This window comes from Oncorhynchus mykiss, chromosome 15 (assembly GCF_057628025.1).
Source record: "Oncorhynchus mykiss isolate SJ-2025 chromosome 15, ASM5762802v1, whole genome shotgun sequence".
Classification (NCBI taxonomy): Eukaryota; Metazoa; Chordata; class Actinopteri; order Salmoniformes; family Salmonidae; genus Oncorhynchus; species Oncorhynchus mykiss.
Genome location: NC_143036.1, coordinates 77,609,977 through 77,682,065, shown reverse-complemented (window position 1 = coordinate 77,682,065; position 72,089 = coordinate 77,609,977). Strand labels below are relative to the sequence as shown.

Sequence of the window (72,089 nt, the reverse complement as noted above, 5' to 3'; positions counted from 1 at the left end):
GTTGTATTCAGCATTTCACTGTAAGGTCTACTGCACCTGTTGTATTCAGCATTTCACTGTAAGGTCTACTACACCTGTTGTATTCGGCATTTCACTGTAAGGTCTACTACACCTGTTGTATTCGGCATTTCACTGTAAGATCTACTACACCTGTTGTATTCAGCATTTCACTGTACGGTCTACTACACCTGTTGTATTCAGCATTTCACTGTAAGGTCTACTGCACCTGTTGTATTCAGCATTTCACTGTAAGGTCTACTACACCTGTTGTATTCAGCATTTTACTGTAAGGTCTACTACACCTGTTGTATTCAGCATTTCACTGTGAGGTCTACTACACCTGTTGTATTCAGCATTTCACTGTAAGGTCTACTACACCTGTTGTATTCGGCATTTCACTGTGAGGTCTACTACACCTGTTGTATTCAGCATTTCACTGTAAGGTCTACTGCACCTGTTGTATTCAGCATTTCACTGTAAGGTCTACTGCACCTGTTGTATTCAGCATTTCACTGTAAGGTCTACTACACCTGTTGTATTCAGCATTTCACTGTGAGGTCTACTACACCTGTTGTATTCAGCATTTCACTGTAAGGTCTACTACACATGTTGTATTCAGCATTTCACTGTGAGGTCTACTACACCTGTTGTATTCAGCATTTCACTGTAAGGTCTACTACACCTGTTGTATTCAGCATTTCACTGTAAGGTCTACTACACCTGTTGTATTCAGGATTTCACTGTAAGATCTACTACACCTGTTGTATTCAGCATTTCACTGTAAGGTCTACTACACCTGTTGTATTCAGCATTTCACTGTGAGGTCTACTACACCTGTTGTATTCAGCATTTTACTGTAAGGTCTACTACACCTGTTGTATTCAGCATTTCACTGTAAGGTCTACTACACCTGTTGTATTCAGCATTTCACTGTAAGGTCTACTACACCTGTTGTATTCAGCATTTCACTGTAAGATCTACTACACCTGTTGTATTCAGCATTTCACTGTGAGGTCTACTACACCTGTTGTATTCAGCATTTTACTGTAAGGTCTACTACACCTGTTGTATTCAGCATTTCACTGTAAGGTCTACTACACCTGTTGTATTCAGCATTTCACTGTGAGGTCTACTACACCTGTTGTATTCAGCATTTCACTGTAAGGTCTACTACACCTGTTGTATTCAGCATTTCACTGTAAGGTCTACTACACCTGTTGTATTCAGCATTTCACTGTAAGGTCTACTACACCTGTTGTATTCAGCATTTCACTGTAAGGTCTACTACACCTGTTGTATTCAGCATTTCACTGTAAGTTCTACTACACCTGTTGTATTCAGCATTCTCCCAGTAAGGTCTACTACACCTGTTGTATTCAGCATTTCACTGTGAGTTCTACTACACCTGTTGTATTCAGCATTTCACTGTAAGGTCTACTACACCTGTTGTATTCAGCATTTCACTGTAAGGTCTACTACACCTGTTGTATTCAGCATTTCACTGTAAGGTCTACTACACCTGTTGTATTCAGCATTTCACTGTAAGGTCTACTACACCTGTTGTATTCAGCATTTTACTGTAAAGTCTACTACACCTGTTGTATTCAGCATTTCACTGTAAGGTCTACTACACCTGTTGTATTCAGCATTTCACTGTAAGATCTACTACACCTGTTGTATTCAGCATTTCACTGTAAGGTCTACTACACCTGTTGTATTCAGCATTTCACTGTGAGGTCTACTACACCTGTTGTATTCAGCATTTTACTGTAAGGTCTACTACACCTGTTGTATTCAGCATTTCACTGTAAGGTCTACTACACCTGTTGTATTCAGCATTTCACTGTAAGGTCTACTACACCTGTTGTATTCAGCATTTCACTGTAAGGTCTACTACACCTGTTGTATTCAGCATTTCACTGTAAGGTCTACTACACCTGTTTTATTCAGCATTTCACTGTAAGTTCTACTACACCTGTTGTATTCAGCATTCTCCCAGTAAGGTCTACTACACCTGTTGTATTCAGCATTTCACTGTGAGTTCTACTACACCTGTTGTATTCAGCATTTCACTGTAAGGTCTACTACACCTGTTGTATTCAGCATTTCACTGTAAGGTCTACTACACCTGTTGTATTCAGCATTTCACTGTAAGGTCTACTACACCTGTTGTATTCAGCATTTCACTGTGAGGTCTACTACACCTGTTGTATTCAGCATTTTACTGTAAGGTCTACTACACCTGTTGTATTCAGCATTTCACTGTAAGGTCTACTACACCTGTTGTATTCAGCATTTCACTGTGAGGTCTACTACACCTGTTGTATTCAGCATTTTACTGTAAGGTCTACTACACCTGTTGTATTCAGCATTTCACTGTAAGGTCTACTACACCTGTTGTATTCAGCATTTCACTGTAAGGTCTACTACACCTGTTGTATTCAGCATTTCACTGTAAGGTCTACTACACCTGTTGTATTCAGCATTTCACTGTAAGGTCTACTACACCTGTTGTATTCAGCATTTCACTGTAAGGTCTACTACACCTGTTGTATTCAGCATTTCACTGTAAGGTCTACTACACCTGTTGTATTCAGCATTTCACTGTAAGATTGTATTTGGTGCATATGACAAATACAATTTGATTTGATTTTGATTTTACTATGGACATAATATGACATTTGAAATGTCTTTATTTATTTGGAACTTGTGTGAGTGTAATATTTACTGTAAACTTTTTATTGTTTATTTCACTTTTGTTGATCAATTTCACTTGCTTAGGCAACGTAAATACATGTTTCCTATGCCAATAAAGCCCCTTAAATTGAATTGAGAGAGAGATAGAGACTGAGAGACAAGGCAAGAAGGGCCTTCTATGCCATCAAAAGCAACATAAAATTTGACATACCATGTAACGGTTTTCCGTATGAGAAGGAGAGTCGGACCAAAATGCGGCGTGTCTATTGCAATCCATGTTTAATGAAGTAACACACTAAACAAACACTATCAAAACAATAAACTTAACGAAAACCGAAACAGCCTATACTTGTGTAACCTAACACAGAACAATGACATCAGGACACTAAGGACAATCACCCACGACAAACTCAAAGAATATGGCTGCCTAAATATGGTTCCCAATCAGAGACAACGATAAACACCTGCCTCTGATTGAGAACCACTTCAGACAGCCGTAGACTTAGCTAGAACACCCCACTAGCTACAATCCCCATACATACACACCACATACAAAAACCCATGCCACACCCTGGCCTGACCAAATAAATAAAGATAAACACAAAATACTTTGACCAGGGTGTGACAGAACCCCCCCCCCAAGGTGCGGACTCCCGAACGCACCTCAAAACAATAGGGAGGGTCCGGGTGGGCGTCTGTCCATGGTGGCGGCTCCGGCGCGGGACGTGGACCCCACTCAATCAATGTCTTAGTCCCTTCTCCTCGCGTCCCTGGATAGTCCACCCTCGCCGCCGACCATGGCCTAGTAGTCCTCACCCAGAACCCCACTGGACTGAGGAGCAGATCAGGACTGAGGGGCAGCTCGGGACTGAGGCAGCTCGGGACTGAGGGAAAGCTCAGGAGTGAGAGGAAGCTCAGGAGTGAGAGGAAGCTCAGGCAGGTTGATGAATCTACCAGATCCTGGCTGGCGGGTGGTTTCGGCAGATCCTGGCTGACTGGCAGATCCTGGTCGACTGGCAGATCTGGCAAATCCTGGTCGACTGGCAGATCTGGAAGAGTCTGGTCGACTGGCAGATCTGGAAGAGTCTGGTCGACTGGCAGATCTGGTCGACTGGCAGATCTGGAAGAGTCCGGTCGACTGGCAGATCTGGAAGAGTCCGGTCGACTGGCAGATCTGGAAGAGTCCGGTCGACTGGCAGATCTGGAAGAGTCCGGTCGACTGGCAGATCTGGCTGCTCCATGCTGACTGGCTGCTCCATGATGACTGGCAGCTCTGGCTGCTCCATGCTGACTGGCTGCTCCATGATGACTGGCAGCTCTGGCTGCTCCATGCTGACTGGCTGCTCCATGCTGACTGGCAGCTCTGGCTGCTCCATGCTGACTGGCTGCTCTGGCTGCTCCATGCTGACTGGCTGCTCTGGCTGCTCCATGCTGACTGGCTGCTCTGGCTGCTCCATGCTGACTGGCGGCCCTGGCTGCTCCATGCTGACTGGCGGCCCTGGCTGCTCCATACTGGCTGGCGGCCCTGGCTGCTCCATGCTAACTGGCAGCTCTGGCGGCTCCTTGCAGACTGGCAGCTCTGGCGGCTCCTTGCAGACTGGCAGCTTTGGCGGCATCCTGCAGACAGGCAGCTCTGGCGGCTCCTTGCAGACAGGCAGCTCCTTGCAGACTGGCAGCTCCTTGCAGACTGGCAGCTCTATGCAGACTGGCAGCTCTATGCAGACTGGCAGCTCCTTGCAAACTGGCAGCTCTATGCAGACTGGCAGTTCTGAACAGGCGGGAGACTCCGGCAGCGCTGTAGAGAAGGAAGGCTCTAACAGCGCTAAACAGGCGGGAGACTCCGACAGCGCTGGAGAGGAGGAGGGCTCCGACAGCGCTGGACAGGCGAGGCGCACTGTAGGCCTGATGCGTGGTGCTGGCACTGGTGGTACTGGGCCGAGGACACGCACAGGAAGCCTTGTGCGGGGAGCTGCTACCGGAGGGCTGGGGTGTGGAGGTGGTACTGGAAAGACCGGACCGTGCAGGCGCTCAATAGCCCGCACTGGGCTATGCAGGCGAACCGGAGACACCGAGCACAAGGCTGGTGCCATGTAAGCCGGCCCAAGGAGACGCACTGGGGACCAGATGCGTAGAGCCGGCTTCATGGCATTAGGCTCGACGCTCAATCTAGCCCGGCCGACATGCGGAGCTGGAATATACCGCACCGGGCTATGCACCCGCACTGGAGACACCGTGCGCACCACTGCATAACACGGTGCCTGTCCGGTCTCTCTAGCCCCCCGGTAAGCACAGGGAGTCTGCCCGGGTCTCCTACATGGCGTAGCCATACTCCCTGTTAGCCCCCCCCCCAAGAAATTTTTGGGGCTGCCTCTCAGGCTTCCATCCGCTACGTCGTGCTGCCTCCTCATATCTGCGCCTCTCAGCTTTCGCCGCCTCCAGTTCTTCTTTGGGGCGCCGATATTCTCCTGGCTGAGCCCAGGGTCCTCTTCCTTCTAATTCGTCCTCCCATGTCCGTACCTCCTCTTTGGGCTGCTCCTGTTGCCTCTTCTCCCGCTGCACCTTTGGGCGGCTACACTCCCCTGGTTTAGCCCAGGGTCCTCTCCCGTCGAGGATTTCCTCCCATGTCCAGAAATCCTTATTGCGCATCTCCTCGCGCTGCTCCTGCCTGTTGACACGCTGCTTGGTCCTTTTGTGGTGGGTGATTCTGTAACGGTTTTCCGTATGAGAAGGAGAGTCGGACCAAAATGCGGCGTGTCTATTGCAATCCATGTTTAATGAAGTAACACACTTAACACAAACACTATCAAAACAATAAACTTAACGAAAACCGAAACAGCCTATACTTGTGTAACCTAACACAGAACAATGACATCAGGACACTAAGGACAATCACCCACGACAAACTCAAAGAATATGGCTGCCTAAATATGGTTCCCAATCAGAGACAACGATAAACACCTGCCTCTGATTGAGAACCACTTCAGACAGCCATAGACTTAGCTAGAACACCCCACTAGCTACAATCCCCATACATACACACCACATACAAAAACCCATGCCACACCCTGGCCTGACCAAATAAATAAAGATAAACACAAAATACTTTGACCAGGGTGTGACATACCATTTAGGATCTGGCTAAAAATACTTAGAACCCATTGCCCTTTATGGTTGTGAGGTCTGGGGTCCGCTCAGCAACCAAGAATTCACCAAATGGGACAAACACCAAATTGAGATTCTGCACGCAGAATTCTGCAAAAATATCCTTCATGTACAACGTAGAACACCAAATAATACATGCAGAGCAGAATTAGGCCGATACCCACTAATTATCAAAATCTAGAAAAGATACGTTAAATTCTACAACCACCTAAAAGGAAGTGATTCCCAAACCTTCCATAACAAAGCCATCACCTACCGAGAGATTAACCTGGAGAAGAGTCCCCTGAGGAAGCAGGTCCTGGGGCTCTGATCACAAACACAGACAGACCCCACAGAGCCCCAGGACAGCAACACAAGTAGACCCAACCAAATCATGAGAAAACATGGCAGAATACCTGACCACTGTAACTGACCCAACCTTAAGGAAAGCTTTGACTATTTGCAGACTCAGTGAGCATAGCCTTGCTATTAAGAAAAGCCACCGCAGGCAGACCTGGCTCTCAAGAGAAGACAGGCTATGTGCACACTGCCCACAAAATGGGTTGGAAACTGGGCTGCACTTCCTAACCTTCTGCCTAGCGGTTAGAGTGCTGGGTCAGTGACTGAAAGATTGTTAGATCGGATCCCTGAGCTGACAAGGTACAAATCTGTTGTTCTGCCCCTGAACAAGGCAGTTAACCCACTGTTCCCCTGAACAAGGCAGTTATCCCACTGTTCCCCTGAACAAGGCAGTTAACCCACTGTTACCCTGAACAAGGCAGTTAACCCACTGTTCCCCTGACCTGATATGGTGTGGTTATCCTTAGATATGGTGTGGTTATCTTTAGATATACTCACCTGATATGGTGTGGTTATCTTTAGATATATTTACCTGATATGGTGTGGTTATCTTTAGATATATTCACCTGATATGGTGTGGTTATCCTTAGATATATTCACTTGATATGGTGTGGTTATCTTTAGATATACTCACCTGATATGGTGTGGTTATCTTTAGATATATTTACCTGATATGGTGTGGTTATCTTTAGATATACTCACCTGATATGGTGTGGTTATCCTTAGATATATTCACTTGATATGGTGTGGTTATCTTTAGATATACTCACCTGATATGGTGTGGTTATCTTTAGATATATTCACCTGATATGGTGTGGTTATCTTTAGATATACTCACCTGATATGGTGTGGTTATCCTTAGATATATTCACTTGATATGGTGTGGTTATCTTTAGATATACTCACCTGATATGGTGTGGTTATCTTTAGATATATTCACCTGATATGGTGTGGTTATCTTTAGATATACTCACCTGATATGGTGTGGTTATCCTTAGATATATTCACTTGATATGGTGTGGTTATCTTTAGATATACTCACCTGATATGGTGTGGTTATCTTTAGATATATTCACCTGATATGGTGTGGTTATCTTTAGATATGGTGTGGTTATCTTTAGATATGGTGTGGTTATCTTTAGATATGGTGTGGTTATCTTTAGATATATTCACCTGATATGGTGTGGTTATCTTTAGATATGGTGTGGTTATCTTTAGATATGGTGTGGTTATCTTTAGATATACTCACCTGATATGGTGTGGTTATCTTTAGATATATTTACCTGATATGGTGTGGTTATCTTTAGATATGGTGTGGTTATCTTTAGATATATTCACCTGATATGGTGTGGTTATCCTTAGATATATTCACTTGATATGGTGTGGTTATCCTTAGATATATTCACTTGATATGGTGTGGTTATCCTTAGAAATATTCACCTGATATGGTGTGGTTATCCTTAGATATGGTGTGGTTATCCTTAGATATATTCACTTGATATGGTGTGGTTATCCTTAGAAATATTCACCTGATATGGTGTGGTTATCCTTAGATATGGTGTGGTTATCCTTAGATATATTCACTTGATATGGTGTGGTTATCCTTAGATATATTCACTTGATATGGTGTGGTTATCCTTAGAAATATTCACCTGATATGGTGTGGTTATCCTTAGATATGGTGTGGTTATCCTTAGATATATTCACTTGATATGGTGTGGTTATCTTTAGATATATTCACCTGATATGGTGTGTTTATCCTTAGATATGGTGTGGTTATCCTTAGATATATTCACTTGATATGGTGTGGTTATCCTTAGAAATATTCACCTGATATGGTGTGTTTATCCTTAGATATGGTGTGGTTATCCTTAGATATATTCACCTGATATGGTGTGGTTATCCTTAGATATGGTGTGTTTATCCTTACATATGGTGTGGTTATCCTTAGATATTGTGTGGTTATCCTTAGATATGGTGTGGTTATCCTTAGATATGGTGTGGTTATCTTTAGATATATTCACCTGATATGGTGTGGTTATCCTTAGATATGGTGTGGTTATCCTTAGATATGGTGTGGTTATCCTTAGATATGGTGTGGTTATCCTTAGATATTGTGTGGTTATCCTTAGATACGGTGTGGTTATCCTTAGATATGGTGTGGTTATCTTTAGATATATTCACCTGATATGGTGTGGTTATCCTTAGATATGGTGTGGTTATCCTTAGATATTGTGTGGTTATCCTTAGATATATTCACCTGATATGGTGTGGTTATCTTTAGATATGGTGTGGTTATCTTTAGATATGGTGTGGTTATCTTTAGATATATTCACCTGATATGGTGTGGTTATCTTTAGATATGGTGTGGTTATCTTTAGATATGGTGTGGTTATCTTTAGATATGGTGTGGTTATCTTTAGATATGGTGTGGTTATCCTTAGATATGGTGTGGTTATCTTTAGATATATTCACCTGATATGGTGTGGTTATCTTTAGATATGGTGTGGTTATCTTTAGATATGGTGTGGTTATCCTTAGATATGGTGTGGTTATCTTTAGATATATTCACCTGATATGGTGTGGTTATCTTTAGATATGGTGTGGTTATCTTTAGATATGGTGTGGTTATCTTTAGATATGGTGTGGTTATCTTTAGATATGGTGTGGTTATCTTTAGATATGGTGTGGTTATCTTTAGATATGGTGTGGTTATCTTTAGATATATTCACCTGATATGGTGTGGTTATCTTTAGATATGGTGTGGTTATCTTTAGATATGGTGTGGTTATCTTTCAATATGGCGTGGTTATCTTTCGATATGGTGTGGTTGTCTTTAGATATGGTGTGGTTATCTTTAGATATGGTGTGGTTATCTTTAGATATATTCAGTGGTGGAATAAGTACCCAATTGCCAAACTTAATAGAAAGTTACTCAAGTAGAAGTGAAAGTCACCCAGTAAAATAGTACTTGAGTAGAAGTCTAAATGTGTTTGGTTGTAAATATTCTTACGTACCAAAGTAAAAAATAGAAATCATTTCAAAAGCCTTATATTAAGTAAAGCAGATGGCACCATTTTCAAGTTTTTAAAATCTACATTTTGCCAGGGGTACACCACAACACTCAGACATATTTTCACATTTTTATTTATTCTAGATTCCATTTTCTTAAATAATAAATTTTTAAAAAGCGTTTTACTACGTTTCTTTAGTGTTTTACAGATAGAAAGATGGTAAAAGTCTGGATCCACAATCTGCTGTGTAAAAGTCTGGTCCTGAAGTGTCTTCACAAAGTAAAACATTTAAATGTAGGCCGACTTCATGCAGTGTCCAGAACAATATACATGTATTTTATAATAAATATAATATCATTTTATAAAAATTTGATTTAGATTTATATGCCATTTTTTTAAAATGAAACATCACCTCATTTGTGTATTTTAATAGAATATTTCTGAAAAATTGTAGTAAAAAAAAAAAGAAGCATTATTTCTGTGTCCACATTCAACGTGTAGAAGTTGATTGAGATGACTGGCCTTAATAACACAATGTGTCGTTGTTTTCCTCCCCTCAGATTAAACACCAGCATTGTACTAGTAATGAGCTTCTGGGGATCAGGAAACAGGACCTGCTCTGTAATCACAGCTAGGAGCTAGTAGGATAACATACAGGGGGGTTCCTCCAGGCTCCTCTATTGAAACACCAGGAAACAAAGTGTTGAATTGTGCAGGGCATTATTTACTTATGAAACACCAAGACATTTCGACAGAGGCATGTGTTCTAGACTGGGGGGGGGGGGGATCATCCAGCCAGAGAGCATCAGAGAGGCTGGTTATGTGTGAGCTGTGTGGTGTGTCGTACTGGGGTTGGTGAGAGAGGTCAGAGGGCAGAGGCTGGGTCTGCGCACACACACGTGCACACGCACACACACATGCACACCATTGTCTCTACAACCACAAGGACTCTTTACTACCACAACCACAAGGACTCTTTAATACCACAACCACAAGGACTCTTTACTACCACAACCACAAGGACTCTTTAATACCACAACCACAAGGACCCTTTAATATCACAACCACAAGGACTCTTTAATACCACAACCACAAGGACTCTTTAATACCACAACCACAAGGACTCTTTACTACCACAACCACAAGGACTCTTTAATACCACAACCACAAGGACCCTTTAATACCACAACCACAAGGACCCTTTACTACGATGTATAAATACCAACATAACCGTTGTCTCCACAACCACAAGGACTCTTTAATACCACAACCACAAGGACTCTTTAATACCACAACCACAAGGACTCTTTAATACCACAACCACAAGAACTCTTTAATACCACAACCACAAGGACTCTTTAATACCACAACCACAAGGACTCTTTAATACCACAACCACAAGGACTCTTTAATACCACAACCACAAGGACTCTTTAATACCACAACCACAAGGACTCTTTAATACCACAACCACAAGGACTCTTTAATACCACAACCACAAGAACTCTTTAATACCACAACCACAAGGACTCTTTAATACCACAACCACAAGGACTCTTTAATACCACAACCACAAGGACTCTTTAATACCACAACCACAAGGACTCTTTAATACCACAACCACAAGGACTCTTTAATACCACAACCACAAGGACTCTTTAATATCACAACCACAAGGACTCTTTAATACCACAACCACAAGGACTCTTTAATACCACAACCACAAGGACCCTTTAATATCACAACCACAAGGACTCTTTAATACCACAACCACAAGGACTCTTTAATACCACAACCACAAGGACTCTTTAATACCACAACCACAAGGACTCTTTAATAGGATGTATAAATACCAACATAACCATTGTCTCCACAACCACAAGGACTCTTTAATACCACAACCACAAGGACTCTTTAATACCACAACCACAAGGACTCTTTAATAGGATGTATAAATACCAACATAACCGTTGTCTCTACAACCACAAGGACTCTTTAATACCACAACCACAAGGACTCTTTAATAGGATGTATAAATACCAACACAACCGTTGTCTCCACAACCACAAGGACTCTTTAATACCACAACCACAAGGACTCTTTAATACCACAACCACAAGGACCCTTTAATACCACAACCACAAGGACTCTTTACTACCACAACCACAAGGACTCTTTAATACCACAACCACAAGGACTCTTTAATACCACAACCACAAGGACTCTTTAATACCACAACCACAAGGACTCTTTAATACCACAACCACAAGGACTCTTTAATATCACAACCACAAGGACTCTTTACTACCACAACCACAAGGACTCTTTAATACCACAACCACAAGGACTCTTTAATATGATGTATAAATACCAACATAACCGTTGTCTCCACAACCACAAGGACTCTTTAATACCACAACCACAAGGACTCTTTAATACCACAACCACAAGGACTCTTTAATACCACAACCACAAGGAATCTTTAATAGGATGTATAAATACCAACATAACCGTTGTCTCCACAACCACAAGGACTCTTTAATACCACAACCACAAGGACTCTTTAATACCACAACCACAAGGACTCTTTACTACCACAACCACAAGGACTCTTTAATACCACAACCACAAGGACACTTTAATAGGATGTATAAATACCAACATAACCGTTGTCTCCACAACCACAAGGACTCTTTAATACCACAACCACAAGGACTCTTTAATACCACAACCACAAGGACTCTTTACTACCACAACCACAAGGACTCTTTAATACCACAACCACAAGGACACTTTAATAGGATGTATAAATACCAACATAACCGTTGTCTCCACAACCACGAGGACTCTTTACTACGACGACATGTAAGTAACCATCTTTCCCTTCCATTTCTCTGGCAGATCTGAATGTGATGTAAACCATCCCACCCCAAAGCAAATGACAACATACATTTCTGTTTTGGCCTTGACTTGATTCGCAGTGAAATGTTCCGCTAAATTAACGCTCTCATCAGGGGTTTGGTCATGACTATTCTATGTTTTTAAAGTTGTGAGTGCTGAATAATTGAATTAGCCTGAGCAACAAACTTTGTTTAGAGGAAAACGCAGGCAGGCGGGCGGGCGGTCGTTAGGAGAGAGGGATAAGGAGAGAGAGAAAGAGTAGTGAGAGAAAGAGTAGTGAGAGACAGAGGGAGAGAGAGAGAGAGAGAGAGAGAGAGAGAGAGAGAGAGAGAGATAGGAGAGGGAGAGAGAGAGACAGAAAAGAGAGAGAGAGAGAGAGAGAGAGAGAGGAGAGAGAGAGAGACGGGAGAGAGAGATAGGAGAGGGAGAGAGAGAGACAGAAAAAGAGAGAGAGAGAGAAGAGAGAGAAAGAGAGAGAGAGAGAGCAGAGTGTGAGACAGAGAGAGAGAGACGGAGAGAGAGAGAGAGAGAGGGAGAGTCAGAGAGAGTGGAGAGAGAGAGAGAGAGAGAGAAAGACGGAGAGAGAAAGATGGAGAGAGAGGAGAGAGAAAGAGAGAGAGAGAGAAAAAGATGGAGAGAGAGAGGGGAGAGAGAGAGAGAGAGAGTAGAGAGACAGACAGAGAGAGAAAGATGGAGAGAGATACTTACTTATGTATTACATGGCATGCATCATCACACAACATTCACCACATTACCCTCCATTATCATCCTCATTTGGCTCCAGTACTCTATGGTTGGCACAGCATTACTGTACGAGGATAACCAGTGTCTGGGTCCAGGATGGTAACCAGGGTCAGACTGAGATCTGGGTCCAGGATGGTAACCAGGGTCAGACTGAGGTCTGGGTCCAGGATGGTAACCAGGGTCAGACTGAGATCTGGGTCCAGGATGGTAACCAGGGTCAGACTGAGGTCTGGGTCCAGGATGGTAACCAGGGTCAGACTGAGATCTGGGTCCAGGAAGGTAACCAGGGTCAGACTGAGGTCTGGGTCCAGGATGGTAACCAGGGTTGTGTCTTTTAGGTTATAATGAATAAGGTTACATGGACAGGGGGAGGATCTGATCCTAGATCAGGTTACATGGACAGGGGAGGATCTGATCCTAGATCAGGTTACATGGACAGGGGAGGATCTGATCCTAGATCAGGTTACGTGGACAGGGGGAGGATCTGATCCCAGATCAGGTTACGTGGACAGGGGAGGATCTGATCCTAGATCAGCGAGAGACTAGAGAAGGAGCTATGATAATAACTATAGTAGAGAGACTAGAGAAGGAGCCATGATGATAACTCTAGTAGAGAGACTAGAGAAGGAGCCATGATGATAACTCTAGTAGAGAGACTAGAGAAGGAGCCATGATGATAACTCTAGTAGAGAGACTAGAGAAGGAGCCATGATGATAACTCTAGTAGAGAGACTAGAGAAGGAGCCATGATGATAACTCTAGTAGGGAGAGACTAGAGAAGGATCCATGATGATAACTCTAGTAGGGAGAGACTAGAGAAGGAGCCATGATGATAACTCTAGTAGATAGAGACTAGAGAAGGGGCCATGATGATAACTCTAGTAGAGAGAGACTAGAGAAGGAGCCATGATGATAACTCTAGTAGAGAGACTAGAGAAGGAGCCATGGTGATAACTCTAGTAGAGAGAGACTAGAGAAGGAGCCATAATGATAACTCTAGTAGAGAGACTAGAGAAGGAGCCATGATGATAACTCTAGTAGAGAGAGACTAGAGAAGGAGCCATGATGATAACTCTAGTAGAGAGAGACTAGAGAAGGAGCCATGATGATAACTCTAGTAGAGAGACTAGAGACGGAGCCATGATGATAACTCTAGTAGATAGAGACTAGAGAAGGAGCCATGATGATAACTCTAGTAGATAGAGACTAGAGAAGGAGCCATGATGATAACTCTAGTAGAGAGACTAGAGAAGGAGCCATGATGATAACTCTGGTAGAGAGACTAGAGTAGGAGCCATGATGATAACTCTAGTAGAGAGACTAGAGATGGAGCCAGGATGATAACTCTAGTAGAGAGACTAGAGAAGGAGCCATGATGATAACTCTAGTAGAGAGACTAGAGAAGGAGCCATGATGATAACTCTAGTAGAGAGACTAGAGAAGGAGTCATGATGATAACTCTAATAGAGAGACTAGAGACGGAGCCATGATGATAACTCTAGTATATAGAGACTAGAGAAGGGGCCATGATGATAACTCTAGTAGAGAGACTAGAGAAGGAGCCATGATGATAACTCTAGTAGAGAGACTAGAGAAGAAGCCATGATGATAACTCTAGTAGAGAGACTAGAGAAGGAGTCATGATGATAACTCTAGTAGAGAGACTAGAGAAGGAGTCATGATGATAACTCTAATAGAGAGACTAGAGACGGAGCCATGATGATAACTCTAGTATATAGAGACTAGAGAAGGGGCCATGATGATAACTCTAGTAGAGAGACTAGAGAAGGAGCCATGATGATAACTCTAGTAGAGAGACTAGAGAAGAAGCCATGATGATAACTCTAGTAGAGAGACTAGAGAAGGAGTCATGATGATAACTCTAGTAGAGAGACTAGAGAAGGAGCCATGATGATAACTCTAGTAGATAGAGACTAGAGAAGGGGCCAAGATGATAAATCTAGTAGAGAGACTAGAGACGGAGCCATGATGATAACTCTAGTATATAGAGACTAGAGAAGGGGCCATGATGATAACTCTAGTAGAGAGACACTACAGAAGGAGCCATGATGATAACTAGATCTTCACACATATAAAGTCAGTACAATACAATGATTGTGTTGTACTCTTTACATTATAATGTGCTGGAAAAGTTGTTAGCTAGTTAGCTTCTTATATTCTGTTGGTGCCATGTCTGAAGATGGCAGTAATGTGTTTGTTCCTGATTATCATTGATATGGAAGTTCCTAGGCTCACTCAGTCATGAGAATGTCGCCATCTACTGGTCACAAATGGAAATGCACATTCTTGATGCGCAAGCCTATACAGCACTGTCAGAGCCAGGGTTGGGGTCATTTCCATTTCAACTTCAGTCAATTTAGAAAGCAAACCAAATTCTAATTTTAATTACACATTTTCCTCTTTTAAATTCATTGGGGAGAATTATAATTATAATTTTGGTGTACTTACTGATTGGCTGGAATTTAAACTAATATGTGCATGTTGGAGGAGAAAGGTCAATAGAAAAGTCTTTACCTTTCTAAATAGATGTGATAGATATGAGATGTATTTACAAATGGTTTACCTGTTCTATTCTATTCTATTCTAGCTGAAATGAGATATCATCACCTGAATGGCTGTTCATACTTCAAGCCAGAACAGATAGCAGGGCTGTGTTCCAAATGGCACCCTATTCCCTACATAGTGACCTACTTTTTGTTTTACCCTGTGGGCCCTGGTAAAAAGTACTGCACTAAATAGGGAATAGGGTGCCATTTGGTCCTCAGTTTTAACACATTGCTGCTCTGACTAGTTGCTGCTGTGTCTGACATCATCACCCTGGCTGTGTTTCAGGCCAGGTCTCCCTGTTGATTTAGCTGTGTCTGACATCACCCTGGCTGTGTTTCAGGCCAGGTCTCCCTGTTGAATTAGCTGTCTGACATCACCCTGGCTGTGTTTCAGGCCAGGTCTCCCTGTTGATTTAGCTGTCTGACATCACCCTGGCTGTGTTTCAGGCCAGGTCTCCCTGTTGAATTAGCTGTCTGACATCACCCTGGCTGTGTTTCAGGCCAGGTCTCCCTGTTGAATTAGCTGTCTGACATCACCCTGGCTGTGTTTCAGGCCAGGTCTCCCTGTTGATTTAGCTGTGTCTGACATCACCCTGGCTGTGTTTCAGGCCAGGTCTCCCTGTTAATTTAGCTGTGTCTGACATCACCCTGGCTGTGTTTCAGGCCAGGTCTCCCTGTTGATTTAGCTGTGTCTGCCTGGAATGTCAGATGAGTGTGGTTCACATTTCCAATGGCTTTTCCATTGGCTCCATTGGTTCTATTGGTTCTATTGGTTCCATTGGTTCTATTGGTTCCATTGGTTCCATTGGCTCCATTGGTTCTATTGGTTCTATTGGTTCTATTGGTTCCATTGGTTCTATTGGTTCCATTGGTTCCATTGGTTCCATTGGTTCTTTTGGTTCCATTGGTTCTATTGGTTCCATTGGTTCCATTGGTTCCATTGCACCTGGGAAGCTCACTCAAGCACAAATGAAGTATTTAAAAGTTGTCATACTATTCAAACCCGTGCAGGTCTGCATCTCACCCTGCCTGGTGTTTCTTTGTATGGTTAAACCCCAGTTCACCATCTCTCGTCCTTCATATCCCATATCACTGTGTTTTTTCCACAGCCTGGTGGTTTCTCTATGGTGTAATGGAATCACAAGCCTCACTAAGGCCGTGCTAGCTGAGGTCATGCCAGGTTGCCTCTGTAATGCCCAAAACAAGGTATGTTTTCGGGGCTTTAGTGTGTGTGCGTGTGTTTAGAGTTGCCACTTTGAAGTATGAATGCTGAAGTGTCTGCCGCACGCATGATTGATTGTGATTGTAGACTGTGTCTGTGTTTACTTTATGAGAACATATAGCTTATTTTAACTTCTAAGGTGTACGCACTTTAAAGTCCCAGCCGACACTAAGAGCTCTCCAGTACCAGCAAGGCACTGTCCTTGGCTCCAGACTCCCCTGGGAGGAGTACGACTTGATCTGCCTTATGAGAGGTGGAGGTGAAGGTGCTACTTTCATAGGTGAGTGGGATTAGGGGAGTGAGGTGGAGAAGGTAGAGAAGGAGGTGGAGGTGGTGGTGGAGAAGGTAGAGAAGGAGGTGGAGGTGGTGGTGGAGGTGGAGAAGGTGGAGAAGGAGGTGAAGGTAGAGAAGGAGGTGGAGGTAGTGGTGGTGGTGGAGAAGGTAGAGAAGGAGGTGGAGGTGGAGAAGGTAGAGAAGGGGGCAGGGGTAGTGATGGTGGGGGAGAAGGTAGAGAAGGAAGTGGAGGTAGTGGTGGTGGAGGTGGAGAAGGTAGAGAAGGAGGTGGAGGTGGAGAAGAAGGTGGAGGTAGTGGTGGTGAAGGTAGAGAAGGAGGTGGAGGTAGTGGTGGTGGAGAAGGTAGAGAAGGAGGTGGAGGTGGAGAAGGTAAAGAAGGAGGTGGAGGTAGTGGTGGTGAAGGTAGAGAAGGAGGTGAAGGTGGTGATGGTGGAGGAGAAGGTAGAGAAGGAGGTGGAGGTGGTGGTGGAGGTGGAGAAGGTAGAGAAGGAGGTGGAGGTGGAGAAGGAGGTGGAGGTAGTGGTGGTGAAGGTAGAGAAGGAGGTGGAGGTAGTGGTGGTGAAGGTAGAGAAGGAGGTGGAGGTAGTGGTGGTGAAGGTAGAGAAGGAGGTGGAGGTAGTGGTGAAGGTGGAGAAGGAGGTGGAGGTGGAGAAGGTAAAGAAGAAGGTGGAGGTAGTGGTGGTGAAGGTAGAGAAGGAGGTGAAGGTAGTGGTGATGGTGGAGGAGAAGGTAGAGAAGGAGGTGGAGGTGGAGTAGGTAGAGAAGGAGGTGGAGGTGGTGGTGGAGGTGGAGAAGGTAAAGAAGGAGGTGGAGGTAGTGGTGGTGAAGGTAGAGAAGGAGGTGGAGGTAGTGGTGGTGAAGGTAGAGAAGGAGGTGGAGGTAGTGGTGGTGAAGGTAGAGAAGGAGGTGAAGGTGGTGATGGTGAAGGAGAAGGTAGAGAAGGAGGTGGAGGTGGTGGTGGAGGTGGAGAAGGTAGAGAAGGAGGTGGAGGTGGAGAAGGAGGTGGAGGTAGTGGTGGTGAAGGTAGAGAAGGAGGTGGAGGTAGTGGTGGTGAAGGTAGAGAAGGAGGTGGAGGTAGTGGTGGTGAAGGTAGAGAAGGAGGTGGAGGTAGTGGTGAAGGTGGAGAAGGAGGTGGAGGTGGAGAAGGTAAAGAAGAAGGTGGAGGTAGTGGTGGTGAAGGTAGAGAAGGAGGTGAAGGTAGTGGTGATGGTGGAGGAGAAGGTAGAGAAGGAGGTGGAGGTGGAGTAGGTAGAGAAGGAGGTGGAGGTGGTGGTGGAGGTGGAGAAGGTAAAGAAGGAGGTGGAGGTAGTGGTGGTGAAGGTAGAGAAGGAGGTGGAGGTAGTGGTGGTGAAGGTAGAGAAGGAGGTGGAGGTAGTGGTGGTGAAGGTAGAGAAGGAGGTGGAGGTAGTGGTGGTGAAGGCAGAGAAGGAGGTGGAGGTAGTGGTGGTGAAGGTAGAGAAGGAGGTGGAGGTAGTGGTGAAGGTGGAGAAGGAAGAGAAGGAGGTGGAGGTGGTGGTGGAGAAGGAGGTGAAGATGGAGAAGGTGGAGAAGGAGGTGGAGGTAGTGGTGGTGGTGGAGAAGGTGGAGAAGGAGGTGGAGGTGGTGGTGGAGAAGGTAAAGAAGGAGGTGGAGGTGGAGAAGGTAGAGAAGGAGGTGGAGGTGGTGGTGGAGGTGGAGAAGGTAGAGAAGGAGGTGGAGGTGGTGATGGAGAAGGTAGAGAAGGAGGTGGTGGTGGAGGTGGAGAAGGTAGAGAAGGAGGTGGAGGTAGGTAGGGGAGGAATACAAAGTATTTTTGATGATTTAGGAGAGGTTGTGGTACTAGTTGGTAGGGGAGGGAGAACGACCTGAGGAGAGGTTGAGGTACTAGTTGGTAGGGGAGGGAGAACGACCTGAGGAGAGGTTGAGGTACTAGTTGGTAGGGGAGGGAGAACGACCTGAGGAGAGGTTGAGGTACTAGTTGGTAGGGGAGGGAGAACAACCTGAGGAGAGGTTGAGGTACTAGTTGGTAGGGGAGGGAGAACACCTGAGGAGAGGTTGAGGTACTAGTTGGTAGGGGAGGGAGAACGACCTGAGGAGAGGTTGAGGTACTAGTTGGTGTAGGGGACGGAGAACGACCTGAGGAGAGGTTGAGGTACTAGTTGGTAGGGGAGGGAGAACGACCTGAGGAGCGGTTGAGGTACTAGTTGGTAGGGGAGGGAGAACGACCTGAGGAGAGGTTGAGGTATTAGTTGGTAGGGGAGGGAGAACGACCTGAGGAGAGGTTGAGGTACTAGTTGGTAGGGGAGGGAGAACGACCTGAGGAGAGGTTGAGGTACTAGTTGGTAGGGGAGGGAGAACGACCTGAGGAGAGGTTGAGGTATTAGTAGGTAGGGGAGGGAGAACGACCTGAGGAGAGGTTGAGGTACTAGTTGGTAGGGGAGGGAGAACGACCTGAGGAGAGGTTGAGGTACTAGTTGGTGTAGGGGAGGGAGAACGACCTGAGGAGAGGTTGAGGTATTAGTTGGTAGGGGAGGGAGAACGACCTGAGGAGAGGTTGAGGTACTAGTTGGTAGGGGAGGGAGAACGACCTGAGGAGAGGTTGAGGTACTAGTTGGTAGGGGAGGGAGAACGACCTGAGGAGAGGTTGAGGTATTAGTTGGTAGGGGAGGGAGAACGACCTGAGGAGAGGTTGAGGTACTAGTTGGTAGGGGAGGGAGAACGACCTGAGGAGAGGTTGAGGTACTAGTTGGTAGGGGAGGGAGAACGACCTGAGGAGAGGTTGAGGTACTAGTTGGTAGGGGAGGGAGAACGACCTGAGGAGAGGTTGAGGTACTAGTTGGTAGGGGAGGGAGAACGACCTGAGGAGAGGTTGAGGTACTAGTTGGTAGGGGAGGGAGAACGACCTGAGGAGAGGTTGAGGTATTAGTTGGTAGGGGAGGGAGAACGACCTGAGGAGAGGTTGAGGTACTAGTTGGTAGGGGAGGGAGAACGACCTGAGGAGAGGTTGAGGTACTAGTTGGTGTAGGGGACGGAGAACGACCTGAGGAGAGGTTGAGGTACTAGTTGGTAGGGGAGGGAGAACGACCTGAGGAGAGGTTGAGGTACTAGTTGGTGTAGGGGACGGAGAACGACCTGAGGAGAGGTTGAGGTACTAGTTGGTAGGGGAGGGAGAACGACCTGAGGAGAGGTTGAGGTATTAGTTGGTAGGGGAGGGAGAACGACCTGAGGAGAGGTTGAGGTACTAGCTGGTAGCGGAGGGAGAACGACCTGAGGAGAGGTTGTGGTACTAGTTGGTAGCAGTTCAGAGGATAACAACAGTGATAACAACAGTGATAACAACAGTGATAACAACAGTGACAACAACAGTGATAACAACAGTGGTACAACAGCAGTTCAGAGGATAACAACAGTGGTACAACAGCAGTTCAGAGGATAACAACAGTGGTACAACAGCAGTTCAGAGGATAACAACAGTGGTACAACAGCAGTTCAGAGGATAACAACAGTGATAACAACAGTGGTACAACAGCAGTTCAGAGGATAACAACAGCAGTTCAGAGGATAACAACAAGTTGTCAGATATTGAGATATCGACTTGGACCCTCCAGGTCAGCCCACTCACACTCAGATTAAGCCTCAGAGAAAGGGGTTTAGTGCTTCTATCAGTTGTTTCAACATGACCCCAAGAGGTCGTGAAGACTGGTGACGGAGAGCAAAGCAGCACAGCGGTCAGGGAGCAAAATGTCAAGGATTATTTACAAAATACCAGGTCCCATGTTCACAAAACGTCTCTGAGTAGGAATGTTGATCTAGGACACCTCACTCCCTTTAATTCACAAGGATTTAAAAGTTAAGAGTGATCCTAGATCAGCACTCCTACTCGGAGACCCTATGTGAATTCAGGCCTTGTTTTTCTCCTTCAGTCTCCTCTCCCTCCGTAGATCAAGAGGCGGCCATCTTTTTTCCTCAGATTGACAGTCTGTACTCCTGGTTGTCTTGGAGATCAAACTGACCCGTCATGCCACTCTAAATCAACCTATAATCCTCTTCTTATCAACAAGTTTCCCACCTCTTGAGATGGTTCTAGAAATGTCCCATTATGGGATGTAGGAGATATAGCTTCTGCTCACTGGGCTTGTGCGTTGATCTGGGCATAAGCCTTGAAAGTAATTTAGTTTAAAAACTGACCAACAAGCTTTTAGGAAGCTCAGTTGTCATCATTACCGCTGACAGAGCAGAGAGGGAGAGGTGTGAGAGAGAGAGAGAGAGAGAGAGAGAGAGAGAGACAGAGGGAGAGAGAGAGAGAGAGACAGAGAGACAGAGGGAGAGAGAGAGAGAGAGTCAGAGAGAGACAGAGAGAGAGAGAGAGAGAGAGAGAGTCAGAGAGAGAGAGAGAGAGAGAGAGAGACAGAGAGAGTCAGAGAGAGAGAGAGAGAGAGAGAGAGAGTCAGAGAGAGAGAGAGAGAGAGAGAGAGACAGAGAGAGTCAGAGAGAGACAGGGAGAGATCAATCTACCATGCTCGGTCAAGGGCTGCCATCTAGTGGCCTTTCTGTTACATCACAGCGTCAAACATTTATGAGAGGACATTTGCCTTGTCTCCTTCTTCCACAACACACTGAGTACTGAACACACCATCACTTTAAGTGACCTGTTTCTGAGTGTAAAGCACCTTTGGCCCGAGGCCACAGTCATGTGGTCTCACAGGTAGAACGCACAATCAGCCCAGGGCGGTGTTTCCCATCCTCGGCACTGGTCCGTACAGGATGTTGCCTAAGCCCAGAGGTCATAGGGGTTAGGTGCTAGGTGATAGGGGTTGTTTCTGGACTGGTCCAGAGGTCCAGAGGTCCCTTGTGTTGAGATGTGTCCCTCAGTGTTATCATATACAGTGACAACTCGGCTATATTGTTGTACAGTTATTTGCCCATAATCATCTGGAATATGATGACAAGGCTATGCAGTATAGACACGCTCAGTATCTCTGGGTGTCAACACAACACTCCTATGCTTTCTACAGTACACATTGGAATCACAAGGTCACTGACAGACATGGGGGTGGAACAACTGCTTTTTAACAGTCAGCAATGTGCCAGTTTCCTTATCAGAGTTTGGTTCCAAACTATGTTGATTTAAGTGTTTGGCATCAGATCCAGTTTATTCCACAGCTGAGGGCTAGCTTTATTGTTTGTTTTCTCATACAAAACTAAATATCAAGCAAATAGTCGTTGGAAATGTACAATACATACACCTTCGCTGGTAACAGACCACATACATACCCTCTGGGCTCTAATGCAATGTTAAATCTTAGTACTGGCCGTAGCACTGTCCAGTGGTGTGTCAGAAATGGTGGTGCTATTTTCACAGTGGGAATTATGGGCGCAGTAGCTGGCGGTGGCGTGAAAGGGCTGAGTGTTGATGAATAAATAAGTTGGAGGCTTGACCCCTCACTGGCCAATCAGAACGTGTCTCCATGGATAAATATGTGGTTGCTTCGTTCTCATCATAAAGCCAGGGCAGTGAATCATTCTAATACGTTTATTTATTTATACAATTATAAAATTAATAAAAAAACAAGCAATTTTCTCTCCTCAATATGCAACAATTTAAATGTATGGATGTTCACATAACTTGAGTCTGATAATTATCTGTACAAAACAGTTCATCTGATAATACTTGTGGAATGTACATTTTTTTTGCTTGGTATGGTTTGTGTTCTTTCTGGATTCCATTAGAATGACATCACAGAGAAATGGAACAGGGTTTTGTTCTATCTGGATTCCATTAGAATGACATCACAGAGAAATGGTACAGGGTTGTGTTCTTTCTGTATTCCATTAGAATGACATCACAGAGAAATGGTACAGGGTTGTGTTCTTTCTGGATTCCATTAGAATGACATCACAGAGAAATGGTACAGGGTTGTGTTCTTTCTGTATTCCATTAGAATGACATCACAGAGAAATGGTACAGGGTTGTGTTCTTTCTGGATTCCATTAGAATGACATCACAGAGAAATGGTACAGGGTTGTGTTCTTTCTGGATTCCATTAGAATGACATCACAGAGAAATGGTACAGGGTTGTGTTCTTTCTGGATTACATTAGAATGACATCACAGAGAAATGGTACAGGGTTGTGTTCTTTCTGGATTCCATTAAAATTACATCACAGAGAAATGGTACAGGGTTGTGTTCTTTCTGGATTACATTAGAATGACATCACAGAGAAATGGTACAGGGTTGTGTTCTTTCTGGATTACATTAGAATGTCATCACAGAGAAATGGTACAGGGTTGTGTTCTTTCTGGATTCCATTAGAATGACATCACAGAGAAATGGTACAGGGTTTTGTTCTTTCTGGATTCCATTAGAATGACATCACAGAGAAATGGTACAGGGTTGTGTTCTATCTGGATTCCATTAGAATGACATCACAGAGAAATGGTACAGGGTTGTGTTCTTTCTGGATTCCATTAAAATGACATCACAGAGAAATGGTACAGGGTTGTGTTCTTTCTGGATTCCATTAGAATGACATCACAGAGAAATGGAACAGGGTTGTGTTCTTTCTGGATTCCATTAGAATGACATCACAGAGAAATGGAACAGGGTTGTGTTCTATCTGGATTCCATTAGAATGACATCACAGAGAAATGGTACAGGGTTGTGTTCTTTCTGGATTCCATTAGAATGACATCACAGAGAAATGGTACAGGGTTGTGTTCTTTCTGTATTCCATTAGAATGACATCACAGAGAAATGGTACAGGGTTGTGTTCCTTCTGGATTCCATTAGAATGACATCACAGAGAAATGGAACAGGGTTGTGTTCTTTCTGGATTCCATTAGAATGACATCACAGAGAAATGGTACAGGGTTGTGTTCTTTCTGGATTCCATTGGAATGACATCACAGAGAAATGGTACAGGGTTGTGTTCCTTCTGGATTCCATTAGAATGACATCACAGAGAAATGGTACAGGGTTGTGTTCCTTCTGGATTCCATTAGAATGACATCACAGAGAAATGGTACAGGGTTGTGTTCTTTCTGGATTCCATTAGAATGACATCACAGAGAAATGGTACAGGGTTGTGTTCTTTCTGGATTCCATTAGAATGACATCACAGAGAAATGGTACAGGGTTGTGTTCTTTCTGGATTCCATTAGAATGACATCACAGAGAAATGGTACAGCGTTGTGTTCTTCCAGTGCACTACTTTTGTGAAACAATATTTGTTTTTCTCCAAAAATGATCTATATATTTTCAGGGGTTGCTGCAGCACCCCCAGCACCCCTACATCCTGCAGCTATGGGCCTAAACAATATATAGATATAAAGGGATGTCCACTCACTGTTTTGCTGCTTCCAAACTATATATTTTACTAAGGCTTTGGCAATTAAGATTTATTTCAAAGCAGTCTCAGGAGCCAAACACCTTTATTGGTAGGCTTGGCTACATGGCGAACGCATTGGGCAGGACAACAACAACACCAGCCTTCATTGAGGGGAGCCTCTATACTTCTGTTTTTAATCAAATGAAACCAAATGGGGACAAAAGGGGATATTGGCACAAAAAAAACCACATATCCTCTCTTTGTTCCATGAGCGTAAAGGAGCTTTTCATCATGGCTGGAGAGGTTGGTTTCTGCTCACAAAATCCAACATGTATTTACTACAGTAAACTACAAACACACAAAAAAAAGCCTGTGTTTTCTTCTTTTGAGGCTTTAGCCATGAAATCTATGCAGCCTACTCGGGTAGGTTTTATAGCTACTGTTTCATCACAGTTCATAAATTAAACACCATTTTCCTTCAACTCACAGTAGATTTAGAACCTACTCAAATTTGGCGTGCAGGTCACGTATTTCTAGGCGGTTCATGGCAAACGCCCCCGTAACAGTCAACAGGATGGAGAAACCAAACACATGCACACACTGAGCGCTCTAAACAAACGCCCCCCATAACAGTCAACAGGATGGAGAAACCAAACAAATGCACACACTGAGCGCTCTAAACAAACGCCCCATAACATTCAACAGGATGGAGAAACCAAACACATGCACACACTGAGCGCTCTAAACAAACGCCCCCCATAACAGTCAACAGGATGGAGAAACCAAACAAATGCACACACTGAGCGCTCTAAACAAACGCCCCATAACATTCAACAGGATGGAGAAACCAAACACATGCACACACTGAGCGCTCTAAACAAACGCCCCCGTAACATTCAACAGGATGGAGAAACCAAACACATGCACACACTGAGCGCTCTAAACAAACGCCCCCCATAACATTCAACAGGATGGAGAAACCAAACACATGCACACACTGAGCGCTCTAAACAAACGCCCCCCATAACATTCAACAGGATGGAGAAACCAAACACATGCACACCCTGAGCGCTCTAAACAAGACATTGGGGAGTTTGGCAAAAAAAAAATCTGAAATGAATTAACCAAAACATCTTACACTCACAAGTGTCGTGTAGTTTGTGAACTCTGCAAACAACATTTCTCCTCCACTCACAAGTGTCGTGTAGTTTGTGAACTCTGCAAACAACATTTCCCCTCCACTCACAAGTGTCGTGTAGTTTGTGAACTCTGCAAACAACGTTTCTCCAACACTCACAAGTGTCGTGTAGTTTGTGAACTCTGCAAACAACGTTTCTCCTCCACTCACAAGTGTCGTGTAGTTTGTGAACTCTGCAAACAACGTTTCCCCTCCAGGAATGAGAACGGTAAAATAAAGTGGAAACACATTTTAATGAATGAACAGACAATAGGCTACAAATGTAACTGAACATTAACTGGGAAATGTGATGGGGATTCACAGTAAATTCATTCATGGTGATATATTAATATATTAATCAGGGAATTGAGAAACATATACACTGTGTTGTAGGTTGTTTGGATTGAGAAACATTTAACAAAGAGCAAACAATTCAAACAATTTACACAATTTACACAATTCAAACGATTCAAACAATTCAAACAATTCAAACAATTCAAACAATTTACACAATTTACACAATTTACGCAATTCAAACAATTTACACAATTTAAACAATTTACACAATTTACGCAATTCAAACAATTTACACAATTTACACAATTTACACAATTCAAACAATTTACACAATTTACGCAATTCAAACAATTTACACAATTTACACAATTTACGCAATTCAAACAATTTACACAATTTACACAATTTACACAATTTACACAATTCACACAATTCAAACAATTCAAACAATTTACACAATTTACACAATTCAAACAATGAATGAGTCTGAATTTGCAGGAGGAGCATATGCCTAGTGAGAGGAGCCTAGCAACAGGACTACAATGATTTACAAGCTTGTATAATGTGTGTGAGTTAACAAACAACTATTATAATAGGCTATAACTCTGTCTGGAACCTGAACCCATAGAATGTCCTCTGTTTCATTCACCATCTAGTTTTCATTTAGGAGCATTTTTCTCTGACCCGCTTTTATTCAGAGATTCACCTCTCCTTTATGGAAGTATTGAGTCATTCTCTCTGACTTGAACCTACACTAATGAATGTAAATCAAACAGAATCCACCAGAATCCACTCTCTAGAGTGAGAGAGAGCAAGAGAGAGAGAGAAAGACAGAGATAGAGAAAGACAGAGAGAGAGAGAGAGAAAGTGAGAGAAAGTGAGAGAAAGAGCGAGAGCGAGAGAGCGAGAGCGAGAGAGAGAGAGAGAGAGAGAACATTCCTCCACCAGGCGTGGTATAGTGGCGATGGAGGTACCTGCTACAACATTTCAGTTTGTGTACAATAATACATCACACTGAGCATTGTTTTGGGAGTGGCCTACTGCACGCCCACACACACAGCTACGCAGCATGTCGAAATCACTTACATTTTGGGGAGGGTTGCAATAGAGGAGCGGGAATGTTTGTTCACACTTCAAGGCATTGCAGGGCCAAGAAGGTGTAACTATAGAAGAGAAATATGGAGATGCCAGAGATGCCAGGAGAGGCCAGAGATAGCCAGGATTAGCCAGAGATATTCAGGAGAGGCCAGAGATAGCCAGGAGAAGCCAGGGATAGCCAGGAGAGGCCAGATATAGCCAGGAGAAGCCAGGGATAGCCAGGAGAGGCCAGAGATAGTCAGAATAAGCCAGAGATCGTCAGGAGAGGCCAGAGATAGCCAGGAGAGGCCAGAGATAGTCAGGATAAGCCAGAGATAGTCAGGAGAAGCCAGAGATAGTCAGGAGAAGCCAGAGATAGTCAGGAGAGGCCAGAGATAGTCAGGAGAGGCCAGAGATAGTCAGGAGAAGCCAGAGATAGCCAGGAGAGACCAGAGAAAGCCAGGAGAGGCCAGAGATAGCCAGGAGAGGCCAGAGATAGCCAAGAGAGACCAGAGATAGCCAGGAGAGGCCAGAGATAGCCAGGAGAGGCCAGAGATAGCCTGGAGAGGCCAGAGATAGCCAGGAGAGGCCAGAGATAGTCAGGAGAAGCCAGAGATAGTCAGGAGAAGCCAGAGATAGCCAGGAGAGGCCAGAGATAGCCAGGAGAAGCCAGAGATAGTCAGGAGAAGCCAGAGATAGCCAGGAGATGCCAGAGATAGCCCGGAGAAGCCAGTGATAGTCAGGAGAGGCCAGAGATAGTCAGGAGAGGCCAGAGATAGTCAGGAGAAGCCAGAGATAGCCAGGAGAGGCCAGAGATAGCCCGGAGAAGCCAGAGATAGCCAGGAGAAGCCAGAGATAGCCCGGAGAAGCCAGAGATAGCCAGGAGAAGCCAGAGATAGTCAGGAGATGCCAGAGATGCCAGGAGAGGCCAGAGATAGCCAGGATTAGCCAGAGATATTCAGGAGAGGCCAGAGATAGCCAGGAGAAGCCAGGGATAGCCAGGAGAGGCCAGATATAGCCAGGAGAAGCCAGGGATAGCCAGGAGAGGCCAGAGATAGTCAGAATAAGCCAGAGATCGTCAGGAGAGGCCAGAGATAGCCAGGAGAGGCCAGAGATAGTCAGGATAAGCCAGAGATAGTCAGGAGAAGCCAGAGATAGTCAGGAGAAGCCAGAGATAGTCAGGAGAGGCCAGAGATAGTCAGGAGAGGCCAGAGATAGTCAGGAGAAGCCAGAGATAGCCAGGAGAGACCAGAGAAAGCCAGGAGAGGCCAGAGATAGCCAGGAGAGGCCAGAGATAGCCAAGAGAGACCAGAGATAGTCATGAAAAGACAGAGATAGCCCGGAGAAGCCAGAGATAGCCAGGAGAAGCAAACACAATATAAACGCAACATGCAACAATTTCCAAGATTTTACTGTGTTACAGTTCATATAAGGAAATCAGTCAATTTAAATAAATTCATTAGGCCCTAATCTATGGATTTAACATGACTGGGAATACAGATATGCATCTGTTGGCCACAGATATCTTTTTAATAAAGGTTGAAGCGTGAACACCATTTGCCTCATGCAGCGCGATACAACTCCTTCGCATAGAGTTGATCAGGCTGTTGACTGTGGCCTGTGGAATGTTGTCCCACACCTCTTCAATGGCTGTGCGAAGTTGCTAGATATAACTGGAACAAGCTGTTGTACACGTCAATCCAGAGCATCCCAAACATGCTCAGTGGGTGACATGTCTGGTGAATATGCAGGCCATGGAAGAACTGGGACATTTTCAGCTTTCGGGAATTGTGCACAGATCATTGTGACATGGGGCCGAGCATTATAATGCTGAAACATGAGGTGATGGTGGCGGATGAATTGCACGACAATGGACCTCAGGATCTCGTCACGGTATCTCTTTGTTCCCACTGTGCATTGCCCCTTTTTGTTCCCACTGTGTATTGCCCCTTTTTGTTCCCACTGTGTATTGCCCCTTTTTGTTCCCACTGTGCATTGCCCCTTTTTGTTCCCACTGTGTATTGCCCATTTTGGTTCCCACTGTGTATTGCCCCTTTTTGTTCCCACTGTGTATTGCCCCTTTTTGTTCCCACTGTGTATTGCCCCTTTTTGTTCCCACTGTGTATTGCCCCTTTTTGTTCCCACTGTGTATTGCCCCTTTTTGTTCCCACTGTGTATTGCCCCTTTTTGTTCCCACTGTGTATTGCCCCTTTTTGTTCCCACTGTGTATTGCCCCTTTTTGTTCCCACTGTGTATTGCCCCTTTTGGTTCCCACTGTGTATTGCCCCTTTTTGTTCCCACTGTGCATTGCCCCTTTTTGTTCCCACTGTGTATTGCCCCTTTTTGTTCCCACTGTGCATTTCCCCTTTTTGTTCCCACTGTGTATTGCCCCTTTTTGTTCCCACTGTGTATTGCCCCTTTTTGTTCCCACTGTGCATTGCCCCTTTTTGTTCCCACTGTGTATTGCCCCTTTTTGTTCCCACTGTGTATTGCCCCTTTTTGTTCCCACTGTGTATTGCGCCTTTAAAGAACATTTCCTTCAATTTGACACATTTTGCCATGACTTATGTTCATATGATATCTGAGTGAGAGTGACTATCTAAATCAATGGGGGCCCACTCCTCCATGATTACTGCAAGGTTAAGATTGCTGGCTAGAATATCTTACCTAGCATCCCCGGGGCACAACTTTCACTGGGGACGGGGACATGTACCCCCCCCACCCCCCCGCCAACACACACACATTCTGCCAAGCCACACTGCCCGCTTAACCCAGAATCACCAATGTGTCCTCCGAAACACAACCCTGCCAAGCCACACTGCTCGCTTAACCCAGACGCACCAATGTGTCCTCCGAAACTCAACCCTACCAAGCCACACTGCTCGCTTAACCCAGACGCACCAATGTGTCCTCCGAAACTCAACCCTACCAAGCCACACTGCTCGCTTAACCCAGACGCACCAATGTGTCTGAGGAAACTCAACCCTACCAAGCCACACTGCTCGCTTAACCCAGAATCACCAATGTGTCGGAGGAAACACAACCCTGCCAAGCCACACTGCTCGCTTAACACCAGAATCACCAATGTGTCTGAGGAAACTCAACCCTGCCAAGCCACACTGCTCGCTTAACCCAGAATCACCAATGTGTCTGAGGAAACAACCCTGCCAAGCCACACTGCTCGCTTAACCCAGACGCACCAATGTGTCCTCCGAAACACAACCCTACCAAGCCACACTGCTCGCTTAACCCAGAATCACCAATTTGTCTGAGGAAACACAACCCTGCCAAGCCACACTGCTCGCTTAACCCAGACGCACCAATGTGTCCTCCGAAACACAACCCTGCCAAGCCACACTGCTCGCTTAACCCAGACGCACCAATGTGTCCTCCGAAACACAACCCTGCCAAGCCACACTGCTCGCTTAACACCAGAAGCACCAATGTGTCTGAGGAAACTCAACCCTGCCAAGCCACACTGCTCGCTTAACCCAGAATCACCAATGTGTCTGAGGAAACTCAACCCTACCAAGCCACACTGCTCGCTTAACCCAGAATCACCAATGTGTCTGAGGAAACTCAACCCTACCAAGCCACACTGCTCGCTTAACCCAGAATCACCAATGTGTCTGAGGAAACTCAACCCTACCAAGCCACACTGCTCGCTTAACACCAGAAGCACCAATGTGTCGGAGGAAACACTGTCCAGCTGGCAACTGAAGTCAGCTTGCAAACACTCATCACTAATGGTGTCTTTTTGTAGGTACTAACAGAGGCTAACTCTGCCATGGCTCGTTGGCCATTAATGGTCTTCTTTTATTTATTTTTTTTACTTTTTGGATAAACTCCCGAAAATAAGGTCTGTGGTGAACACTGGTTCAGGAGATCTTATGCGTTTTGTTCTATGAGATCATCTTCATCAGTTAACGTCCCTTTTTAGGATTTTTTTAAAGCATTTATGTCATCAAAATAAGCCCATAAATCACATAACTGTGTGAGAGTCTTGCATCTCGCTCTTCTCATCATCTGTGGCTCGGCTCATGGCAACGCCATTTAGCTGAATCTACCTTTAACTGACGGATATTATCACATAGAACAAAAGCTATAAGATCTCCTAAGAAATGTGTTAACCTCAGACCTTATTGTCGACGTTTTGCCCCAAACCCCATTCATTTCCCCATTAATTTCCCCATTCATTTTCCCATTAATGTCCCCATTCATTTCCCCATTCATTTCCCCATTAATTTCCCCATTAATTTCCCCATTCATGTCCCCATTCATTTCCCCATTCATTTGCCCATTCATTTCCCCAATCATTTCACCATTCATTTCCCCATTAATGTCCCCATTCATTTCCCCATTCATTTCCCCATTCATTTCCCCATTCATTTCCCCATTCATTTCCCCAATCATTTCCCCATTCATTTCCCCATTCATTTCCCCAATCATTTCCCCATTCATTTCCCCATTCATTTCCCCATTAATGTCCCCATTCATTTCCCCATTCATTTCCCCATTAATGTCCCCATTCATTTCCCCATTCATTTCCCCATTCATTTCCCCATTAATGTCCCCATTCATTTCCCCATTCATTTCCCCAATCATTTCCCCATTCATTTCCCCATTCATTTCCCCATTCATTTTCCCATTCATTTTCCCATTCATTTCCCCATTAATGTCCCCATTCATTTCCCCATTCATTTCCCCATTCATTTCCCCATGAATGTCCCCATTAATTTCCCCATTAATTTCCCCATTCATGTCCCCATTCATTTCCCCATTCATTTCCCCAATCATTTCCCCATTCATTTCCCCAATCATTTCCCCATTCATTTCCCCATTCATTTCCCCATTAATGTCCCCATTCATTTCCCCATTCATTTCCCCATTAATGTCCCCATTCATTTCCCCATTCATTTCCCCATTAATGTCCCCATTCATTTCCCCATTCATTTCCCCAATCATTTCCCCATTAATTTCCCCATTCATTTCCCCATTCATTTTCCCATTCATTTTCCCATTCATTTCCCCATTAATGTCCCCATTCATTTCCCCATTCATTTCCCCATTCATTTCCCCATGAATGTCCCCATTCATTTCCCCATTAATTTCCCCATTCATGTCCCCATTCATGTCCCCATTCATTTCCCCATTCATTTCCCCAATCATTTCCCCATTCATTTCCCCATTCATTTCCCCGATAGGAACGGCTGAACGAACCAGAGGTAGGAAACATGTCTGTTTTTTAGGACTAGCGTCTGGCGAGCTCTGTTGTCTGACTCTCAGTGATTGACAAGAGGAAAACTGTTGCAGAACCAAATAAAACACACGTCACCTTCTCCTATCCTTTCTAACAGTAAGTTGAGACCCTGACTTCCTTAGTTTGGGGTTCCCCTATCGGCGTCTTCTTATGTCTCTTATACCCAGAGCCTGCGCTGGCTTCCAGGTTTCTGCACTGACTGACCCTGTTGTTGCTCCGTTATCTGCCTGCTGTCATGTCAGATCTGAGATGGAGCTAATTCATCTCTGACTCATACAGCCCATGTCTCAGAGGACATAGTGGAGGAGGTGGTTCCTGCCACAAGCCATTCGGTCTGTGTACGCCGCTCGCTACACTGACCACACTGCACACTGTTTAGGGAGTGGCCCAATGCCCAAAATGCAAACACACACACACACACACACACACACACACACACACATTTTAGGGAGAGTTTGCATCACATTCTGCTTTCGACCCTTCTGACCCCTGTTGCTCCTCTATCTGCCTACCAACAGGCCTCAGCTGAGAGTTGAGATGGACCTATCATCATCTAATCTAATGAGGGTTTACATCTAATCACATTCATAGGCAGCTGGCCTGGGAAACATCAGAAACCAGCAACAGTTTCCTCCCTGAGCTATGAAGTCTCTCCTGGGTTATTGGATCTGTGTCAGGGCTCATAGTAACACAGCCATTAGGGATGCATCTGCCTGGTGTTTCCTCTCTAACACCATGTTCATTAAACTCTAATGGGTCGTGGAGGACACTGGAGTCCTCTCTCCTTTTCTCTGAGCGCTCTCTCTCTCTCTCTCTGTCTCTCTCTCTCTCTCTCTTTCTCTCTCTCATTTTCTCTGCTGTCTCTCTCTCTCTCTCTGTCTCTCTCTCTCTCTCTCTTTCTCTCTCTCATTTTCTCTGCTGTCTCTCTCTCTCTCTCTCTCTCTTTCTCTCTCTCATTTTCTCTGCTGTCTCTCTCTCTCTCTGTCTCTCTCTCTCTCTCTCTCTGTCTCTCTCTCTCTCTCTTTCTCTCTCTCATTTTCTCTGCTGTCTCTCTCTCTCTCTGTCTCTCTCTCTCTCTCTCTCTTTCTCTCTCTCATTTTCTCTGCTGTCTCTCTCTCTCTCTCTCTCTCTCTTTCTCTCTCTCATTTTCTCTGCTGTCTCTCTCTCTCTCTCTCTCTCTCTCTCTGTCTCTCTCTCTCTCTCTTTCTTTCTCTATCTCTCTCTGTCTCTCTCTGTCTCTCTCTCTCTGTCTCTCTCTGTCTGTCTCTCTCTGTCTCTCTCTCTGTCTCTCTCTGTCTATCTCTCTCTCTGTCTCTCTCTGTCTCCCTCTCTCTCTGTCTCATGCAATTTTGTTCTTTAAGTCACTCTCTCTCTCTCTGTATATGAGACAATGACTAGGTCTCTGTATATGGGGACAGACAGAGACAATGGCTTGGTCTCTGCATATGGGGGTTGCTTTGTCAAACAAAGATTTACAAGTTGTACAGAGCAAGGCTTTAACATGTATAATGGTTGTTATTTCCTGTGGTACAGCTTGTGAACCTTGATAATGTAGTTCATTGGCAGTAGGTACGGCTTGTGAACCTTGATAATGTAGTTCATTGGCAGTGGGTACAGCTTGTGAGCCTTGATAATGTAGTTCATCAGCAGTAGGTACAGCTTGTGAGCCTTGATAATGTAGTTCATCAGCAGTAGGTACTGCTTGTGAGCCTTGATAATGTAGTTCAATGGCAGTAGGTACAGCTTGTGAGCCTTGATGATGTAGTTCATCAGCAGTAGGTACAGCTTGTGAGCCTTGATAATGTAGTTCATCAGCAGTAGGTACAGCTTGTGAGCCTTGATAATGTAGTTCAACGGCAGTAGGTACAGCTTGTGAGCCTTGATAATGTAGTTCATCGGCAGTAGGTACAGCTTGTGAGCCTTGATAATGTAGTTCATCGGCAGTAGGTACAGCTTGTGAACCTTGATAATGTAGTTCAACGGCAGTAGGTACAGCTTGTGAGCCTTGATAATGTAGTTCATCGGCAGTAGGTACAGCTTGTGAGCCTTGATAATGTAGTTCATCGGCAGTAGGTACAGCTTGTGAGCCTTGATAATGTAGTTCATCGGCAGTAGGTACAGCTTGTGAGCCTTGATAATGTAGTTCATCGGCAGTAGGTACAGCTTGTGAGCCTTGATAATGTAGTTCATCGGCAGTAGGTACAGCTTGTGAGCCTTGATAATGTAGTTCATCGGCAGTAGGTACAGCTTGTGAGCCTTGATAATGTAGTTCATCGGCAGTAGGTACAGCTTGTGAGCCGTGATGATGTAGTTCATCGGCAGTAGGTACAGCTTGTGAGCCTTGATGATGTAGTTCATCGGCACTAGGCGTAATTAGTTAATTGGACTCAGATGATAATTGTTACTGGCTAATTACACTGATGAACGAGCCAGCAGAGGACTTTGAGAGATTGGCTGAATTCCAAACAGACGACTACCGCCTACTCCCTAGCCACTCCTGTAGATCTGAAGTTATTGGAAAGGGGTAAGCAAAATGGTGAAAACTCAACTCAGCCTATCATAAGGCAAGGTGAAGCAATTAACATATTATTGCCTTCACCTATCTGATCATTTAAAATATCCAAGCAGGGCCTAGGTCACGTGTCAAACTCATTCCACGAAGGGCTGAGTGTCTGTGGTTTTTCACTCCTCCCTTGTACTTGATTGATGAATTAAGGTCACTAATTAGTAAGAAACTATCCTCCCCTGGTTGTCTAGGTCTTAATTGAAAGGAAAAAAGCTAAAATCAGCAGACACGAGGTCCTCCATGGAATGAGTTGAACACCCCTGGCCTAGATGCTAGAGGTTGATTTGGAATTGGTCCCGTTGCCAAATCAAGCCCTTAACACCAGGACTTCCCAATCAATCTAATGAAGGAAAACAGCCCATTGTTCTTCAGAGAGGCAGGTGATGAGGACCATACAGAAAGCATATTCAGGGCATCATACAAACTCTTTACCCAGGATATAGCTGGTGTCGTTGTAGTTTGCATCGTCTATGTTTTGGCGATCAGTCTGCCACTGTTTCGCCCTGTGCTCTGAGTAAATTGTGCCTCTCAAGCGAGAGTCAGACCTGCTTGAACTAGTCTAACTTTATTTAACTACAAACAGAGGAGGGTGTTTGCTCTGGGGTTTCACTATCTAGAAGACTGAGGGTCAGGTCTTCAGAGGAGGGTGTTTGCTGTGGGGTTTTTATGTAGGAGACTGTTGTAGCCTGGACTGGACTGAGTAGTCGGTAACCACACCCACAGCTTTTAAATACGAGCTAGAGAGTGGGGACTGGTAGGAGCCTGGACTGGACTGACTAGTCAGGAACCACACCCACAGCTTTTAAATACGGGCTTGTGAAAGAACCCTCTCTCACACACACCTGCAACACCAGGGTGGGTCTGGAACAGAGGAATAGGGATTAACTTAACATTGGCCTGTCACATCACGTCTTTCCTGTCTGTTGGAAGGTTAGAAGATGGCTGTGAATAAGTGTATCAAGTACTCGCTCTTTCTCTTCAATCTACTGTTCTGGGTGAGTCCTATTAACCTACATTCTTTACTTTAACTATAGTGTTCTCCGTTGGTTTGATGTAGGTTTTTAATCGTGTGTGTGTGTGTGTGTGTGGTATAGTGATGTTTGTTTGTTTGTTTAGTGATCAACTAGTAGCCTAGTACACATAGTAATACATTTTAAACTCTGTTTACATGTCTGCTATGGAAATGAGATGACGTTCACATTTCTATGGAAACAATGTGTGAACATCACATGACTAAAAATTCACAAAGCCTTAGACAAACACTGACCACTCCCTCCTTCGTCTGGTTTCTGTTCCGTAGAGCCACACTGGCTTTTTCCATCTTCCTAAAGACATTATCAAATCAATAATGATTCCATTTAGCCACCCTCTCAGCCCGACCAGAGGGAGGTTATAGCCAGGTCATAGCAGGATAATGTATAGATGCACTTCTCAGATCTAAACCCTTCAAAGAATAATAACAATCACTTTGTCATTGGTCTCTGTCCTGAGTTTTTTACAGGTAGTTGTTTTGGAAGATGTGACATGGTGATTTAATCTGTGTGTAGAAAGAAACCTTTACAGCCAAGTCCCTTTTTCTCTGTATGTTTTGTCAACTTCTTAAACTAGTCTCCCAACCATAGCCTGGACAGGCAACGTAGGACATACAATATTCTACTACTGTTAATGTGGAAAAATATCACTAAGTGTAGTGCTTCCTGTTTATCTGTCCTTAGCCTGTTGCCAGGACTTGTCCTGAGTTTTTGCGTATGTTTACATAGTTCTAATTCTGTCTCACCCCCCCCCCCCCCCCACAGGTATTTAGTGGAGCTCTTAAAGTTTGGGTCGATATGGAGCCTAAGCAATATGTCACAACGCTCCATCTAGGTGATCAGATGAAAGGCTGGAGCTAATCGGATGAATAAATAAAATATACAGTTATGTCACTTTTTATAGAGCTGTTATCATTTGTTATACTATTCTTTCTCTGGAATGTCCTGTACATATCTGTATTCAGTAGCCTAGGGGTTGTGTCTTGATGGGGTAGTGGAAAGTGTATTAAACTCATGTGGTGTTAGTAGCTTAACACTGTAGTGGGTACAGTAGAGCACTGTAATGTAGCACGACAGGTTGGAGAGGTTCATCACTAATGTAATGTAGCATAACAGGTTGGAGAGTTGCAGCACTGTAGAGACTCGCAGGTTACAGCACTATGTACAGATGAAGTCCGGAAGTTTACATGCACTTAGAGTGGAGTTATTAAAACTCGTTTTTAAACCACTCCACAAAGACAGATTATTTCACTTATAATTCACTATCACAATTCCAGTGGGTCAGAAGTTTACCGACACTAAGTTGACTGTGCCTTTAAACAGCTTGGAAAATTTCAGAAAATTATGTCATGTTTTTAGAAGCTTCTGATAGGCTAATTGACATCATTTGAGTTGATTGGAGGTGTACCTGTGGATGTATTTCAAGTCCTACCTTCAAACTCAGTGCATATTTGCTTGGTATCATGGGAAAATCAAAAGAAATCAGCCAAGACCTCAGAATGTTTTTTTGTAGACATCCACAAGTCTGGTTCATCCTTGGGAGCAATTTCCAAACGCCTGAAGATACCACGTTCATCTGTACAAACAATAGTATGCAAGTATAAACACCATGGGACCATGCAGCCATCATACCGCCCAGGAAGGAGATGCGTTCTGTCTCCTAGAGATGAACGTACTTTGGTGCAAAAAGTGCAAATCAATCCCAGAACAACAGCAAAGGACCTTGTGAAGATGCTGGAGGAAGCAGATACAAAAGTATCTATATCCACAGTAAAACGAGTCCTATATCGACATAACCTGGAAGGCCGCTTAGCAAGGAAGAAGCCACTGCTCCAAAACCGCCATAAAAAAGCCAGACTACGGTTTGGAACTCCACATGGGGACAAAGATCGTACTTTTTGGAGAAATGTCCTCTGGTCTGATGAAACAAAAATAGAACTGTTTGGCCATAATGACCATCGTTATGTTTGGAGGAACAAGGGGGAGGCTTACAAGACCAAGGACACCATCCCAACCGTGAAGCACGGGGGTGGCAGCATCATGTTGTGGGGGTGCATTGCTGCAGGAGGGACTGGTACACTTCACAAAATAGATGGCATCATGAGGATGGAATATTATGTGGATATATTGAAGCAACATCTCAAGACATCAGTCAGGAAGTTAAATCTTGGTCGCAAACGGGTCTTCCAAATGGACAATGACCCCAAGCATACTTCCAGAGTTGTGGCAAAATGGCTTAAGGACAACAGTCAAGGTATTGGAGTGGCCATCACAACGCCCTGACCTCAATCCTACAGATAATTTGTGGGCAGAACTGAAACAGCATGTGCGAGCAAGGAGGCCTACAAACCTAACTGTTACACCAGCTCTGTCAGGAGGAATGGGCCAAAATTCACCCAACTTATTGTGGAAGGCTACCCGACACATTTGACCCAAGTTAAACAATTTAATGGCAATACACTCAATTAGTATTTGGTAGCATGTAAACTTCTGACCAACTGGGAATGTGATGAAATAAATATTTTTCTCAAATTATTCTGATATTTCACATTCTTAGGATCACCACGTTATTTTAAGACAATTAATTAATTTTTACTTGGACTAAATGTAAGGAATTGTGAAACTGAGTTTAAATGTATTTGGTTAAGAACTTCCGACTTCAACTGTGTTTGCATTAGGCCTGAGGACATGTTTCAGTCCCATATTAATCTGGGTTTGCATTAGGCCTGAGGACATGTTTCAGTCCCATATTAATCTGGGTTTGCATTAGGCCTGAGGACATGTTTCAGTCCCATATTAATCTGGGTTTGCATTAGGCCTGAGGACATGTTTCAGTCCCATATTAATCTGGGTTTGCATTAGGCCTGAGGACATGTTTCAGTCCCATATTAATCTGGGTTTGCATTAGGCCTGAGGACATGTTTCAGTCCCATATTAATTTGGGTTTGCATTAGGCCTGAGGACATGTTTCAGTCCCATATTAATTTGGGTTTGCATTAGGCCTGAGGACATGTTTCAGTCCCATATTAATTTGGGTTTGCATTAGGCCTGAGGACATGTTTCAGTCCCATATTAATCTGGGTTTGCATTAGGCCTGAGGACATGTTTCAGTCCCATATTAATCTGGGTTTGCATTAGGCCTGAGGACATGTTTCAGTCCCATATTAATCTGGGTTTGCATTAGGCCTGAGGACATGTTTCAGTACAGTCCCATATTAATCTGGGTTTACCCCTGGTCTCATTAATTTATGAAATTGCTGGTAGGGGAGGACTGGGCTACGACTATTACCTCTGACCCTTGGTTGTTGGATAGAAGACAATGGTGCAAGTATCACTTAATCACTTAGTCACTGTTCTACAATGTGCCAGTACTGCCCTAACTGGTTCTCACTCTGGGGTGACTGGGAAGGAGAATAACTAATTCTACCTCTTGATTCTGGAAGATGTTGTCTTTGAGACGACAGCAGAACAAACCTTCTCAGTTACCACAGTTAAAGCAGGGTCGTATTAGTGCACTCCATAGCTAAAAACTAAAAAAAACTCCCTGATTTGGCCAATTTTCTTCCGTTTGGTGTGTAATGAATACGTTCCAGATATCTGGCTAAATGTCACCAGGCACAGTGTTTAGTGTGTGGTTTGAACTCCTTCAACTTAGCAACTGATGTAGGAGATGGTGCCAGAATGTTATTGCAGAAGTGTCTTCTAAAATGGAACACTTGTGCCGTTCTAGAATGTTATTGCAGAAGTGTCTTCTAAAATGGAACACTTGTGCCGTTCTAGAATGTTATTGCAGAAGTATCTTCTAAAATGGAACACTTGTGCCGTTCTAGAATGTTATTGCAGAAGTGTCTTCTAAAATGGAACACTTGTGCCGTTCTAGAATGTTATTGCAGAAGTGTCTTCTAAAATGGAACACTTGTGCCGTTCTAGAATGTTATTGCAGAAGTGTCTTCTAAAATGGAACACTTGTGCCGTTCTAGAATGTTATTGCAGAAGTGTCTTCTAAAATGGAACACTTGTGCCGTTCTAGAATGTTATTGCAGAAGTGTCTTCTAAAATGGAACACTTGTGCCGTTCTAGAATGTTATTGCAGAAGTGTCTTCTAAAATGGAACACTTGTGCCGTTCTAGAATGTTATTGCAGAAGTGTCTTCTAAAATGGAACACTTGTGCCGTTCTAGAATGTTATTGCAGAAGTGTCTTCTAAAATGGAACACTTGTGCCGTTCTAGAATGTTATTGCAGAAGTGTCTTCTAAAATGGAACCCTTGTGCCGTTCTAGAATGTTATTGCAGAAGTGTCTTCTAAAATGGAACCCTTGTGCCGTTCTAGAATGTTATTGCAGAAGTGTCTTCTAAAATGGAACACTTGTGCCGTTCTAGAATGGAAAGCCGTGTTGCTCAGTGTTCCTTAGTTGAGCATACCACTCGTCATGTACAGTGGGGCAAAAAGTATTTAGTCAGCCACCAATTGCAAGTTCTCCCATTTTTCTTCTAATTTTGTCTGTCATAGTTGAAGTGTACCTATGATAAATTACAGGCCTCATCTTTTTAAGTGGGAGAACTTGCACAATTGGTGGCTGACTAAATACTTTTTGCCCCACTGTATCTAGACATAACTGTACTCTATGGTTTAGACTTGTGATATTTTCAGGCAGCCAATGTTGCCTCACTGCAATAACTGAACGCTTGGCTCGCCAGGAACGTTTTGTGTTGAGTTGGTTGACAAACAAAGGGTATTCAGTCTGAGGTATAAGGTGTCACCTGACCTTTGTGGACAGGTGCAATTACTATTAGGTGTCCCAAATGGAACCCTAGGATTCCCTATAGTGCACTAGTGTTGACCAGAGGGGTACACTACAAAGCAGGATCAATGAGTTAGCCTGCTAACTTTGAGAAACAACAGATTCATTTTTTTCTGGTTTACTTAACGTTAAGAAAGCTAAACCTAGATGTGTGGATGAGGCCCTTAGACCGTCTCTAATCAGATTCCATTTGGGATGATATTCAGGCCAGTTAGCTGGTTTAACTCCTTGATCTTGATTGGAAGCATACTCCTCTGGGCCAATGGGTAATCAGATTCCATTTGGGATGATTTTCAGGCCAGTTAGCTGGTTTAACTCCTTGATCTTGATTGGAAGCATACTCCTCTGGGCCAATGGGTAATCAGATTCCATTTGGGATGATTTTCAGGCCAGTTAGCTGGTTTAACTCCTTCATCTTGATTGGAAGCATACTCCTCTGGGCCAATGGGTAATCAGATACCATTTGGGATGAAGTCGGACACAGTGAATGACCAGACAATAGCAAAGATCTGCTCACAACCTGTCCTTTGTCCGAGACTGGTGTTTTCTGCCTGTCCAGTCTTGGCAAGGGGACCGGCTCTTTATCTCAAGAATAAAACAAAAGCTTTGTGAGGTTGTTTTTTTGTCTTGAGTTGCTTAGCAACAATCTGATAGGAAAAGCATAAGGGGGAACTGATACCTGCCCTGCCTTCTATTATCTGTAATGTGGTCTATTTACACGTCCCAGAAATCTAACTCCTTTATCAGAGGGATGTAACTGTTCAATGCATTTCCCCAAGTTGTCTTATCACTCCACGTATTTGACCAGATGACTGTACCTACTGTAGGTTATAGTGTAATATATTAACCAGAGATGACTGTACCTACTGTAGGTTATAGTGTAATATATTAACCAGAGATGACTGTACCTAGGTTATAGTGTAATATATTAACCAGAGATGACTGTACCTAGGTTATAGTGTAATATATTAACCAGAGATGACTGTACCTACTGTAGGTTATAGTGTAATATATTAACCAGAGATGACTGTACCTAGGTTATAGTGTAATATATTAACCAGAGATGACTGTACCTACTGTAGGTTATAGTGTAATATATTACCGAGATGACTGTACCTAGGTTATAGTGTAATATATTAACCAGAGATGACTGTACCTACTGTAGGTTATAGTGTAATATATTAACCAGAGGTGACTGTACCTACTGTAGGTTATAGTGTAATATATTAACCAGAGGTGACTGTACCTACTGTAGGTTATAGTGTAATATATTAACCAGAGATGACTGTACCTAGGTTATAGTGTAATATATTAACCAGAGATGACTGTACCTACTGTAGGTTATAGTGTAATATATTAACCAGAGGTGACTGTACCTAGGTTATAGTGTAATATATTAACCAGAGATGACTGTACCTACTGTAGGTTATAGTGTAATATATTAACCAGAGGTGACTGTACCTACTGTAGGTTATAGTGTAATATATTAACCAGAGATGACTGTACCTACTGTAGGTTATAGTGTAATATATTAACCAGAGGTGACTGTACCTACTGTAGGTTATAGTGTAATATATTAACCAGAGATGACTGTACCTACTGTAGGTTATAGTGTAATATATTACCTAGATGACTGTACCTACTGTAGGTTATAGTGTAATATATTAACCAGAGATGACTGTACCTAGGTTATAGTGTAATATATTAACCAGAGATGACTGTACCTACTGTAGGTTATAGTGTAATATATTAACCAGAGGTGACTGTACCTACTGTAGGTTATAGTGTAATATATTAACCAGAGATGACTGTACCTACTGTAGGTTATAGTGTAATATATTAACCAGAGATGACTGTACCTAGGTTATAGTGTAATATATTAACCAGAGATGACTGTACCTACTGTAGGTTATAGTGTAATATATTAACCAGAGATGACTGTACCTAGGTTATAGTGTAATATATTAACCAGAGATGACTGTACCTAGGTTATAGTGTAATATATTACCCAGATGACTGTACCTACTGTAGGTTATAGTGTAATATATTAACCAGAGATGACTGTACCTAGGTTATAGTGTAATATATTAACCAGAGATGACTGTACCTAGGTTATAGTGTAATATATTAACCAGAGATGACTGGACCTACTGTAGGTTATAGTGTAATATATTAACCAGAGATGACTGTACCTAGGTTATAGTGTAATATATTAACCAGAGGTGACTGTACCTACTGTAGGTTATAGTGTAATATATTAACCAGAGATGACTGTACCTAGGTTATAGTGTAATATATTAACCAGAGATGACTGTACCTAGGTTATAGTGTAATATATTAACCAGAGATGACTGTACCTACTGTAGGTTATAGTGTAATATATTACCCAGATGACTGTACCTACTGTAGGTTATAGTGTAATATATTACCCAGAGGTGACTGTACCTACTGTAGGTTATAGTGTAATATATTACCCAGAGATGACTGTACCTAGGTTATAGTGTAATATATTAACCAGAGATGACTGTACCTACTGTAGGTTATAGTGTAATATATTAACCAGAGGTGACTGTACCTACTGTAGGTTATAGTGTAATATATTAACCAGAGGTGACTGTACCTAGGTTATAGTGTAATATATTAACCAGAGATGACTGTACCTACTGTAGGTTATAGTGTAATATATTAACCAGAGATGACTGTACCTAGGTTATAGTGTAATATATTAACCAGAGGTGACTGTACCTACTGTAGGTTATAGTGTAATATATTACCCAGAGGTGACTGTACCTACTGTAGGTTATAGTGTAATATATTACCCAGAGATGACTGTACCTAGGTTATAGTGTAATATATTAACCAGAGATGACTGTACCTACTGTAGGTTATAGTGTAATATATTAACCAGAGGTGACTGTACCTAGGTTATAGTGTAATATATTAACCAGAGGTGACTGTACCTACTGTAGGTTATAGTGTAATATATTACCCAGAGGTGACTGTACCTACTGTAGGTTATAGTGTAATATATTAACCAGAGGTGACTGTACCTACTGTAGGTTATAGTGTAATATATTACCCAGAGGTGACTGTACCTACTGTAGGTTATAGTGTAATATATTAACCAGAGATGACTGTACCTAGGTTATAGTGTAATATATTAACCAGAGGTGACTGTACCTACTGTAGGTTATAGTGTAATATATTACCCAGAGGTGACTGTACCTACTGTAGGTTATAGTGTAATATATTACCCAGAGATGACTGTACCTAGGTTATAGTGTAATATATTAACCAGAGGTGACTGTACCTACTGTAGGTTATAGTGTAATATATTAACCAGAGGTGACTGTACCTACTGTAGGTTATAGTGTAATATATTACCTAGATGACTGTACCTACTGTAGGTTATAGTGTAATATATTAACCAGAGATGACTGTACCTACTGTAGGTTATAGTGTAATATATTAACCAGAGATGACTGTACCTACTGTAGGTTATAGTGTAATATATTACCCAGAGGTGACTGTACCTACTGTAGGTTGTAGTGTAATATATTACCCAGAGATGACTGTACCTACTGTAGGTTATAGTGTAATATATTAACCAGAGATGACTGTACCTACTGTAGGTTGTAGTGTAATATATTACCCAGAGGTGACTGTACCTAGGTTATAGTGTAATATACTGACCAGAGATGACTGTACCTACTGTAGGTTATAGTGTAATATATTAACCAGAGATGACTGTACCTACTGTAGGTTATAGTGTAATATATTAACCAGAGGTGACTGTACCTAGGTTATAGTGTAATATATTAACCAGAGGTGACTGTACCTACTGTAGGTTATAGTGTAATATATTAACCAGAGGTGACTGTACCTAGGTTATAGTGTAATATATTAACCAGAGGTGACTGTACCTAGGTTATAGTGTAATATATTAACCAGAGATGACTGTACCTACTGTAGGTTATAGTGTAATATATTAACCAGAGATGACTGTACCTACTGTAGGTTATAGTGTAATATATTAACCAGAGATGACTGTACCTAGGTTATAGTGTAATATATTAACCAGAGATGACTGTACCTACTGTAGGTTATAGTGTAATATATTAACCAGAGATGACTGTACCTAGGTTATAGTGTAATATATTACCCAGAGATGACTGTACCTACTGTAGGTTATAGTGTAATATATTAACCAGAGATGACTGTACCTACTGTAGGTTATAGTGTAATGTATTAACCAGAGGTGACTGTACCTACTGTAGGTTATAGTGTAATATATTACCCAGATGACTGTACCTACTGTAGGTTATAGTGTAATATATTAACCAGAGGTGACTGTACCTACTGTAGGTTATAGTGTAATATATTAACCAGAGGTGACTGTACCTACTGTAGGTTATAGTGTAATATATTACCCAGATGACTGTACCTACTGTAGGTTATAGTGTAATGTATTAACCAGAGATGACTGTACCTAGGTTATAGTGTAATATATTAACCAGAGATGACTGTACCTACTGTAGGTTATAGTGTAATATATTAACCAGAGATGACTGTACCTAGGTTATAGTGTAATATATTAACCAGAGGTGACTGTACCTAGGTTATAGTGTAATATATTAACCAGAGATGACTGTACCTACTGTAGGTTATAGTGTAATATATTAACCAGAGATGACTGTACCTAGGTTATAGTGTAATATATTAACCAGAGATGACTGTACCTAGGTTATAGTGTAATATATTAACCAGAGGTGACTGTACCTACTGTAGGTTATAGTGTAATATATTAACCAGAGGTGACTGTACCTAGGTTATAGTGTAATATATTAACCAGAGATGACTGTACCTACTGTAGGTTATAGTGTAATATATTACCCAGAGATGACTGTACCTACTGTAGGTTATAGTGTAATATATTAACCAGAGATGACTGTACCTACTGTAGGTTATAGTGTAATATATTAACCAGAGGTGACTGTACCTACTGTAGGTTATAGTGTAATATACTGACCAGAGATGACTGTACCTACTGTAGGTTATAGTGTAATATATTACCCAGAGGTGACTGTACCTACTGTAGGTTATAGTGTAATATACTGACCAGAGATGACTGTACCTACTGTAGGTTATAGTGTAATATATTACCCAGAGATGACTGTACCTACTGTAGGTTATAGTGTAATATATTACCCAGAGATGACTGTACCTACTGTAGGTTATAGTGTAATATATTACCCAGAGATGACTGTACCTACTGTAGGTTATAGTGTAATATATTAACCAGAGGTGACTGTACCTACTGTAGGTTATAGTGTAATATACTGACCAGAGATGACTGTACCTACTGTAGGTTATAGTGTAATATATTACCCAGAGATGACTGTACCTACTGTAGGTTATAGTGTAATATATTAACCAGAGATGACTGTACCTACTGTAGGTTATAGTGTAATATATTAACCAGAGATGACTGTACCTAGGTTATAGTGTAATATATTAACCAGAGATGACTGTACCTACTGTAGGTTATAGTGTAATATATTAACCAGAGATGACTGTACCTACTGTAGGTTATAGTGTAATATATTAACCAGAGGTGACTGTACCTACTGTAGGTTATAGTGTAATATATTAACCAGAGATGACTGTACCTACTGTAGGTTATAGTGTAATATATTAACCAGAGATGACTGTACCTACTGTAGGTTATAGTGTAATATATTAACCAGAGATGACTGTACCTACTGTAGGTTATAGTGTAATATATTAACCAGAGGTGACTGTACCTAGGTTATAGTGTAATATATTAACCAGAGATGACTGTACCTACTGTAGGTTATAGTGTAATATATTAACCAGAGATGACTGTACCTACTGTAGGTTATAGTGTAATATATTAACCAGAGATGACTGTACCTACTGTAGGTTATAGTGTAATATATTAACCAGAGATGACTGTACCTACTGTAGGTTATAGTGTAATATATTACCTAGATGACTGTACCTACTGTAGGTTATAGTGTAATATATTAACCAGAGATGACTGTACCTACTGTAGGTTATAGTGTAATATATTACCCAGAGATGACTGTACCTACTGTAGGTTATAGTGTAATATATTAACCAGAGGTGACTGTACCTACTGTAGGTTATAGTGTAATATATTAACCAGAGATGACTGTACCTACTGTAGGTTATAGTGTAATATATTAACCAGAGATGACTGTACCTAGGTTATAGTGTAATATATTAACCAGAGGTGACTGTACCTACTGTAGGTTATAGTGTAATATATTAACCAGAGATGACTGTACCTACTGTAGGTTATAGTGTAATATATTAACCAGAGGTGACTGTATCTACTGTAGGTTATAGTGTAATATATTAACCAGAGGTGACTGTACCTACTGTAGGTTATAGTGTAATATATTAACCAGAGGTGACTGTACCTACTGTAGGTTATAGTGTAATATATTAACCAGAGATGACTGTACCTACTGTAGGTTATAGTGTAATATATTAACCAGAGGTGACTGTACCTACTGTAGGTTATAGTGTAATATATTAACCAGAGATGACTGTATCTACTGTAGGTTATAGTGTAATATATTAACCAGAGATGACTGTACCTACTGTAGGTTATAGTGTAATATATTAACCAGAGATGACTGTACCTAGGTTATAGTGTAATATATTAACCAGAGGTGACTGTACCTACTGTAGGTTATAGTGTAATATATTACCTAGATGACTGTACCTAGGTTATAGTGTAATATATTACCTAGATGACTGTACCTACTGTAGGTTATAGTGTAATATATTACCCAGAGGTGACTGTACCTACTGTAGGTTATAGTGTAATATATTAACCAGAGGTGACTGTACCTAGGTTATAGTGTAATATATTAACCAGAGATGACTGTACCTACTGTAGGTTATAGTGTAATATATTACCCAGAGGTGACTGTACCTACTGTAGGTTATAGTGTAATATATTAACCAGAGGTGACTGTACCTACTGTAGGTTATAGTGTAATATATTAACCAGAGATGACTGTACCTAGGTTATAGTGTAATATATTAACCAGAGGTGACTGTACCTACTGTAGGTTATAGTGTAATATATTAACCAGAGATGACTGTACCTAGGTTATAGTGTAATATATTAACCAGAGGTGACTGTACCTACTGTAGGTTATAGTGTAATATATTAACCAGAGGTGACTGTACCTAGGTTATAGTGTAATATATTACCTAGATGACTGTACCTACTGTAGGTTATAGTGTAATATATTACCCAGAGGTGACTGTACCTACTGTAGGTTATAGTGTAATATATTAACCAGAGGTGACTGTACCTAGGTTATAGTGTAATATATTAACCAGAGATGACTGTACCTACTGTAGGTTATAGTGTAATATATTAACCAGAGATGACTGTACCTACTGTAGGTTATAGTGTAATATATTAACCAGAGGTGACTGTACCTACTGTAGGTTATAGTGTAATATATTAACCAGAGATGACTGTACCTACTGTAGGTTATAGTGTAATATATTAACCAGAGGTGACTGTACCTACTGTAGGTTATAGTGTAATATATTAACCAGAGGTGACTGTACCTAGGTTATAGTGTAATATATTACCTAGATGACTGTACCTACTGTAGGTTATAGTGTAATATATTAACCAGAGGTGACTGTACCTACTGTAGGTTATAGTGTAATATATTAACCAGAGATGACTGTACCTACTGTAGGTTATAGTGTAATATATTAACCAGAGATGACTGTACCTACTGTAGGTTATAGTGTAATATATTAACCAGAGGTGACTGTACCTACTGTAGGTTATAGTGTAATATATTACCCAGATGACTGTACCTACTGTAGGTTATAGTGTAATATATTAACCAGAGATGACTGTACCTAGGTTATAGTGTAATATATTAACCAGAGATGACTGTACCTACTGTAGGTTATAGTGTAATATATTAACCAGAGATGACTGTACCTACTGTAGGTTATAGTGTAATATGTTAACCAGAGGTGACTGTACCTACTGTAGGTTATAGTGTAATATATTAACCAGAGATGACTGTACCTACTGTAGGTTATAGTGTAATATATTAACCAGAGGTGACTGTACCTACTGTAGGTTATAGTGTAATATATTACCCAGATGACTGTACCTACTGTAGGTTATAGTGTAATATATTACCTAGATGACTGTACCTAGGTTATAGTGTAATATATTACCTAGATGACTGTACCTACTGTAGGTTATAGTGTAATATATTACCTAGATGACTGTACCTAGGTTATAGTGTAATATATTAACCAGAGATGACTGTACCTACTGTAGGTTATAGTGTAATATACTGACCAGAGATGACTGTACCTACTGTAGGTTATAGTGTAATATATTACCCAGATGACTGTACCTAGGTTATAGTGTAATATACTGACCAGAGATGACTGTACCTACTGTAGGTTATAGTGTAATATATTACCCAGAGGTGACTGTACCTACTGTAGGTTATAGTGTAATATATTACCTAGATGACTGTACCTAGGTTATAGTGTAATATATTACCCAGATGACTGTACCTACTGTAGGTTATAGTGTAATATATTACCCAGAGATGACTGTACCTACTGTAGGTTATAGTGTAATATATTAACCAGAGATGACTGTACCTAGGTTATAGTGTAATATACTGACCAGAGATGACTGTACCTACTGTAGGTTATAGTGTAATATATTAACCAGAGATGACTGTACCTAGGTTATAGTGTAATATATTAACCAGAGGTGACTGTACCTAGGTTATAGTGTAATATATTAACCAGAGGTGACTGTACCTACTGTAGGTTATAGTGTAATATATTAACCAGAGATGACTGTACCTACTGTAGGTTATAGTGTAATATATTAACCAGAGATGACTGTACCTACTGTAGGTTATAGTGTAATATATTAACCAGAGGTGACTGTACCTAGGTTATAGTGTAATATATTAACCAGAGGTGACTGTACCTACTGTAGGTTATAGTGTAATATATTAACCAGAGGTGACTGTACCTAGGTTATAGTGTAATATATTAACCAGAGGTGACTGTACCTAGGTTATAGTGTAATATATTAACCAGAGGTGACTGTACCTACTGTAGGTTATAGTGTAATATATTAACCAGAGATGACTGTACCTACTGTAGGTTATAGTGTAATATATTAACCAGAGGTGACTGTACCTACTGTAGGTTATAGTGTAATATATTAACCAGAGATGACTGTACCTAGGTTATAGTGTAATATATTAACCAGAGGTGACTGTACCTACTGTAGGTTATAGTGTAATATATTACCCAGAGGTGACTGTACCTAGGTTATAGTGTAATATATTAACCAGAGATGACTGTACCTAGGTTATAGTGTAATATATTACCTAGATGACTGTACCTACTGTAGGTTATAGTGTAATATATTAACCAGAGATGACTGTACCTACTGTAGGTTATAGTGTAATATATTACCCAGAGATGACTGTACCTACTGTAGGTTATAGTGTAATATATTAACCAGAGGTGACTGTACCTACTGTAGGTTATAGTGTAATATATTAACCAGAGATGACTGTACCTAGGTTATAGTGTAATATATTAACCAGAGGTGACTGTACCTACTGTAGGTTATAGTGTAATATATTAACCAGAGATGACTGTACCTACTGTAGGTTATAGTGTAATATATTAACCAGAGATGACTGTACCTAGGTTATAGTGTAATATATTAACCAGAGATGACTGTACCTAGGTTATAGTGTATTATATTAACCAGAGATGACTGTACCTAGGTTGTAGTGTAATATATTAACCAGAGGTGACTGTACCTACTGTAGGTTATAGTGTAATATATTAACCAGAGGTGACTGTACCTACTGTAGGTTATAGTGTAATATATTAACCAGAGGTGACTGTACCTACTGTAGGTTATAGTGTAATATATTAACCAGAGATGACTGTACCTAGGTTATAGTGTAATATATTAACCAGAGGTGACTGTATCTACTGTAGGTTATAGTGTAATATATTAACCAGAGGTGACTGTACCTACTGTAGGTTATAGTGTAATATATTAACCAGAGGTGACTGTATCTACTGTAGGTTATAGTGTAATATATTACCCAGAGGTGACTGTACCTACTGTAGGTTATAGTGTAATATATTAACCAGAGGTGACTGTACCTACTGTAGGTTATAGTGTAATATATTACCCAGAGGTGACTGTACCTAGGTTATAGTGTAATATATTAACCAGAGATGACTGTACCTACTGTAGGTTATAGTGTAATATATTACCCAGATGACTGTATCTACTGTAGGTTATAGTGTAATATATTACCCAGAGGTGACTGTACCTACTGTAGGTTATAGTGTAATATATTAACCAGAGGTGACTGTACCTACTGTAGGTTATAGTGTAATATATTACCCAGAGGTGACTGTACCTACTGTAGGTTATAGTGTAATATATTAACCAGAGATGACTGTACCTACTGTAGGTTATAGTGTAATATATTACCCAGAGGTGACTGTACCTAGGTTATAGTGTAATATATTAACCAGAGATGACTGTACCTACTGTAGGTTATAGTGTAATATATTAAACAGAGATGACTGTACCTACTGTAGGTTATAGTGTAATATATTAACCAGAGATGACTGTACCTAGGTTATAGTGTAATATATTACCCAGAGGTGACTGTACCTAGGTTATAGTGTAATATATTAACCAGAGATGACTGTACCTAGGTTATAGTGTAATATATTAACCAGAGATGACTGTACCTAGGTTATAGTGTAATATATTAACCAGAGGTGACTGTACCTACTGTAGGTTATAGTGTAATATATTAACCAGAGGTGACTGTACCTACTGTAGGTTATAGTGTAATATATTAACCAGAGATGACTGTACCTAGGTTATAGTGTAATATATTACCCAGAGGTGACTGTACCTAGGTTATAGTGTAATATATTAACCATAGATGACTGTACCTACTGTAGGTTATAGTGTAATATATTACCGAGATGACTGTACCTACTGTAGGTTATAGTGTAATATATTACCTAGATGACTGTACCTAGGTTATAGTGTAATATATTAACCAGAGGTGACTGTACCTACTGTAGGTTATAGTGTAATATATTACCGAGATGACTGTACCTACTGTAGGTTATAGTGTAATATATTACCCAGAGGTGACTGTACCTACTGTAGGTTATAGTGTAATATATTAACCAGAGATGACTGTACCTAGGTTATAGTGTAATATATTAACCAGAGATGACTGTACCTAGGTTATAGTGTAATATATTAACCAGAGATGACTGTACCTAGGTTATAGTGTAATATATTAACCAGAGATGACTGTACCTACTGTAGGTTATAGTGTAATATATTAACCAGAGGTGACTGTACCTACTGTAGGTTATAGTGTAATATATTAACCAGAGATGACTGTACCTACTGTAGGTTATAGTGTAATATATTACCTAGATGACTGTACCTAGGTTATAGTGTAATATATTAACCAGAGGTGACTGTATCTACTGTAGGTTATAGTGTAATATATTAACCAGAGGTGACTGTACCTACTGTAGGTTATAGTGTAATATATTAACCAGAGGTGACTGTATCTACTGTAGGTTGTAGTGTAATATATTACCCAGATGACTGTACCTACTGTAGGTTATAGTGTAATATATTACCCAGATGACTGTACCTACTGTAGGTTATAGTGTAATATACTGACCAGAGATGACTGTACCTACTGTAGGTTATAGTGTAATATATTAACCAGAGATGACTGTACCTACTGTAGGTTATAGTGTAATATATTAACCAGAGATGACTGTACCTAGGTTATAGTGTAATATATTACCTAGATGACTGTACCTAGGTTATAGTGTAATATATTAACCAGAGGTGACTGTATCTACTGTAGGTTGTAGTGTAATATATTACCCAGATGACTGTACCTACTGTAGGTTATAGTGTAATATATTACCCAGATGACTGTACCTACTGTAGGTTATAGTGTAATATATTAACCAGAGATGACTGTACCTACTGTAGGTTATAGTGTAATATATTAACCAGAGGTGACTGTACCTACTGTAGGTTATAGTGTAATATATTAACCAGAGGTGACTGTATCTACTGTAGGTTATAGTGTAATATATTACCCAGATGACTGTACCTACTGTAGGTTATAGTGTAATATATTACCCAGATGACTGTACCTACTGTAGGTTATAGTGTAATATATTAACCAGAGATGACTGTACCTACTGTAGGTTATAGTGTAATATATTAACCAGAGATGACTGTACCTACTGTAGGTTATAGTGTAATATATTAACCAGAGGTGACTGTACCTACTGTAGGTTATAGTGTAATATATTAACCAGAGATGACTGTACCTACTGTAGGTTATAGTGTAATATATTAACCAGAGATGACTGTACCTACTGTAGGTTATAGTGTAATATATTAACCAGAGATGACTGTACCTACTGTAGGTTATAGTGTAATATATTAACCAGAGATGACTGTACCTAGGTTATAGTGTAATATATTAACCAGAGATGACTGTACCTACTGTAGGTTATAGTGTAATATATTAACCAGAGATGACTGTACCTAGGTTATAGTGTAATATATTAACCAGAGGTGACTGTACCTACTGTAGGTTATAGTGTAATATATTACCCAGAGATGACTGTACCTACTGTAGGTTATAGTGTAATATATTAACCAGAGATGACTGTATCTACTGTAGGTTATAGTGTAATATATTAACCAGAGATGACTGTACCTACTGTAGGTTATAGTGTAATATATTAACCAGAGATGACTGTACCTAGGTTATAGTGTAATATATTAACCAGAGGTGACTGTACCTACTGTAGGTTATAGTGTATTATATTAACCAGAGATGACTGTACCTAGGTTATAGTGTAATATATTAACCAGAGGTGACTGTACCTACTGTAGGTTATAGTGTAATATATTAACCAGAGATGACTGTACCTACTGTAGGTTATAGTGTAATATATTAACCAGAGATGACTGTACCTACTGTAGGTTATAGTGTAATATATTAACCAGAGGTGACTGTACCTACTGTAGGTTATAGTGTAATATATTAACCAGAGGTGACTGTACCTACTGTAGGTTATAGTGTAATATATTAACCAGAGGTGACTGTACCTAGGTTATAGTGTAATATATTAACCAGAGATGACTGTACCTACTGTAGGTTATAGTGTAATATATTAACCAGAGGTGACTGTATCTACTGTAGGTTATAGTGTAATATATTAACCAGAGATGACTGTACCTACTGTAGGTTATAGTGTAATATATTAACCAGAGATGACTGTACCTACTGTAGGTTATAGTGTAATATATTAAACAGAGATGACTGTACCTACTGTAGGTTATAGTGTAATATATTAACCAGAGGTGACTGTACCTACTGTAGGTTATAGTGTAATATATTAACCAGAGGTGACTGTATCTACTGTAGGTTATAGTGTAATATATTACCCAGATGACTGTACCTACTGTAGGTTATAGTGTAATATATTACCTAGATGACTGTACCTACTGTAGGTTATAGTGTAATATATTAAACAGAGATGACTGTACCTACTGTAGGTTATAGTGTATTATAATAACCAGAGATGACTGTACCTAGGTTATAGTGTAATATATTAACCAGAGATGACTGTACCTACTGTAGGTTATAGTGTAATATATTAACCAGAGATGACTGTACCTACTGTAGGTTATAGTGTAATGTATTGACAGTGTGTAGAAGCTCATTTTAAAGTGTCCCTGGCTTAAGAACAGAAGTTGCCATTGTTTGCTGAAATGACACTTTACAGTAGCTCTCTTGTCGAAGACTATACCCCAGTGTTTATTTTGGAAACAGCCCTCATTGCATTTAGCTTAAGTGTTGAGGTTTTCTGGTTCCTGTGTTTTTGAGTCACTGGATGCACGGGTGTGGAATGACGAGATGCAAATCATGATGTCACAACCTCTCCTGCTTGGGCATGCCACTCCAGGCCACAAGGGGGGCTGTGTGGATGTGAGGACTCATATTTGGAGTTAATCTCAATCAGAATCTTATTTATTTTTTTAAATTTGAAGGGAATCTCGTTTTTGAAAGCCAAAATAATTACCAAATTCATAGTCCAGTCATCGCAGAATGTCTTCAACATAAATTTGGGTATATGGTATATAATCTCTCTAAATAATGAGCATTCATTCATGTAGCCTTGACATTTAACCTTATGTCTGTTGTGTTGACTGGCCTCAAAAAAATAGTTACATTAAATATTCAATGTATATGTAACCTGTCACTATCAGTTCTGACACCACGGGAGAATCGCTATTTCATTTCCTGGATTCCTCGCATCCTCTCCCCTCTGGATTTAAGAGGAGAGGATCTGAGGAATCAAGTTAGTGCAATTGAGATTCCCCCATGAGAATCTCTATTTAATTTCCTGGATTCCTCGCATCCTCTCCCCTCTGGATTTAAGAGGAGAGGATCTGAGGAATCAAGTTAATGCAATTGAGATTCTCCCATGTGGTCTAGAGTCCACTGTTAACCCAGGAAAGATATCCTCATGTGGGGGCTGGATGATGCTCTATTGTGATGGTGGTTCAACTGTAGTTCCTCAGAGTTGCCAGTAGATGCAGCTAGTGTGTTGAGTTGGTATGCAACAAGACCTGTTCCTTCAATCCCAGTGACATTGAAACGCACAACTTTCTAAAGTTGATTCTAGATAAAAAGCTCATGTCATCTCATTTTGTTTTCCAGATCAGTGGCTGCATCATTCTTGGTGTCTCCATCTACCTCAAAGTGAGCAAGAATGCAAACGTGGTAAGGAAATGTCCAGTGTGACATTCAATTAATGCCAACACCATCAAAAGCCCTCTTTACACAGTAAAAAATAACACCTTGAAACAAATGCATCCAGTCATATACACCTATTCAGCACATATCTACATGTAAAATGACTGAGTAACTGTCTGTCCCCCTCCCTCAGATAATGGATGAGGCAGTGCCGTTTGTAGACCTGCTGATAGCTGTTGGCGTCATCATCATGGTACTGGGCTTCCTGGGCTGCTGTGGAGCCATTAAGGAAAACCGATGCATGCTCATTCTGGTGAGGGGAAACACACACTCCCTTACAATAGCCAACCCTCACATTTACATTTAAAATGTTACATTGTACACTGCCCAGGATAATGCTGTCCCAATAGCCAACCGCTGAAGCGGTTCTAGGTTCTAACCAAACCAGTCTCTTCATATGCAGTGCATTCGAAAAGTATTCAGACCTCTTGACTTTTTCCACATTTCATGTTACAGCCTTATTCAGAAATATATGAACTTTTTCCCCCCTCAATCTACACACTACCCCATAATGACATCACAATACCCCATAATGACATCACACTACCCCATAAGGACATCACACTACCCCATAAGGACATCACACTACCCCATAAGGACATCACACTACCCCATAAGGACATCACACTACCCCATAAGGACATCACACTACCCCATAAGGACATCGCACTACCCCATAAGGACATCGCACTACCCCATAAGGACATCGCACTACCCCATAATGACATCGCACTACCCCATAATGACGACATCGCACTACCCCATAATGACGACATCGCACTACCCCATAAGGACGACATCGCACTACCCCATAAGGACGACATCGCACTACCCCATAAGGACGACATCGCACTACCCCATAAGGACGACATCGCACTACCCCATAAGGACGACATCGCACTACCCCATAAGGACGACATCGCAATACCCCATAAGGACGAAGCAAAAACAGGTTGTAATAATGTAATAAAAACCATCCCTGTTACATAAGTCTTCAGACCCTTTACTCAGGACTTTGTTGAAGCACTTTTGGCAGCGATTACAAACTTGAGTCTTGTTGGGAATGATGCAGCAAGCTTGACACACCTGTATTTGGGGAGTTTATCCCATTCTTCTCTGCAGATCCCTGCAAGATCTGTTAGGTTGAATGGGGAGCGTTGCTGCACAGCTATATTCAGGTCTCTCCAGAGATGTTTGATCGGGTTCAAGTCCGGCCTCTGGCTCGGCCACTCAAGGACATTGAGACTTGTCCGGAAGCCACTCCTGCGTTGGCTGTGTGCTTAGGGTCGTTGTCCTGTTGGAAGGTGAACCTTCACCCCAGTCTGAGGTCCTGAGTTCTCTGGAGCATGTTTTCTCTGTATCTCGCTGTACTTTGCTCCGTTCATCTTTCCCTCATTCCGGACTAGTCTCCTTGTCCCTGCCACTGAAAAACGTCCCCCACAGCATGATGCTGCCACCACCACGCTTCACCGTAGGGATGGTGCCAGATTTCCTCAAGACATGACGCTTGGCATTCAGGCCAAAGAGTTAAATTATCGTGTGATGAAACCAAGATTTTTCTCATGGTCCGAGTCCTTTTAGGTGCCTTCTAGCAAACTCCAAGCCTTTTTACTGAGGAGTGGCTTCCGTCTGGCCACTCTACCATGAAGGCCTGATTGGTGGAGTACTGCGAAGATTGTTGTCATTCTGGAAGGTTCTCCCATCTCCAGATGAATTCTAGAGCTCTGTCAGAGTGACCATTGGGTTCTTGGTCACCTCACTGACCAAGCCCCTTCCCCTATTGCTCAGTTTGGCCGTGAGGCCAGCTCTAGGTTGAGTCTTGGTGGTTCCAAACGTCTTCCATTTAAGAATGATGAATGCCACAGAATATTTTTTGGCTTATCCTTCCCCGTATCTGTGCCTTGACACAATCCCGTATCGGTGCTAAACGGACAACTCCTTGAACCTCACGGATTGGTTTTTGCTCTGACATGCACGGTCAACTCTGGGACTTTGTATAGACAGATGCGTTCCTTTCCAAATCATGTCCCATTCAGTTGACCACAGGTGGACTCCGTTCAAGTTGTAGAAACATATCAAGGATGATCAATGTAAGTAAGATGCACCTGAGATCAATTTTCGAGTCTCATAACAAAGGGTCTGAATACTTATGTAAATAAGATTTCAGTTTTTTAAATACATTTGCAAAAAAATGCTAAACCTGTTTTCGCTTTGTCATTATGGGGCTATTGTGATGTCATTATGGGGCTATTGTGATGTCATTATGGGCTATTGTGATGTCATTATGGGGCTATTGTGATGTCATTATGGGGTATTGTGACGTCATTATGGCGTGTTTGTATGTAGATGGAACAATGTGGAAAAAGTACCTACACACACACACACAATCATTTATTTAACCTTTTCGTACATGTCAGAGATGTCACTTTTGCAAAAGAGATGCCAAGTGTGAGCTGGTTTTCCAGGTCACCCATTGGAAAAGACTTCTATGGCCAGTTTTTCACAACTTAAAAGATCGGAATGATCCAGAGTCTGTTTTTGCTATCCAGGATCAGACGATTACAATCTGGCTATTTTTTCAGCCATTTTTTTCCCACTTTCCCATAATTGGATCAATCTGATCCAGATGGCAACATATCAAGATCACAGAATCCAGATTTTCAGTGCTTTGACTTGGCCCACACCTCACCATCTAATTGACATTGGGGTACTACTTCACTATTACAGGGACACAGAGATGAGTAACCTACATTTAATGAAAATAAGTCCAATTTAAAATGGAGCAAATCCCTTTTATATTGTGCCTTCAGAAAGTATTCAAGGGGGGTTGGGTGGATACTTTTATAAATGAGATTACAATAAATGTGCAAATGTCTAAAACATTTATTTTTTGCCATTGTGCAGTATTGTGCATAAATGGGTGAGGTGGGGGGGCGGGGGATATGTTTAATCCATTTTGAGTTCAGGCTGTAACACAAATTTGGTAAATATTTTTTTTCGGTATCAAAAATAGCCTCATCACTACATTTGAATCCTGATTTTTTTAAAAGGTGATATTGGATTACCAAATTCTTATCTGAAGGATCACCAAATCCTTGACTGAAGGATCAGAGTATCATTTCAGTTTTGGAAAAACCCAAATCAGATTAAAATGTTAAATCCAGATATCTGTCCCCTTGCCTTAATGGGACAAATATCATGTGCGCGCGGTTATTGGTTTGTTTCAGTTCTTCATCGGGCTGCTCCTCATCTTCATCCTCCTGTTGATCGCCGGAATCCTGGGAGCTGTCGGAGAGAAGAAGGTAAGGAGGAAACCCTCCCTGGTTGAATCAGCGTTTCCACATTTCAATGAAATTACGTTGAACTAACGTGGAATAGAAGTTGAATTGAATTCTGTGCTCAGAGGGATGTCTCACACACCCACTGTTAGTGAGGGGAAGGTAAGGAGGACGTCATCACCCGTGATGACCCACTCGGTGCGATCAGATTTTATATTTTATTCATTTAGGAGAAGCTCTTATACAGAGCGACTTACAGGTGCAACTAGGTTGCCTTGGGAACAGCGACAGTTTGTCCCTAATTCGGCTCGGATTCTAACCTTCGACCTCTCGGTTCCTGGCCCAAAACTCTTAACCTGTTGGGACCTTGACACTTGTTGCATGTGCTAATAAAACATTCTTTCCACACCTGTTTCCTGTCTTTGTGTGACTCTCCTACTGTTCCACACCTGTTTCCTGTCTTTGTGTGACTCTTCTACTGTTCCACACCTGTTTCCTGTCTTTGTGTGACTCTCCTACTGTTCCACACCTGTTTCCTGTCTGTGACTCTCCTACTGGTCCATGACTGTAAATGGCCTCTTCCAGTCTCAGGTGTGGGTGAAGGACTGTTTCGTGTCTTTGTGTGACTCTCCTACTGGTCCATGACTGTAAATGGCCTCTTCCAGTTTCAGGTGTGGGTGAAGGACTGTTTCATGTCTTTGTGTGACTCTCCTACTGGTCCATGACTGTAAATGGCCTCTTCCAGTCTCAGGTGTGGGTGAAGGAGAGTATGGCGAAGCTGCTACCACTGAGGGACCAGAAGCCTGACGTTCAAACGGACTTGCAGAAACTGGAAGTGGAGGTACCATAGAGAATTATAGATTTTCTTTTTACATGTCTAATTGTGGTGTCTGTGAACACGGGGGGGCAACGGCGTTGAGGTACTCGCTGTTTTGAAGTAGTACACTTCATCACAAGTTAAATGAGTTCTTTGATCTCTCCTGATGACCAAGGTGGACATGACTCCAACAGGGCCATCAGGAGGGATCAGCCAATGAAGTTGAATCCCCCCCCCCCCCCCCTACAATTCAAAACTCCTCAATGGCATTGCCCATGATAACATAGTTAAGAACTAATTCTTATTTACGGTGACGGCCTAGGAGCAGAGGGTTAACTGCCTTGTTCAGGAGCATATTGTTCAGATTCTTGCCTTACCTTGTCAGCTCGGGGATTCAATCTAGCAACCTTTCAGTTGCTGGCCCAACGCTCTATCCACCAGGCTACCTGCCGCCCCCAAAAAGTGGGGGTTTCACAGGTCCCAAGATGAATCATCTGGACATAGGATGTGCCACAAATGGTATCAATTCCCTGTAGTGAACTACTTTTGAGCAGGACCCATAGGGTCCTACTTTGTTTCCAAAGGGAACGGGTGCAATTTGGGACGCAGTAATCGATGGTCCTGTCATGAATGTATGAATAATTATTGGTTTAACTTAATTAGTTGGGTCCAGATTAATTGTTCTTAATCGGCTACGAATGTTATTGGATTATTTTTGTCGACGAACTGAATAACTTTTTTTTTTAAATGTTAGATGGGCTGCTACCTAAACAGATTGTAGTGAAATATTTTGCAACGGGAAAATGACAGTGTGCCTTGACTGAACACAACCCCTGTGTCGGTGAGACGGAGGTCTAACTCCTTTGTTTTTCAGGCAAAGTGCTGTGGACTGATCAACGGACCCTCTGACTGGGGCTCCACTGTCCCCAGCTCTTGTAACTGTGTTGACACCGCTCAGGCGTGCCAAAGTGCAGATGGACGCCAAGTGTACTCAACGGTAAGCAGACAATCACATATTATTAATAAAATACTATTTAGGAAACTCAAGGAAGGTGGCTTTACTTGGTATAAAGGAAACATCAGTAACACACATTACTGCTGCACTACATTACCATTCCACTACCACTACTCTACATTACACTACACTACCATACATTACCATTACACTACACTACCACTACTCTACATTACCACTACACTACCATACATTACCACTACACTACCTACCATACATTACCACTACACTACCATACATTACCACTACACTACCATGCATTACTACTACACTACACTACCACTAATCTACATTCCACTACTCTACCATACATTCCACTACTCTACCATACATTACCACTACACTACCTACCATACATTACCACTACACTACCTACCATACATTACCACTACACTACCATACATTACCACTACACTACCATGCATTACCACTACACTACACTACCACTACTCTACATTCCACTACTCTACCATACATTCCACTACTCTACCATACATTACCACTACACTACCATACATTACCACTACACTACCACTACTCTACATTACCACTACTCTACATTACCACTACCATACATTACCACTACACTACCATACATTACCACTACACTACCATACATTACCACTACACTACCATGCATTACCACTACACTACACTACTCTACATTACACTACACTACCATACATTACCATTCCACTACCATACATTACATTACACTACACTACCATACATTACCATTACACTACACTACCATACATTACCATTACACTACACTCCTATAAACAGAACCTGTACAGGGAACTGATCTACAGCCACATGAAACCATAGAGGGTTCCAGGATGATACAACCCCGAACCGCAAAGCAGCGTCTTCGTACAGTTACCATGACCTGGTGTTAACTAGTGTTGACTGTTGGCTTTGTCCTCTGCAGCCTTGTGCCAAGTTTGTGACTTCCTTCATGGAGAAGCACGCAATCATTGCGCTGGGGATTGCATTTGGTATCGCAGTCTTGATGGTAAGAATCCAACAGTTCAATCTCTATAACAAAGCCTCTATTAATACACTATATTATGTATAACAAAGCCTCTATTAATACAGTACATTATGCATAACAAAGCCTCTATTAATACAGTACATTATGCATAACAATGCCTCTATTAATACATTATATTATGCATAACAACGCCTCTATTAATACACTATTATACATAACAACGCCTCTATTAATACACTGTATTATGCATAACAATGCCTCTAATACATTATATTATGCATAACAACGCCTCTATTAATACATTATATTATGTATAACAACGCCTCTATTAATACACTATTATACATAACAAAGCCTCTATTAATACACTATTATACATAACAACGCCTCTATTAATACATTATATTATGCATAACAACGCCTCTATTAATACACTATATTATACATAACAAAGCCTCTATTAATACATTATATTATGTATAACAAAGCCTCTATTAATACATTATATTATGTATAACAAAGCCTCTATTAATACATTATATTATGCATAACAACGCCTCTATTAATACATTATATTATGTATAACAACGCCTCTATTAATACACTATTATACATAACAAAGCCTCTATTAATACACTATTATACATAACAACGCCTCTATTAATACATTATATTATACATAACAACGCCTCTATTAATACATTATATTATGTATAACAAAGCCTCTATTAATACATTATATTATGTATAACAACGCCTCTATTAATACACTATTATACATAACAATGCCTCTATTAATACACTATTATACATAACAATGCCTCTATTAATACATTATATTATGTATAACAACGCCTCTATTAATACACTATATTATGTATGTATAACAACGCCTCTATTAATACATTATATTATGTATGCATAACAAAGCCTCTTAATACATTATATTATACATAACAATGCCTCTATTAATACACTATTATACATAACAACGCCTCTATTAATACATTATATTATACATAACAAAGCCTCTTAATACATTATATTATACATAACAAAGCCTCTATTAATACACTATTATACATAACAATGCCTCTATTAATACATTATATTATACATAACAAAGCCTCTATTAATACACTATATTATGTATGTATAACAATGCCTCTATTAATACATTATATTATGTATAACAAAGCCTCTTAATACATTATATTATACATAACAAAGCCTCTATTAATACACTATTATACATAACAAAGCCTCTATTAATACATTATATTATGTATAACAAAGCCTCTTAATACATTATATTATACATAACAAAGCCTCTATTAATACACTATATTATGTATAACAAAGCCTCTATTAATACACTATTATACATAACAAAGCCTCTATTAATACACTATATTATGTATAACAAAGCCTCTATTAATACACTATTATACATAACAACGCCTCTATTAATACACTATTATGCATAACAAAGCCTCTATTAATACATTATATTATGTACTGTACCAGTCATATAAATGGAATACATTTGTATTGGTCTGTTTCATCTTCACTAACTCTTCTCATTGGCATTAAGATGGATATGTGCAATTCACTCAGTACTTACTAAATGTATCCTGGTCTCAGATCTGTTGGCACCTTCTTGGCAACGCCGATGGCCGTTTGTCATTGCCAATTAACAACCTGTTGGCAAGACTGTACAAATGGATCTGGAACCAGGCTAGACACCACAAACTGATGTGGGACCGGGCTATAGCCTGGTAGTGAATGGGTTGTGACGTACCTGTTTTGTGTTTCAGCTCTTTGGAATGGCCTTCGCCATGACCCTGTACTGCCAGATTGGGAAGAGGGACGCCAACACTGCCTAAAGCAGCAACACGTGGTACCACTTGATCTGGGGCTGTGGTCAAGGTGAATTAGAAGTCATCAATTCAGGAAGTCAACTGAAATTACAATACAATAAATGAAGAAGAAAAAAAAACGATCTATTTTCAATGATTTCTCAAACTGAAAAGCAGAAGTTATTTATTCCAAGTTTTTTTTACATTAGCAATGTTAAATACAATTCACTTCCTCAATTGACTGGCTTCAATTCACATGGACCCCGATCATGACTTGATCAAAAGCTGGCTTTGACATATCCCATACAGCATGCTTGCAACATGTATTTGATACTCAACTTTGGGGTTCAAATCTAGTCCATTCAGGAAGTACACTGAAATTCCAGTTCTCTTCAATCAGGAACATTTTGGAATTAGGTTTGCTTTGTGAATGGACTGGAACCCCCAACCTGCTGAACTATGGACCACAATGCATCATGTGTTTCTCCATCATTTTACCTGCATCAAATGATGCTGTGATTTTAGATTTCAGATCTTTTGTTAAAATTATGGCAGTTTCTTCACTTGTGAAGTTGGTTGATCCATATGTCATTGAACATGAATTAGTGTTTTTCTTTAAAGGAGCTCTGTGTCATTGTACTGCTCTACGTCTCTCTCTGAATGGAGGGCTTCGCTGTCCATACACTGAACTGTGTATTATTCATGCTGAAATGTTGAACTTTTTCCCCCCGTTTTATTGCTATCATCTCGTAGATATTAAAGTCTGACGGTAAATATTGATCACGCTGTATATACATTTAACCTGTTGTATATTTGAGTTGTATAATGATTGCAGTACATGTCAGAATGTCTTCTGTTCAAGGCCTGTGACCAATGTCTTTATGGATGTTCCCCTTTTTGAGGCACATTAGAAATAAAGAAGTAGTAACTCACTTGGTTTCCTCATTTGCATCCCCGCCTCCAGCCCGCCTCTTCAGAGAACAACTTTGACTCATTAAGAAATCCAGTCTTAAAACCTCAGGAGGGCTGATCTAGGTTCAGTTACGTAATAGATCAGATTACATGGACGGTGGGGGGAGATCTGATCCTAGGTCAGATTACATGGATGGTGTGGGGAGATCTGATCCTAGGTCAGATTACATGGACGGTGGGGGGGGGGGAGATCTGATCCTAGGTCAGATTACATGGACGGTGGGGGGAGATCTGATCCTAGGTCACTCCTACTCTGTCTCCAGTCTGATGGGTGTGTGTTAATGGTGAAGGACCTAGATGAACGTCTGTCTCCAGTCAGATTATCATGAAATCTAGAGGGGCTATATGTATATAAGGGGGGGCTATATGTTTTTAGGGGGGGCTATATGTATATAGGGGGGGCTATATATAAGGGGGGGGCTATATGTACAATGGGGGGGCTATATGTATATAAGGGGGGGATATGTAGATAAGGTGGGAGGGCTATATGTATATAAGGGGGGGCTATATGTACAATGGGGGGGCTATATATATATAAGGGGGGGGGCTATATGTATATAAGGGGGGGCTATATGTATATAAGGGGGTGCTATATGTATATAAGGGGAGGCTATATGTATATAAGGGGGGGCTATATATATATAAGGGGGGGGCTATATGTACAATGGGGGGCTATATATATATAAGGGGGGGGCTATATGTATATAAGGGGGGGCTATATGTATATAAGGGGGTGCTATATGTATATAAGGGGAGGCTATATGTATATAAGGGGGGGCTATATATATATAAGGGGGGGCTATATATATGTATATAAGGGGGGGCTAAATGTACGTAAGGGGAGGCTATAAGTATATAAGGGGGGGCTATATGTATATAAGGTGGGAGGGCTATATATATATAAGGGGGGGGCTATATGTATATAAGGGGGGGCTAAATGTACGTAAGGGGAGGCTATAAGTATATAAGGGGGGGCTATATGTATATAAGGGGGGGCTATATGTATTTAAGGGGGGGCTATATGTATATAAGGGGGGGCTATATATATATATAAGGGGAGGCTATATACAGTGCCTTGCGAAAGTATTCGGCCCCCTTGAACTTTGCGACCTTTTGCCACATTTCAGGCTTCAAACATAAAGATATAAAACTGTATTTTTTTTGTGAAGAATCAACAACAAGTGGGACACAATCATGAAGTGGAACGACATTTATTGGATATTTCAAACTTTTTTAACAAATCAAAAACTGAAAAATTGGGCGTGCAAAATTATTCAGCCCCTTTACTTTCAGTGCAGCAAACTCTCTCCAGAAGTTCAGTGAGGATCTCTGAATGATCCAATGTTGACCTAAATGACTAATGATGATAAATACAATCCACCTGTGTGTAATCAAGTCTCCGTATAAATGCACCTGCACTGTGATAGTCTCAGAGGTCCGTTAAAAGCGCAGAGAGCATCATGAAGAACAAGGAACACACCAGGCAGGTCCGAGATACTGCCTGACCCGCCTGCCTGACCATTCTGCCTGCCTTAACCAAGAGCCTGTCTGCCACTCTGTACCTCCTGGACTCTGTACCCGCCTGCCTGACCATTCTGTCTGCCTTAACCAAGAGCCTGTCTGCCACTCTGTACCTCCTGGACTCTGTACCCGCCTGCCTGACCATTCTGCCTGCCTTAACCAAGAGCCTGTCTACCACTCTGTACCTCCTGGACTCTGTACCCGCCTGCCTGACCATTCTGCCTGCCTTAACCAAGAGCCTGTCTGCCACTCTGTACCTCCTGGACTCTGTCCCCGCCTGCCTGACCATTCTGCCTGCCTTAACCAAGAGCCTGTCTGCCACTCTGTACCTCCTGGACTCTGTACCCGCCTGCCTGACCATTCTGTCTGCCTTAACCAAGAGCCTGTCTGCCACTCTGTACCTCCTGGACTCTGTACCCGCCTGCCTGACCATTCTGCCTGCCTTAACCAAGAGCCTGTCTACCACTCTGTACCTCCTGGACTCTGTACCCGCCAGCCTGACCATTCTGCCTGCCTTAACCAAGAGCCTGTCTGCCACTCTGTACCTCCTGGACTCTGTCCCCGCCTGCCTGACCATTCTGCCTGCCTTAACCAAGAGCCTGTCTGCCACTCTGTACCTCCTGGACTCTGTACCCGCCTGCCTGACCATTCTGCCTGCCTTAACCACTCTGTACCTCCTGGACTCTGTACCCGCCTGCCTGACCATTCTGCCTGCCTTAACCAAGAGCCTGTCTGCCACTCTGTACCTCCTGGACTTTGTACCCGCCTGCCTAACCATTCTATCTGCCTTAACCAAGAGCCTGTCTGCCACTCTGTACCTCCTGGACTCTGTACCCGCCTGCCTGACCATTCTGCCTGCCTTAACCACTCTGTACCTCCTGGACTCTGTACCCGCCTGCCTGACAATTCTGCCTGCCTTAACCAAGAGCCTGTCTACCACTCTGTACCTCCTGGACTCTGTACCCGCCTGCCTGACCATTCTGCCTGCCTTAACCAAGAGCCTGTCTGCCACTCTGTACCTCCTGGACTCTGTCCCCGCCTGCCTGACCATTCTGCCTGCCTTAACCAAGAGCCTGTCTGCCACTCTGTACCTCCTGGACTCTGTACCCGCCTGCCTGACCATTCTGTCTGCCTTAACCAAGAGCCTGTCTGCCACTCTGTACCTCCTGGACTCTGTACCCGCCTGCCTGACCATTCTGCCTGCCTTAACCAAGAGCCTGTCTACCACTCTGTACCTCCTGGACTCTGTACCCGCCAGCCTGACCATTCTGCCTGCCTTAACCAAGAGCCTGTCTGCCACTCTGTACCTCCTGGACTCTGTCCCCGCCTGCCTGACCATTCTGCCTGCCTTAACCAAGAGCCTGTCTGCCACTCTGTACCTCCTGGACTCTGTACCCGCCTGCCTGACCATTCTGCCTGCCTTAACCACTCTGTACCTCCTGGACTCTGTACCCGCCTGCCTGACCATTCTGCCTGCCTTAACCAAGAGCCTGTCTGCCACTCTGTACCTCCTGGACTTTGTACCCGCCTGCCTGACCATTCTATCTGCCTTAACCAAGAGCCTGTCTGCCACTCTGTACCTCCTGGACTCTGTACCCGCCTGCCTGACCATTCTGCCTGCCTTAACCACTCTGTACCTCCTGGACTCTGTACCCGCCTGCCTGACAATTCTGCCTGCCTTAACCAAGAGCCTGTCTGCCACTCTGTACCTCCTGGACTCTGGTCAGGCAGGCGGGGACATTCTGCCTGCCTTAACCAAGAGCCTGTCTTCCACTCTGTACCTCCTGGACTCTGTCCCCGCCTGCCTGACCATTCTGCCTGCCTTAACCAAGAGCCTGTCTGCCACTCTGTACCTCCTGGACTCTACCCGCCTGCCTGACCATTCTGTCTGCCTTAACCAAGAGCCTGTCTGCCACTCTGTACCTCCTGGACTCTGATCTGGTGTTGACCTTTGCCTGTCCACGACCATTCTCCTGGAAGCCTTTGGAAGCCTTTGGATTAATAAACATTGTTAGGCTCCAACCATCTGCCTCCTGTGTCTGCATCTCGGTCTCGCCTTGTGCCTTGGTAATATCTAACTATACATGTTTATAAATACGTATATATTGTATATTATAAAAGGTATGTTTTTAATAAGTTATTATATAACTAAACGAGAATGGACTAGGGCCTACGTAGGTATTTATCCCAAAATGTTGTGGGTAAATCATATACAGTGCCTTGCGAAAGTATTCGGCCCCCTTGAACTTTGCGACCTTTTGCCACATTTCAGGCTTCAAACATAAAGATATAAAACTGTATTTTTTTGTGAAGAATCAACAAGTGGGACACAATCATGAAGTGGAACGACATTTATTGGATATTTCAAACTTTTTTAACAAATCAAAAACTGAAAAATTGGGCGTGCAAAATTATTCAGCCCCCTTAAGTTAATACTTTGTAGCGCCACCTTTTGCTGCGATTACAGCTGTAAGTCGCTTGGGGTATGTCTCTATCAGTTTTGCACATAGAGAGACTGAAATGTTTTCCCATTCCTCCTTGCAAAACAGCTCGAGCTCAGTGAGGTTGGATGGAGAGCATTTGTGAACAGCAGTTTTCAGTTCTTTCCACAGATTCTCGAATGGATTCAGGTCTGGACTTTGACTTGGCCATTCTAACACCTGGATATGTTTATTTTTGAACCATTCCATTGTAGATTTTGCTTTATGTTTTGGATCATTGTCTTGTTGGAAGACAAATCTCCGTCCCAGTCTCAGGGCTTTTGCAGACTCCATCAGGTTTTCCTCCAGAATGGTCCTGTATATGGCTCCATCCATCTTCCCATCAATTTTAACCATCTTCCCTGTCCCTGCTGAAGAAAAGCAGGCCCAAACCATGATGCTGCCACCACCATGTTTGACAGTGGGGATGGTGTGTTCAGCTGTGTTGCTTTTACGCCAAACATAACGTTTTGCATTGTTGCCAAAAAGTTCAATTTTGGTTTCATCTGACCAGAGCACCTTCTTCCACATGTTTGGTGTGTCTCCCAGGTGGCTTGTGGCAAACTTTAAACTACACTTTTTATGGATATCTTTAAGAAATGGCTTTCTTCTTGCCACTCTTCCATAAAGGCCAGATTTGTGCAATATACTACTGATTGTTGTCCTATGGACAGAGTCTCCCACCTCAGCTGTAGATCTCTGCAGTTCATCCAGAGTGATCATGGGCCTCTTGGCTGCATCTCTGATCAGTCTTCTCCTTGTATGAGCTGAAAGTTTAGAGGGACGGCCAGGTCTTGGTAGATTTGCAGTGGTCTGACACTCCTTCCATTTCAATATTATCGTTTGCACAGTGCTCCTTGGGATGTTTAAAGCTTGGGAAATCTTTTTGTATCCAAATACGGCTTTAAACTTCTTCACAACAGTATCTCGAACCTGCCTGGTGTGTTCCTTGTTCTTCATGATGCTCTCTGCGCTTTTAACGGATCTCTGAGACAATCACAGTGCAGGTGCATTTATACGGAGACTTGATTACACACAGGTGGATTGTATTTATCATCATTAGTCATTTAGGTCAACATTGGATCATTCAGAGATCCTCACTGAACTTTTGGAGAGAGTTTGCTGCACTGAAAGTAAAGGGGCTGAATAATTTTGCACGCCCAATTTTTCAGTTTTTGATTTGTTAAAAAAGTTTGAAATATCCAATAAATGTCGTTCCACTTCATGATTGTGTCCCACTTGTTGTTGATTCTTCACAAAAAAATACAGTTTTATATCTTTATGTTTGAAGCCTGAAATGTGGCAAAAGGTCGCAAAGTTCAAGGGGGCCGAATACTTTCGCAAGGCACTGTATATAGCCTCCCCTTATATATATATATACAGTGTTGTAACAATGTACAAATGGTTAAAGTACACAAGGGAAAATAAATAAGCATAAATATGGGTTGTATTTACAATGGTGTTTGTTCTTCACTGGTTGCCCTTTTCTTGTGGCAACAGGTCACACATCTTGCTGCTGTGATGGCACACTGAGGTATTTCACCCAGTAGATATGGGAGTTTATCAAAATTGGATTTGTTTTCGAATTCTTTGTGGATCTGTATAATCTGAGGGAAATATGTCTCTCTAATATGGTCATACATTGGGCAGGAGGTTAGGAAGTGCAGCTCCACCTCATTTTGTGGGCAGTGTGCACATAGCCTGTCTCTCTCTGTCTCTCTCTCTGTCTCTCTCTCTGTCTCTCTCTCTCTCTCTCTCTGTTTTGGTGTCTCTCTCTGTCTCTGTCTCTCTGTCTCTGTCTCTCTGTCTCTCTCTTTTGGTGTCTCTCTCTGTCTCTCTGTTTTGGTGTCTCTCTCTGTCTCTCTCTGTGTCTCTCTCTCTGTGTCTGTGTCTCTCTCTCTCTCTCTCTCTCTCTCTGTTTTGGTGTCTGTGTCTCTCTCTCTCTGTGTCTGTCTCTCTCTCTCTCTCTCTCTCTCTCTCTCTCCTGTTTATTAAGGTTTCTTCAAATATTTAACAGTTGTTATATATAGGGTTTTGCAGATATTTTATAAGTGGATGACATCATATTTTCAAGGTAATTCATATTATTTCTTAATGTTGTTTTTATGTGAATTGCATATATTTTTAAGTTAAAATGTATATATTTTTTCTAAATATATTTTAATATCACTTAAAACGTCTATAGGTTACCCTACATTTACTCAGCTGTTACCTGCAATAATTTACTTGGATCATCAACAATCACAAGTTATTATAGAAGACAATGATTTTTTCAGTCCTACGCCCTCAAGATATTTTAGAAGTGAGTCAAAAATTCGATGCGTGTTAATCTTACATTAAGCATTTGTTAAGGTTTTCTGTTGAAAGAGAGGACCAAAATGCAGCGTGGTTATTTATAAACATCTTAAATAAAGATGAAAATACGAACAATCTACAAAACCAATAACCGTGAATAACAAAACCAACCCTACCCTACCCTACCCTACCCTACCCTACCCTACCCTACCCTACCCTACCCTACCCTACCCTACCCTACCCTACCCTACCCTACCCTACCCTACCCTACCCTACCCTACCCTACCCTACCTGGTGCAACAAACACAGAGACAGGAACAATCACCCACAAAACACTCAAAGAATATGGCTGCCTAAATATGGTTCCCAATCAGAGACAACGATAAACACCTGCCTCTGATTGAGAACCACTCTAGGCAACCATAGACTTACCTAGACTACTCTACTAAACACAACCCCATTAATCTACAAAACCCCTAGACAAGACAAACACATAATCACCCATGTCACACCCTGGCCTGACCAATATAATTAAGAAAACACAAAGACCAGGGCGTGACAGCATTAAACAAATCGTGTACACTATTTTAAAAAACCTAATATTGTGTTTACAGCTGACAGCCCCCAGACAATAATACCCGAGGCATTATGGGCTCTACCCTTGAATGACTTTGAGGGTAATGAAAATGACGATATTTTACCGTTCTGTACGGCCGGCTTCGCCAAAACTCAAAACAGCTAAAGAATTGAAGATTTGTCATACATACAGTGGGGAGAACAAGTATTTGATACACTGCCGATTTTGCAGGTTTTCCTACTTACAAAGCATGTAGAGGTCTGTAATTTTTTAAAATCATAAGTACACTTTAACTGTGAGAGACGGAATCTAAAACAAAAATCCTGAAAATCACATTGCATGATTTGTAAGTAATTAATTTGCATTTTATTGCATGACATAAGTATTTGATCACCTACCAACCAGTAAGAATTCGGCTCTCACAGACCTGTTAGTTTTTCTTTAAGAAGCCCTCCTGTTCTCCACTCATTACCTGTATTAACCTCTAGCGACGAGCAATTCCGTATCCGGGAGCGTAATCATAGCCTCAAGCTCATTACCATAACGTTTCCTGTTCATGAAAATTGCAAATGAAATGAAAAAATATATTGAAACACAAGCTTAGCCTTTTGTTAACAACACTGTCATCTCAGATTTTCAAAATATGCTTTTCAACCAAAGCTACACAAGCATTTGTGTAAGAGTATTGATAGCCTAGCATAGCATTAAGCCTAGCATTCAGCAGGCAACATTTTCACAACAACAAGAAAAGCATTCAAATAAAATCATTTACCTTTGAAGAACTTCGGATGTTTTCCATGGCGAGACTCTTAG

General features: G+C 42.0%; 1 protein-coding gene across 2 annotated transcripts; it reads left to right on the top strand.

Moving 5' to 3' along the window:
* The first annotated feature begins 35,106 nt into the window (after positions 1 to 35,106).
* Positions 35,107 to 64,363, top strand: LOC110499718 (tetraspanin-8). 2 transcript variants are annotated; one of them, XM_090201289.1, is made up of 8 exons: positions 35,107 to 35,619; positions 55,373 to 55,435; positions 55,602 to 55,721; positions 58,696 to 58,770; positions 59,492 to 59,587; positions 60,438 to 60,560; positions 61,510 to 61,593; positions 63,390 to 64,363. In XM_090201289.1, the coding sequence occupies exons 1-8, from the start codon at positions 35,563 to 35,565 to the stop codon at positions 63,456 to 63,458; spliced, it is 687 nt and encodes a 228-aa protein (XP_090057415.1). In that variant the 5' UTR covers positions 35,107 to 35,562; the 3' UTR covers positions 63,459 to 64,363. The 2 variants fall into 2 exon arrangements, with proteins under 2 accessions (XP_090057415.1, XP_090057416.1); XM_090201290.1 differs by lacking the exons at positions 59,492 to 59,587; positions 60,438 to 60,560; positions 61,510 to 61,593; positions 63,390 to 64,363 and adding an exon at positions 59,332 to 59,406.
* The last annotated feature ends 7,726 nt before the right edge of the window (positions 64,364 to 72,089 follow it).

Coding starts and splice junctions, on each gene's coding strand:
- LOC110499718 (XM_090201289.1), top strand. CDS start 35,563: ATGGCTGTGAATAAGTGTATCAAGTACTCGCTCTTTCTCTTCAATCTA. Junction 58,771..59,491: donor GAGCTGTCGGAGAGAAGAAG/GTAAGGAGGAAA, acceptor GGCCTCTTCCAG/TCTCAGGTGTGGGTGAAGGA. Junction 59,588..60,437: donor TGCAGAAACTGGAAGTGGAG/GTACCATAGAGA, acceptor TTTGTTTTTCAG/GCAAAGTGCTGTGGACTGAT.